At 36.0% G+C, this 53104-nt stretch overlaps 1 protein-coding gene and 2 long non-coding RNA genes across 3 annotated transcripts; all 3 read left to right on the forward strand.

The window, feature by feature from the left end:
* Nucleotides 1-21940: 21940 nt before the first annotated feature.
* LOC131657123 (uncharacterized) lies at nucleotides 21941-22844 on the forward strand. Its single transcript, XR_009300497.1, has 2 exons — nucleotides 21941-22187; nucleotides 22492-22844. It is a non-coding gene; the product is annotated as an uncharacterized LOC131657123 (long non-coding RNA).
* A 2898-nt stretch (nucleotides 22845-25742) lies between these two features.
* On the forward strand, nucleotides 25743-27086 carry LOC131659729 (uncharacterized). Its single transcript, XM_058928881.1, has one exon. The coding sequence runs from the start codon at nucleotides 25743-25745 to the stop codon at nucleotides 27084-27086; it is 1344 nt and encodes a 447-aa protein (XP_058784864.1).
* A 4653-nt stretch (nucleotides 27087-31739) lies between these two features.
* On the forward strand, nucleotides 31740-32356 carry LOC131657124 (uncharacterized). The gene is made up of 2 exons (XR_009300498.1): nucleotides 31740-31860; nucleotides 32062-32356. It is a non-coding gene; the product is annotated as an uncharacterized LOC131657124 (long non-coding RNA).
* Nucleotides 32357-53104: the final 20748 nt, after the last annotated feature.

Raw genomic sequence — 53104 nt, forward strand, 5'->3', positions numbered from 1 at the left:
ACCCCTATAAGAGCGCTTTTGAAAAGCGCTGTCATACCCCCCCCCCTTTAAGAGCGCTTTTAGAAAGCGCTTTCATAGCCCCCCCTATAAGAGCGCTTTTGAAAAGCGCTTTCATTACCCCCCCCCCCCCCCCTTTAAGAGCGCTTTTTTAGCATGTTTTTTTATTTTGTTTTTAGTGCAACCTATAACAGCGCTTTTTACTAGAAGCGCTTTAGTAGGTGTGCTGCTAAAACTTAAATTTGGCGTAGTGTTTCCTTTTTGTTATTCATTTACTCTGTTTTCGTATATATTACTTTCCGTGCGCTACTTTAACATCACCAACATGTTGGCTTGTTGGTTAGTACGCTTGGCCCCCAAGGAGTACTGGGGTCGATCCCTGGCTCCTTCAAATATTTTGTGTATTTTTTTTGGTTTCAGATCCCACGCTTCTCAGGTTTAAAAGAGTACCATACATCCTCAACTCAGCACTGTTGGATGGTGATCATCCAAGATTGAACGCATCCAAAGAGAAGGGCGCATACTATGGTCTTCAGGCTCACCACATAGGATCGAAAAGCTAAGTTTCCTTTTTCTTTTATTCTATTCTAATTGATTTTTTATTCTTTTTCTTTTATTCTATTCTAATTGATTTTTTATTCTTTTCTTTTTATTCTATTCTAATTTTTTTTTCTTTTCAACCATAAAACTTTTTATCTTTTAAATTAACAATTTTATTTCTTTTTATAATATTTATTTTATAATAATTTGATTTAAATAATTAAATGATTAATAATTTAGTTGTTTAATTGTTAATATTTTTATTAAGTAAGCAAATTACCTTAGTAGGTAAGATAATTTAATCGAAAACCTGTTTTTGCCAATTTAATTTATTAGGTTGAAAACCAATAATTAATTAATTCGATTTTATTTATTCTATTAACTATAGTTAACTTGTGCCCTAATCAGGGTTTACGAAGATCATGCCCACACTAAAAAATATTTTTTGTGCATTCCTTTTTTCAGGGTAGTTATCAATTGACATCTGATCATGCGCCACGTCAGAAGAACGAAGCTAAGTTCTAAACTTTTTTTTTTAATATTATTTACCCTTTATTTTGTCTAATTAGGGTTTAATCTCCTCGCACATAGAATTTCTCCTACATTCATTCCATTCCTCTTTCTTTGCCAATCCTCTGATGGTCAGGGTCAATGCTTAAGGCTCGAGGCAGACCTTTGCCTATCAACCTGCCAATCGAAGCTAAGTATTTAATTTAATTTTTAAGTTTATTCTATTTCTTTTATTTTTAGGGTTTGCCCTTAACCTTTCTTGAACTGTGCATACATTCACCTATTACTTTGCCTTTGCCATTTTCAGGGTTAACCCCGAGGTTTCCTCCGACCGTCAACCATATCAGATCAAATGCAAAGCTAAGTGCTTTTTATTTATTATGTAAATTCTTTATCTTTTTGATTTTAGGGTTATTTTTGTTTGCCTCCGAACCGATAATGCACTCACTCCGTTTTTCCACTCTTTCAGGGTTTGTCAAATTGCCAAAGCTACGAACATTGGTAACCCTAAACCCTGTCCTCAATTATTACTTGTGTTAAACCTTTTGGTTTTAATCATATCCCGCTGGTTTCAATTCCCCTCTCCTCCGCTGGTTACAATTTCCCTTCCCCATTATTATTGTTTATATTATTGCGTGGTTAGTAATCTTAGGGAGTGCAAGCCTTCAATCAATTTAGATAATTAATTATAAGATAATTTTCTGAACATAATCACGTGATTGTTGCACCCACACACGCTTTTGGGGTAACCTCTCTGTTGCCTGTTGCCTTGTTGCCTTGTGTTGTTTTGCAGAATAGCCAGTCCCTCGAATACGAGGATACCTTGGCTAGTTGCCTCGATTAAGATCATGGTCCCTAATGATGCTGCCTTCGATATACATGATCTCGACCCTTGAAAGTTTCCTACGAAAAGGCTAAGGTATCCTCTGGCTGCCTACGAAAGGCTATTCTGATCCTTCCCCTTAGTCTACCTTCCTCTCTATGGCATGGGTCAGTCTTATGGCGAACGATAATGCGATGACCCTTCAACCTCCAAACGAAAGGCTTCCTGCCCCCTTATGGCAAGGATAGATCCTTTCATCCTGAAAGACTAAAAGAAACCTCGTTTTCAAAACTTCAAGGTAATTGCCCCTAATTGCTTTGCCTTGCTCTAAACTTTTGTTATATTCTTTCTCATAATTCTTCAAAAGGGCTACGCTCATTTACGAGCTAAAGTCCCTATCTTTTTCATCTACTTTTCTAAAAAACAAAGAGCCAAGCAATTAAGAGCCCATGGAAAACCATGGATGCAAAGGGTGCCTTACACCTTCCCTTTGCATAATTACCCCCGAACCTTGTTTTCTCTAAAAGGTTTTTTCTGTTTCTTTTAGCCTTTCTAACATGTTTGGATAAAATAAAAGTCGGTGGCGACTCTTGCTTACCGCAACATTTCGATTATAAAAAGTCAGTTCACCGTATTACACTATGCAATATTGGCTTTGATAGCATATGTTTGATAACATCACAATGAGACGAAACATAAACATCAACTGGCTTTATATAATACTTAATTTTGATACAAGAGAAATATAAACAAAGGCAGAGTTTTTCTATTGCGCTATACCTAGTCTCTGCATCATTGAGTACTCTACTTAAATAATAAATGGCTCTTTCGATGCCATTTTCATCTTCTTGTTCTAACATACTGCCTATTGTATTATCTAAAGCTGAAATATACAGGCACATGTGCTTCTTCCCATTTGGGGGAGACAAGATTGGTGGAAGGATCAAGTATTGCTTGATTTTATCAAAAGCCTCTTGATGTTCAGCACGCCATTCGAACTTTCCTTCTCTGAGACGAAGTAGAGGGGAGAAAGCTTGCGTGCGTCCACTCAAATTAGAGATGAACCTTCTTAAGAAGTTTATCTTCCCCAACAAGGATTGCAATTCTTTCTTCGTGGATGGAGGCTTAGTTTCCATGATAGCCTTCGTTTTATTCTGGTTAATTTCTATTCCCTTTTTATGAACTACAAAGCCCAGGAAATCTCCAGCCTGCACAAAGAAAGCACATTTAAGGGGATTCATCTTTAAGCCATGTTTTCTCATTCTCTCGAATGATTGGCTTAGATGATCGAGATGATCGTAATCTGAGACAGATTTCACAACGATGTCATCTATGTATACTTGCATGAATGTTTCTATAAAATCATGAAATATAGAGTTCATTGCTCTCTGATAGGTTGCCCCAGCATTCTTTAAACCGAAAGGCATTACAACCCACTCATAGGTGCCTATTGCCCCTGTGCAACGAAAAGGTGTTTTAGATACATCTTCTTCTGCAATCAAGATCTGATTATAACTAGAGTATCCATCCAACATACTTAGATATTCGAAGCCTGCGGCTGAATCTATTAACATTTCTGCCACAGGCATGGGATATTCATCCTTAGGAGTTGCTGCATTCAGATCACGAAAATCTATGCATACTCTTAATGAACCATTCTTTTTAATAACTGGTACAATATTAGCAATCCATTCGACATACCTTGTGGTTCTGATGAACTTACATCGTAGGAGTCTTTCGACCTCTGCTTTGATCTTCGAATGAGTTTCTGGTGCGAACCTTCTGGGAGTTTGCTTGATGGGATTTTTTTCCTTCCTTTATGGGTAACTTTAATTCAACCAAATCGCGCCCTAAACCGGGCATTTCATCGTAATCCCATGCAAAGCAATCTTTGTTCTCCTTCAACAACGTGACAACTTTTGACTTCAGCGTTGGCGCTAATTTCGCACTGATGTATGTTACCCTCTTCTGATCTCCATCTCCGAGATTTACTTCTTCGAGTGGATCTTGGGCTAACATTTTGATATTTGCTCCCATTGGGTCTTTCTCGAAACCCAAAGGCTTTTCGTTGTAGATTGCATCCAATCTTTGACTTATCTCTTCTCCTGAAATCTCTTTGACTCGAACTGGATCTTCAGGTAGTTGAGGGATCATAGGTATCCCCAAATCTGGAGTTTCTTCCCTTTTTTAGACCTTTATTAACCAACATGTTTGATAATTCGGCTTCGAGAGCCGTCTTTCTTTTATTCTCGGCTACATAAGCCGAAATCTTTTTGAAAAATGATGACTCAGACATCATCAACTTCGTCATGCCAGCCTGTTGGCCGTATTGTTGGATAATGCTCCATTGGTGCGGTATCTTCTGGGCCATCCATTATTTCCCTATTCCATTGGAAACCATTTGTGTGCAAAGACAAGTAATACAATGCATTCTTGTTTGGGGTGTATATATCTTCCGCAGCATGGCAAGGTCCTATGTTTGCCAAGTTCCTGTCGAAGTTAGTCTTATTAACCTGGTTAACTTCAGCCATGTAGTAACTTTGATCTCCCTCAATATTCTCTACTATGCCATCTTCTCTCCAAATGGTTAACCTTTGATGCATTGTCGAAGGCACAACAGCAACCCCATGGATCCATTCCCTTCCGAGCAAGAGATTATAATTTGCTTTTGCCGGTATAACCATAAACATAGTTGGCCTTGTGACTGAACCCACCATGAGATTTACTTGGACAACTCCCAAGGTTTGCCCTACTTTGCCTTCGTAGTTAGAAAAAACCATGTTATGTGGCCTTATATCAGTATCAAACATACCTATTCTTTTCAGCATGTATTGGGGCATTAGGTTCACCATTGCCCCTCCATCTACTAGGACTTAATTAATGCCAACGTTTTCAATCTTAGCCCTTATGTAGAGTGGTTTCAAATGGTTTCGCATACCTTCATCAGGCCTTTCGAAGAAGGCATTCTGCTCCTCAACTGCACCATTGTTCAGCACATAGTAACACACAGGTCTGTGTTTTGCCATCTCTTCAACGTCGGCCTCTTCACAATCTTCTACTTCAGTCTCTTGATTAAACTCGTGAGGGAGTACAGATACAAAATTGCAGTTGAGGTTTATAGATGATACTCCATCAGAGTCAAAATCATTTGTCATTCTATCATCTTCTTTCCAAAGGCTGGAATGCATCCTCTCCTCTTCTTTCTCGTTTTCAGAATCGAATAACTTGCGCTCCACCGGAGGGTTGCTTGTCCTTTCCCCCTGCATTGGGATTTGGTTGCTACTTGTCTCTCCAACCTCCCTTGGTTTTAATTCCCTTTGGGCCTTCTTCATCCTTTGATGCCTTCTCCATTGGGATCTAGACATAGGATTCTTACCTTTGTAGTTTTCCAACCTGTACATCTCTCGATTGGAAGTCTGGAATTGCTTCCTATACGCCATTGCAGTTCTTCCTCCTTGGTCCCAACTTCGCCATTTGTTGGTTCTGGCACCAGCTTGCATCCATCTATTCCTGGGTATGTCTTCAGGAACCTTGAATGTGACTCTTCGAGCTCTAGGGTGTGGGCTGTCAGGCCTTCTCGATGGGGTTCGATCATCGAACCCAAACAAGTTAGGACGAAGTCCCTAAGTCTCCTGGACCATATAAAGATACACCCTTTTGAATGATCCTGCCAGCAATTAGTCATAGACTGCACCACATCTAGGGCACAGTGCAACTTCAGAATTGTCGTTGTGACACCTGACCAAGAAACCAACCAAGCTTTCTTCAGACCTTGGGTACACTTTCAACAGCAGGTTTCCTCCTCTCCAAGGTTGCTCTAATCTTTCTCGCAAAGCCCTCTCGAAATTGGCCTGGACCCTCCGATTTGTCATAATTGAACATCTTGGGCACATCACCCTTTTTCCACCATTCTTTATACGACAATTCCAAAGATAATCTTTCAAACTATTTCCTCTTGGCGGAATCTCAATGTTTGCTTTCTCCCACATCAACCATTTTTATAGTTCTTCGATTTCAGATAAGGGACGTCTAGCATTGACCATGTTAACAACCGCCGGAGGAACTTCAGAAATTTGTATCTGCTGAAGCTTCGTTGTGAGGTCTTTAGTGGCCTCACCTGTTTTTCCTTTCGGATCTTCAATCATTTTAGCATCGAAGGATCCTTCAACATCAGTATTGAGGATCGGATTGTCATTTAGGCTTTCAGTAGCCTGCTTTCCATCTGAAGTTATCTTTGATTCAGCAGCATGAATTTCAAACACTTCTACCATGTTGACATCAAGTGGTTCACACAAGTTAGTGTCAGCCACATTCAAAGGATCGGCGTCAACCTTCATAGGGCTCTTACTTTTGTCAGCGAATTTCAAACGTCCATCCTTGATAGCATTCTGGATTAGATCCCTGAAAAGAAAACATTGTGAGGTTTTGTGGCCTAGAAAACCATGATATTTACAAAAACCTCTCTTCTTCCGTTGTTCTAACGGAGGAATTTTAGAATTAGGAGGCACTATCATTTGGCCATCTTTTACTAGTAAATCAAATATTTCGTCACACTTAGTGACATCAAACGTATAAGTTTTCTTGGGAAATCTATCACTTTTATCATTATCTACTGGATTTCTTCCATTAGAAGGGGTGAGTAATTTGCAAGCATAGGGTGGCGCTTCTTTTAACTCAGCAAGATCTATTTCGACCTCTTCCATGTCGTATGAGTCTTCGAAAGGTTCGCCATCAACTTCGTCTGCTTCGACGTATGCTACTCTTTCCTTCTTATAACTCTTACTTGCTCTGGCCTTTTCTGCTTTTAATCGTTCGACTTGTCGAATCCTATCTGCCAGTTGGGCCATATCTCTCAGGTATTGAGTATCCAGTTTCTTTCGAATTGAATAATCTAGGCCACCTGCAACCATTTCAACTAATTCATGCTCTGGGACAGTCGTGAAGCATCTTGATTTCAGCAAGCGGAACCTGTTTAAGTAATCATCAATAGACTCCGTGAATTTCCTCTTGATGCTAGCCAATTCTTTCAAACTTATCTTGGTTTGAGCCATGTAATATTGTTCATGGAATAATCTCTCCAAGTGGGCCCATGCATCTATGGAATTTGGAGGTAAGGTAGTAAACCAGACGAACGCATTTTTCGTCAGCGAACTAGGGAAATATTTAATCCTTAAATCCTCATTCCCTGCTAAATCTCCAGCTTTTGTCAGATACCTGGCAATATGTTCCACCGTTGATTCATTAGTATCCCCTGAAAACTTAGTAAATTTTGGCACTTTGGTGCCCCTTGGCAACTCTGTTTGCATGATATAATCCGCTATGGGAGATGTATAATTTGGACGTCGAAGTCCAGTACTGAGGCCATTATTAGCCATAACTCTCTCTATCATGGCAGTTAGGTTATTCTCAGTGGCTAGGTTTTCTCTCCTGACTCTCTGAACTACTTCGTCTGGGTGTTCGTCCCTACCTACTATCCTTAATCTGGGTCTTTCCTCCTCAAACTCTTGCTGAACAGGGATAGTTCTTCGGTTCGAAGCCTCTAAATCTATTATCCGATTCCTTTCGACCGTTGTTGTTCTTTATGGAGGAATTATGCCAGCAGTGGTTGTACCAGACGAAGGAGTCACGCCAGCAGTGGTTGCTCCAGGCGGAGGCACCACATTTTGGATACGTTCTAGAATGGGTTCTCCTTCTCGATAAGAGGATTGGTTATTTCTCCGTTTGGGTTGTGGAACAACCATGAAGTCCGTCATTCGATTCATTTGGGAGGATATTTTTTGAAAAGTTTTCACATTCTCTCGACTAGCATTAGAGATATTAATTGCTAGTGGATGCAAGATTGACGATAATTCTCGGGCCAGAGTTCCTAACATGTCGTGATTACTTGCGTCCATCTCTTGTCGGAATACTGCTTGATTGCTTGTGGTAAAATTGGGTATTTGGGCAGAGAAACCAGTGTTTTGTGCGCTTCGACCTACCGAACCAGCATTTGGCGAAAATAGTGTCGGATTCGTGGTATATGTGGGTATTGCCCCCCGTGTACCTGTCATGTATTGGCATGCCGTATTGACTATTTGTTCTCCATTCGAACGCGGATGATCCTGGGGTAAATAAATGATTTCCAGCATTTGTCGAGGCAAATTGCATTCCGCCAGCACTCGAAGATGAGGGCGCGGTAGTCGATATTGAAACTGGATTAGTCCCTGTCGTTGATGCATTATTTTCAGGTATAGCCTGGGAACTATCCATGGGTCTTGATCCAGTCGGACCCGGTATCTCTTGCGCTCCTTGAGTAGAAGTCGAAACATGCGTGGAATTTGCCGCTCCGGTTCCTGACCCTTGTGGGGGATCCTGATCTCCCCTGCACTGGCCGTAACGACCATTCTCTTGTTGTACCTTCGTTTGGGAATCGGTTTTGCACTGTTTGTTAATTTACCGTTCCTAAGGTTCATACAAGGTCTTGATATTTTCTAGACAAAACAAAACAATCGATTAATAACAAACTGTTTGACACTGTCCCACTGGGCATGCCAATTTGTTTACGGTGATTTCCGCTAAACAACCGCTAGTCTTCCAAACTATAATAAATATGATTTGGTTACTCGCAGGATCGACTAGATTGATCCTAGGACATAGTCAAATAGGTTGTTATTCATGATAGTTCGAATTATGTCTATGATTGGTGTGTCTCAAATAAGAAATACTTAACCAAACAAATAAAGATTAGCAATCACCTTGTTATACACGTAAATATAACATCAGCGAAAAGGTAAGTTAAAGATAAAACATAAGACAAAACTGTAAAAGTGCAAGAATCTTAAAGTGCAGAAAAGTAAAATGCTTCGAAGATAAATGACATGAAAATAAAGAGTGCAGGAATATAAATGATAGAAAATAAATGAAACGCAATAATATCGAAAGATACTTGAATAAAGGAAAATACACATGTATTTAAATTGGTGTTGGTGCCATACGTACATTTCTCAGCGAACTCTTTCTCTTAACACTTGATGCTTGAGTAATATGTGAGTGATTTGTACAAAATGAACACCCGGAATCCTAACATTAAGACCCTTATTTATACAAGTTTCGACCCTAACGGTCCTACACTAATCTAATGCCAAGTTGCCCATAGAAAATCCAGGGATGCCATCTGTCTTCGTGCGGTTACATAAACTGTTTCAAAATTCAAATCATCCCGCCTGAATCCTCCTTCGACGCGTGGCAACATAATTATAATCGAGAACGCCACGAAAACACGCTAAGCTTCAGTACTTCGCATATTTCGCAAAACGTCTAAGTCCCAAAGACCATTCTTCTTGAATTTAGCTTTGGTGCTCACTATCTTTGTTTCAAATTAAACATCATTCTCGAAGCATGGCCATCAGTAGCCATTCTATATCTTCAAAGATGGTCATCAGTAACCACCTCCTTCGAATTTCAGACCTTCGAAGGACATTTCTTCTCAAACGAAATCTCTAGCTAGCAGAGATTGAAATTGGTTTTGGGGTCAATTATTTCAGAGAATTAGAGCGCCTTTGTGCCCGATAGGAAGCTGCTCGATGGGGTGTTGATTGCTAATGAGGTGCTGTATTTTGCAAAGAAATCTAAGCAAAGCTTTTTATTCTTCAAAGTTGACTTCGAGAAGGCTTACGACCGAGTGAGTTGGGACTATTTGAGAAACGTTATCAGAAGGATGGGTTTTGGTAATCGGTGGATGAACTGGATGAACGGAATGGTTTTCTCGAGCTGGATGTTGGTTTTGGTGAACGGAAGTGCAACTAAGGATTTCAAAGTTGGTAGAGGTCTTCGCCAAGGAGATCCGTTATCGCCTTTTTTTTTGTTCTTGCTGCAGAGGGGCTGTCGGGGATATTTAAGCAAGTTGTATATGTAGGTGATTTTAAAGGTATCATACTGGGCACGGCATGTGAAATTGACTTACTCCAATTCGCCGACGATACGTTGCTGATGGGGCCTGCCTCTTGGAGGCAGATTTGGGTTCTAAAGGCAATGCTCAGAGCCTTTGAAGTTGTATCGGGATTAGGTATTAATTACAACAAATGCAGACTAATAGGCATCAATGTTTTTGATCATTTCTTGGATGGTGCTGCTTGTTTTTTGTCTTGCAGGATCGAGAAAAGTTCTTTCAATTTCCTTGGCATTCCGATTGGATGCAATTCGGGATTGTGCTATAATTGGAATCCCTTGATTCGGAAGATTAAATCTAAACTGGATAATTGGAAGAATAAATGCCTTAGCTTAGGAGGCCGTATAACGTTATTAAAATCTGTCCTTTCGAGCATTGCGGTTTTTCAACTCTCATTCTACCGCGCTCCTTTGAAGGTGTGTCGGGATATTCAAAGGATTCAAGCTAGTTTTTTATGGGGCGAAAAACCAGGCGAGAGAAAGATTCATTGGGTCGGGTGGGAGAAAATCTGCCAATCGACGGAGGAAGGTGGTTTAGGGGTAAAAAAAGTGGACGATTTCAATATGGCTTTATTACTTAAGTGGGTTTGGAGAATTTTGAAGGGAAAGAAAGAGGTGTGGCTGAATGTGTTGGAAGCGAGATATGGCAATGTTCAGTATGCTGTCTCAGTAGGGTCTAACTATTGCGGTTCTAATTTTAATTCTGTTTGGTGGACCAACATCATCAAGCTCGAACATTCTGCTCAAGTCTCGGTTTTGGCAGGTAATACTTTTAATGTGATTGGAAGGGGTGATGCAGTGATGTTTTGGGAATCGGTTTGGCTGGGCGATTTATCTCTCAGGGAAGCTTTTTATGATCTTTATGTTAGCAGCAAGATCAAATGGGCGAAGGTCAGTGAGATAGGAAGGTGGGAAGGCACATCTTGGGTTTGGGAGGTTTTGGATACTGATAAATTTATGATGTATGACAACACTTCTTTGAGGCAGCAGCAGCTCTTTTCACTTTTACAAACAGTAGATCCGATCAGAGACGCACCTGATTCTTTGATTTGGAAACTAGACGTGGACAAGGGCTATAATGTGAAACGTGGTTACGAGGTGTTAGCTGCTAGTCCGAATTCTGTTGGTTTGGAGGGTGATTGTAAAAAAGCTTTGAGGATTTTATGGATTACCGACATGCCATTCAAAGTCAGAGCTTTTGTCTGGAGATGCTTTTTGAATAGAGTGGCAACTAAGGATCAACTCTGGAGGCGAGGTATAACTTTGGATAATTCTGATTTTAATTGTAACTTCTGTCTGAATTTTCATGAAACATTAGAACATATTCTTTTTTCGTGTCCTTTTTTGGTTGTGGTCTGGAAAAATATAGTTCTCTGGATTGGGCAGGAACCCGATTTTGTTTCGTGTGTCTGGAAGAATTTTTTGTTATGGGGGGATTGTGTTAGGAAGTTTTGTAACTGTAACAGGAAGGCGGGGATTATATGGTCGGCGACGGTTTGGGGCATTTGGAAGTTGAGGAACCACATCATTTTCAACGGAGGGACTTGTAATTTAGACGATCTGTTGTGGAACATTAAGTTGACGGCGTGGAAATGGTCGCTCATCGGTAAAATTGCGAACTCCAAGTGTAATTTCTATGAGTTTAGTAGAAATCCTTTGTTTTATTTCAAATAGATGTCAATTGGTCTGTAGTTTTCGTTTCCGAGTTTTTAGAGCTCATTTTGTAAGCGGGTTCGAGTACCCCTAGTGCTCGTTTAGTGAATTCCTTGCTTATAAAAAAAATGTGGCTTCCGTTTATTCCCTAAGAAGAGCAGCTTACATTTTTATTATAATTAAGTTTTTAATAGATGTTGAACTTTAAATCTTTACACCTCACAATCACTCTTTATACAAGAGTATTAATTCTAAGAGATATTTCTTCTTTTGGTTTAAAATAAAATCACACTTATAGGACAAAAAATTAAAAAAAAATTAACCACATATAGAGTTGAGAGGATCTTAGAAATAAAATATATTAAATGAAAGAAATATTTTAAATAGTGTCGAGGAAGAAGGAATGAGTGAGATGGTTATATCCGAAGGAAAACAAATGTAAGTAGTACCCTAATGGACCTTATCATGACTTAGTGGACGTAGCTTCCAACTTTGTCCCTTTGTTTCTTTCATACAAATTTCAAAATTCAAATTTCAAAAGTATAAATTTTGGAAACATTTGTTGAAGGTGTAAATAAATTTATACTTTTCTTATTAAAACATTCAATTATTGGTCAAGTGTACTATTGGTTCGAGAGTGTTAAGAGTCTCAAATCGAACAATATATGACCAGAATATGTACTTATAAGTGGAAGTAATCATCACTCTATCAACCGATTTTGTAGGGATGAATTCGGCTCAACCACATATTTTTACATGGTATCAGAATAACACATAATGTTTATGCATTGCATATGCGGAAACATAGCATGAATTTAAAACTTTAAATAATATTTGTCTACCTGACATAGTATTAAAGTAATTAGGAGATTTGAGTTTGCGTCAGGTTTAGGTGTCAATTTTTATAAGAGTAAATTATTGGTTGGTATTAACTTGAATGACTCATTTTTGGAGGCCACATCTTTTTTTTCTTTCTTGTGGTATTGGCTCCATTCCTTTTAAAATTTTAGGAATTTCTATAGGAGCAAATCCAAGAAGGAAGGCAACTTGAAAACCTATCTTGGACACATTTTTGAACCATGTTTTGTAGGTTATTTCTAGGTTACATGCCTTTAATTAAGACAACATCGTTTGATGAAGATAAATAATGTCTAATGATGATAACTAATGAAAAGTAAAGCTTAAGCGGTTAAAGCAAATAAAGATGCAAACCAAAGATTTAGGGTTTGGTGGACTTGAATATCCTGTGAAGGGCACCAAAAGAAACATAACTCAATCCTCATCACAAGTGAACTCAAGCAAGTATTTACAATAAAGAAAGCATTCGACAAAGTCTTGAAGTACAAGAAAGCCCTACATTGATTAGTCTGAGTGCATATTTTGTAAAGCATAACAACATTCTCGTAATAGTGCATGGCAAAATCACACTCACCCGAAAAACATTTTTTAACTGGTTTTTCTCAAGAAAATATTTTTAAAAAATTTCTTGAAGCCATGCCATATGAGCTATGAGCTGTCAAAAAACTTTGGGGAAGTTTTTGTCTCGACCAATCGATTGGCACACTCTTCCAATCTATTGGAACAATTCAAAAATACGCCTTAAGTAATTAGGACAATTTCTTAATGATGTGCAACAACTAAATATTTTTATTTTTCTTTTTGAAGTAGATAACCGATTAAATTAGGGTAACCAATCAATTGGAAATATGCATTGTTGAAGCAGTAAAACGGAAAGCAACAAAAGTTTTGGAAATATTTATCCGAGAAATTTATCGTCTCCACAGGGACTAGTGCATTGAACTTTCGATCAACAGTTTCCACAGTTATTGTTATAACAAGAAATGTTCTGATCAATATTCTTAGTTTTGATGATAACATTATGTATGAATTTTGTATAAGACATTGTGGTACTCTAATTATTCATGTTTTCCATTTAAGGAAAAATATAAGAGAGTATGCACAAATCAGCATTCAGAAGCACTGACCCAGAAGTTCTGGATGGCTTCATCAGACCATGCTCTGTTCATACATAAGAAGATGGTCTTGAAGATTCAGAACATGATCTGTGGTACTCTAATTATTCATGTATTCCATTTAAGGAAAAATATAAGAGAGTATGCACAAATCAGCATTCAGAAGCACTGACCCAGAAGTTCTGGATGGCTTCATCAGAACATGCTCTGTTCAGACATAAGAAGATGGTCTTGAAGATTCAGAACATGATCTGGAAAGCATCAGAAGATGGCAGTCAGCAGCAAAGCTCTAAAGTTCTGATGGTATCACGCTCAAAGCACTTCAAAGTCTGAAGACAAAAGTTGCATCTACACCAAAGCTGAAGACTTTGATATTCAAACGTTAATCTCTACAATCTGAGTGCAGAAGAAAGTACAAGATGAAAAGGCTATAACGTCAAATCTCTGACTGACAAAAAGAACGTTAGAAGCTACAAAAGGCAAAGTCAGTAAAAGCTGCTGAAGCATGGCTCGAGGTAGTTGACAAAAGAGTGAAACATTAAATGCAGCGCTGTACTATTCATGCAAAGCATTAAATGCTCCCAACGGTCATTTTTCCTCAGCGCCTATATATAGAAGTTCTTATTCAGAAGAAGTAACAATCTCTTGCACAAAAGAACCAATACGCTGTCAAATTGAAATCAAACAAAAGCAAAGAAGAACTTCATCTTTAACGTCACAAATTTGTAATATCTTAGTGAGTGTTAAGAACTAGAACTTAAGAGAAATATCACTTGGTGATTACAGCTTTCTTAGAAGCAAATTAAACTCTTGTAATATTTATTTTACATTGATTTTAAAAGAATTCCTAGAGTGATCAAGTTGTGATCAGAATACTCTAGAAGACTTAGAGAGTGTTCTAAGTGGAGAACCATTATAATCAGTTTGATTAGTGGATTAAATCCTAAATTGAGGTAAATCACCTTGTCAGGGGTAGACTGGAGTAGTTTAGTTAACAACGAACCAGGATAAAAATAATTGTGTTCAATATTTTTTTATCTACCATTTTTTATCAAACCCTTATTCAATCCCCCCTTTCTAAGTGTTTTTCACTCCTTCAGTTATGAATTTTGACTGAACTGTTTAAAGCAGAAAAATAGAAAAGTAAATATCAACACAAAAGAATTCATTCTTCAGAGAGAAGATACTTATCAAGCATGCATATAATCTACTTATCACAAACTTGAATCTATCAACCAGTTACACTCAACCTACAATACTCATCAGTATCATCCAGTATCGCTCACACCCTAAGTCATTTCTAACCCAAAGTAGAGAGAAATACTATATCATCTCGGTGACAATCTCTCAACCACCTTAACAATACATCAGACATCCATATCAACCGTATCAATGATCTCTCAGCTGGCACAACAAACACGGAAGCATTAAGCTTCGACACCTAATAAGATTTCTAGCTCTAAATCGATCTCTATAATCTAGAAACTAACAAATAATCATCCTAGATAAGGATTCGAGCAGTATATATCTATAACAATCCAAACCCCGAGCACAGAGCAAAAATCTAAGACAATCACCAATAAAGATTTGTAAATCAGATTTTAAATAACACCATGGGTGACAAATATACATGCGTTCAGAGTAAAATTTACACAAAACACTAAGCAATCAACAAAATGCAAAATTTACATCTGTTTCTGCATAATTCGGAAATGAACTTCCGAAATATACTAGTCTGCCTCCAATTTTCGAAAGTTCATTTCCGAAAAGTCCACTGAGCAGGATAAGGTTTGTTGGGCCATCATTGCTCCAATAAGTCTATAAATACAACACACTCTTATTCATCCTCTTCACACTAGAAAACACAAATGACACAAACCTACCCCCACCTGGCATTCATCTACTTCACCACCGGCTACCCGATGTCGTTCCAATTTCGCTTCTTGCGCGACACGCAGTTTACAGAGTTAATAACGTCGCTCAACACGCTATTGCAATATCCCAAAAATCGAAAGGTTGTCAAGCTCGAGTACCGCTCGCCATCGCTTAACGACGAGGGAGACATTGAGTTCATGCCTTTTAATATAAAGAACGACAAAGATTTAGCGGTTTTATGGACAACGTTCGACCGATTTTCTTCGAAGGGTCTGATCGAGTTGGACGCGAAACTTCAAAGATCGGGGGCCGACGTTATCAAAATGTTGACTCATCCTCACCTACCCGTGTTTAACAATATGTAACTTTAATCTTATGTAATGTGATCGATGTAATCTTCATCCGATTAAATAAAGCGAATCGTTCTGGTTTTTTATTTTTCTTCTGTCCAGACCTTATTTCGGAAGTACATTTCTGAATTCCTCCAAGGGGGGTGAATTTGGAGATGAACTTCCGAATACACCAATTTTCTGAAAAACAACTTTATTTCGGAGATGCATCTTCGAAATCAATATTTTTCATTAAAATAAACACCTTTTCAGAGATACATTTCCGAAAACACCTTTTTTTTCAATAAAAGTATGTTTTCAGAAATGAACTTCCGAAACAAGGGGTATTTTAGTAAATTCACCAAAGGTGAACAAGAAGGTTAGGAGGTGGGTAAATAAATTTCCAAAATATATAGTTCCACTATAGATTTAAAATTTCACACCACAGTTGTTCTCTCATTTTCAAAAGGGTTTTGAATCTGTTTTGAGTGTTGTGTAAGTGAATCCTTTAATCTTCTATTTCATTATGTTTACATTTTCGTATGGATCTTAATCTCATCTCTTTGAGATGTGTAATTTTTAGGAGATTCTATTATGGTGATTAACATTTTTTTTTGAAGATTTCTTAAATTTAAGATGTTTGCATAGTGTGCACGTTTGTGGTTGGTTTTGACAAGTCCATCAGAAAAGAATGATGTTCTACTCTCCATAATTACTATGGTAATATTTTTTGGAAGTCTAGTGAAAGTTCTTATCAATCTCAGGACAGGCCAAGGATCAAAATATTGCTAGGATTGAGAAAAGATCGATGTAAAATAGAGACTTTGGAGCAGAATTCTTAGTGCTGGAAGATTCAAGAGGATTTCGAGTAAAGATTTCGCAAAGATTCAGTTTAGATACTGTGTACGGGGATTCGATACGAGATTTTATATTTTCAACGTTATTCTGATAGTGATTGTACTGAACATCTTGTAATTTATCACAAACTATAGTGGAAGAGTAAAAATTTGAATGAAAAACCATTAGAGAGTAGAGTAGACTTACTAAGGATGGACCTCAAGGCTTAAAAGAGTATTGTCAAAGATACTTACAAAATACACATTAAAGATGTCCTCACATTGACAACGCGATTTGAATTCAGAAATTCTTAGATTGTGAGTCAACTCTTTGCTGACTCAGTTAATATTCCGGGACAATTTTGGTCAAGTTTAAAATGTTTTTAAGTTTGAATTTAAATTTTATTACTAACAAATACATGTAATAATGGAAATGTGAAAATACTTTGTATTTCATTCACTCATTTTTTATCTTTTACATATGTCATTTGACTTATTTATATAGGATACAATATACAGTATGGATACAAAATACACTTGTACAAACTGCTATTATACAAGTCTACTACTGTACGTATTTTGTCTCCGTTACTCCCCCTCAAACTCAAGGTGGGAAGGAAGATTGAACTTTAAGTTTGCCACGGAGAGATTGGAATGTAGCAGTGCCAAGCGGTTTTGTCAAAGTATCAGCAATCTGGGCATGAGCAGGAATCTGCTTGATAGTCAATTTTTGTGCGACCACTCTTTCACGAACGAAATGAATGTCGAGCTCAACCGGTTTCGTGCGTGCATGCAAAATCGGATTATGGGATAAGAGGACAGCACTCATGTTATCACAGAGAAGAGTAGGAGGAAGAAACTCCACCTGTAACTCAGTTAATAAGGATTCAATCCACAGAAGTTCCTTCGTAGCATAAGCAAGGCCACGATACTCTGCTTCAGTGCTAGAGCGGGACACTAGGGGCTGCTTCTTCGAGCTCCATGTAACAAGGTTAGGTCCAAGATATACAGAAGACCCGGAGGTAGATCGACGGTCATCGGGGTTACTAGCCCAGTCAGAATCGCTATAAGTGCGAAGAGTGAATTTGTGATTAATAGAAGCTGGGCTGAGATGCAGGCCAAAGGAACTAGTGTCACTCAAATACCATAGAATGCGTTTAACTTCCAGCCAGTGGGACTCCAGTGGGGAAGACATAAACTGGCAGGCTTTATTAACAGAAAATGCAATATCTGGCCTTGTAAGAGTAACATACTACAGTGCACCGACAACAGAACGATACATGCCTGGATCAACAAGAACATCAGTGCCATGCTTGCTGAGTTTGGTTTGACTCAACATAGGAGTAGGAACTCCATTGGCTCGAGGCATGTGAGCTTTGGCTAGCAAATCATGAATGTATTTAGACTGATTGAGCAGTAGGGAACCATTAGAGCTATATAATATTTCAATACCAAGGAAATAGGATGGTTTACCTAAGTGCTTCAGAGCAAATTTAAGATTGAGTTTTTGAATAAGGTCATGCACTAAAGGAGAGGATGAACCAGTGATCAAATGTCATCCACATAAACAAGGGCATACATATTAATACCTTGAGTGGAGTAAATGAAAAGGGAGTGGTCACACCTACTTTATTTGAAGCCAAAGTGAAGCAAGGCCTGAGCGAGCTTATCATACCAGGCTCGAGGGGCCTGTTTCAGGCCATAGAGGGCTTTGTTGGGTCTACATACTAACTGCTTATTTTCAGAGATAAAACCTGGAGGTTGTTGCATGAACACTTGCTCTTGTAAATCACCATTTAAGAAGGCATTGTTAATGTCAATCTGCTGGAGTTCCCACTTGTGAGTAATGGCTAAAGTTAGAAGAATCTGGATAGTAGTGGGTTTTACTACAGGGGAGAATGTTTCACTATAGTTAAAGCCCTGTTGTTGTAGATAGCCCTTAGCAACAAGCCTTGCCTTAAATTTATTTAGACTTCCATCAGCATTTTCTTTTACTTTGAAAACCCACCTATATCCAACAGCTTTTCTATCAGGAGGAAGAGAGGTGAGAGTCCAGGTATTGTTGGCAAGTAAAGCATTGTACTCAATTTGCATAGTTGCAAGCCACTGTGGATTAGAAAGAGCCTCTTTGACAGAAGTAGGTTGAGTACAAGCCAAGTAAGCTTTTGGTTTGAGACAACCAATCTTGCCTCTAGTAACCATGGGATGGTTATTTGTAACTAGGGTGGGCTGGGGGAGTGTAGAAGGGACAAAATACCCATCAGCCAGCAAAGCAGACTGACTGTCAGACTGTGTAGCAGGCACAAGGGGTGAGAGGCAAGTCAATATCTGGTGGGTTAAAGGAAGCTAATTCAGGGACAGAGTGTGGACAAATTGTGGGGCCAGCATTGGGAGACACAATTGGAACATGCTGGATGGGAACAGGGCTAGAAATAATGGCAGGTGTAGGACTAGATATGGGCTGAGACAGAAAAGTGGTAGGGTTAGGACTGGACCTGGCTAGGTCTGAAAAATTTGGAATGATAAAGGACTGACCTGAAGAAGGGACAGTACTAGGGGTGTTTGAGATAGAGGTGTTAGAAGGTGAAAATAAAGCCAAGTAGGGAAACACATTTTCATCAAAACTAACATCTTTTGAGATAAAGATTCTGCCTGCTGAGTTCAAACATTTGAACCCCTTGTATTGAGGAGAAATGCCCAAGAAAACACATTGGGTGCTCTTGAATTCCAACTTATGTTGATTGTAAGGCCTAAGATTAGGATAACATGCACAACCAAAGGTCTTTAGGGCCTTGTAATTTGGCAAGGAATTATGAAGGGCATGAAAAGGAGAGGAGAATTTAGAAAGTTTAAATTTACTTTAATGTTGGTAGTAAATAATGACAAGAAATTTAAATTTAATTTTGCATAATTAAAAATAAAAAAATACTGATAGCAAATTATGGCGGTTAAAATTGACGTAGAGTTTAGTATATTATGGCGGTTTCAAATGACACATTATAGAATGAAATTTGTTTAACCCGTGAAAATTGCGGTGTTTTAAACCGCCACTATTTTCAACTAAATACCGTCATTTTAACATAAGTTTAAAATGGCGGTTATCGCGGCGTTTATATTAAAACCGCCATAATTTACCTAGAGGCAACCAATTCTACGTCGTTTTTCAAAATGCCATTATAGTAAATTGCGGCATAATTTACGCGTTTTTTTGTAGTGTTTGTATCTGGGATATGGAAAAGATTCTTATTGACAATTTATGCCCTTTGTGTGGTTTGGAGGAGAAATCGGTGGGTCATCTTTTTCTTTGGTTGTATTCACTCTAGAAATGTTTGGAAGGAGGTGTTTGCTTGGTTGGGCTTGGGCATGGAGGATGATGTGGGGGCTGTGGTTGCTTTTCAAAGGGTCGAGGTGGGTTTTAGAGTGGTGGAATACATCCGTTTTAATTTGTGTGGGGGTTGTAAAACCTTCATTTTTTGCTTTCTTTTGGCTTGTGGTTTGTTGGTGCATTTGGTTGGGAAGAAATAAAGTGGTATATATTTAAATATAGTGTATGGAATCCTACCAAAATCTTGATAGTTATTAAGAATTTTGGTTGGGATTGTTTTTCTATTCTTGATAGAGGTAGGGGAACATTTTTTTTAATAAGAAATTGATTATAAAGCTTGCACTAGGGGTGCAACCCTTACAAAAACACTATAAAGTGTTTGAACAAGATAAAGAGAGTTTAAACCATTCATAATAAATAGATCTAAGCTTATGGTATCCATTATACAACCATGCATCTCCAAGAAAGAAAGATGATATTGGAACAAACCACATCATAGCAAAAAGATTCCCCCTAAAAAAATTATTGCATCCCTCGTAAGCCAAATACTCCAAATTAAAGCTATCCAAATAATTTTGATCTTCACCCTATGATTTGTATTCTTCACCTTTTCTTGAATTAAGCCTAAATCCAAAAATTCCTCGTCGTTGATTGCTTCCGGATAACCCAACCAACCATATTTGCTTTTCCAAATATCTTTCACTCTATGACAATTAAAAAAGAGATGCGATAAATTCTCTTGATGCATACCACAGAAAACATAATCCAAATTATCCAAGTTCGTCATTCCCCTTTTCAAGAGATTATCTTTGGAAGGAATTATTCCGACAAAAAATCTCCACGCAAAAACTTTCATTTTAGGAGGAATTTTGAGATCCCACATCACCTTCAACAGCTTGATAACATTAGGAGCCCAAGCATAAGTTTTGGAAACACTAACAATGTTGGAAATGCTAGCCACCGTAAAATCATTTTCCGAATTGATGCACCACGAAAACCTGTCATTCTCCGCCACGTTCAGTTGCACGGCGTCCAGCTCGCAGTAGAGGCTAGCCCAGCCAGCGCTGTCCAAAACAGCCGCTACTGCAGCATCCGGACCTCCATTGCTGCCGAACAAAAATTCCGACGTCCACTTGTACCTGCCATTTTCCAACACCAACAGATCCGCAACCGTGCAGTTTTTGATGGTTGACATATCAAACAATTCCGAGAAAGAATCGCGAAGAGATTGATCTTCCAACCATAAAATATGCCAAAAAAAAGAGTGTTTTCTCCATTTTTACAATTGCACTTGTAACATTCAGAGAAACTATTAACAACAAACTCGTCGATCAAATCATTATTGTTAATGTCCCTCCATCAAGAGTCATCTTTGCAACACATTTCCCCTTTCGGAGCTTGCACCTTTAGCTTTGGATAGTGATACCTCAACAATAAAAATCTATTCCAAATAGCATTATCCTCCTTCAAAATCTCCCACTTCCATTTTAGAAGAAGAGCCTTATTAACCTCCCATACATCTCTCACACCTAAGCCACCCTTCTCCTTTGGTTTGCAAACCTTATCCCAATTCATCCAATGAATACTCTTTTTATCTACTTTTCCACTCCATAAAAAATTGCTTTGAAGTCTTCTAATCTCTTCTAAGACCTTCCCCGGAACTTTGTAAAAGGATAGAGTAAACGTTGTGATAGCATTTAAAACCGCATTTTGCACGAAAAAGATTTGGCTTGTCAATTCTTGTGCGTATGTAGGCGCGTAAGATAGCTTTCTCTTGACTTTGTCGTGTTGGTTTTCTTTATTCTGTTTTGTTCCTTTTGTATTGGGTTGCATCCCTTGTACGTTCAATACAATTGCTTATGGAAAAAAAGAAAAAATAACCATGTTGTTGTGCTGATTGTGAAATAATAATAATAATAATAATAATAATAATAATAATAATAATAATAATAAAAATAATAATAATAATATGAAAGTTTTCATATCTACCTTATCTTAGTAGAATAATTTAATTAAAGAAAAATTAATGATTAGCAAGTTGTTTACGTTACTGCTTCAGAAAGTTGCTGAATGATGATAAAATACAATTACATTAAACTAAGCAGAATCTTAAAAACGAATTTAAATTTAGAGAACATTCTTTAAAACTCCTTAAAAGGCAAAAAGTTTTAAATATTTTTATCACAACACACGCTTTATACACTATAAATAAGTCAAAAAATATTTCTTATTAATTACATGCAGCAAAATAAAAAATGGCTAAAACCCTCAAGTTTGTGCACAATATGATTTTATTTCTTTTCCTATTTTTTATCATAAACAATGTTGAAGTCCAAGGTGTTATCGGAGGTGAGGTGAATTGGGATGATTTACCGACGAAGATGCCGTTGGATGCTAGAGGTAATTTATTTTTTAGATTAAATAAGTTTTTGTCCTTATAAATATTGCAATTTCATTTTTAGTCTCCTCCTGCTTTTAAGCAATGGTTTTAACTGGCTTTGATAATAATTTTTTTATAAAAACAGTTGTTTAAAGACAGTAAAAGACTAAAAATAAAAATTACAATATTTATAAAAATCGAAAACTTATTTAATCCTTTATTTTTTTCATCCTTTTCTCAGTTTCTTTCTATATTTGTAATTCATGTACAATATTTTATCTCATTTTAGTAATATTATTTTATTATGTTTTTTCATTGCAACAGCAATGCTAGAGGAGTGTGCAAAGACTGAGTGTCCCCTAGATCATCTTCATAAGTATTTTTGCGTTATGACCAAATGTAATGCAAAACGGCCGTATGAATATGACTAAATATTAAAATGAATTAATATCTGAATCAAAAGATATCATTTAAGTCATGCAAGGAGGAAATTATTATCTAAACTAGCCAAAAATATATTTAATATATGTAATGGCACCAAATAATTGTATATTTTATTTTTATTTTTTTTTATTTTTTTTTAATTTTTGTTATCTTATATATCTTGCAATCCCCACTTTGTACTCTAAGATTTTGGTATTAAAATAAAATATGTAAATGAAAATATTATAATTAAATTTTCTTTTCTCTTAACTTCATATGTATTGTTATAAGTATTATTTAATTATATCACATTTTTATAATGTTATAGGCTTTGAAATACAAACTAAAGGCTTTAAAATATAAAACACTTTTTAAAATGTTAAAAATAGTTATCTTCAATAATTGCAACATCTTTGTGGTTGTTTATATTCTTTCTTCGATTTTATACTAGTTTTTTTTTTAAATAAACAATTGATTATAAGATATCGCACTATAGGTGCAACTCTTACAATAAGAACACACTAGAAAGTATTAGTACAAAGTAATAATAATTTATACCAATCATAAAAATTAATCATACGCGATGATTCCCTATTACAAACTCATCTCCAAGAATAATACAATGATTTCCTATTACAAACTCATCTCCAAGAATAATACAATATATTAAATATCACCTCATCAAAGCTAAAATGCCGTTATAAAAAATGATGGTATTTCTTATAGTCCATATATGAACTATACTACATATTTCTTAATTATAGGCTATCCTTCTAATTTTGTATATGAATAGCAATGAAACTTTTTTCCTTTCTAGTATAGCTTTATTTAGCTTTCAAATATCCTAACAAAGTTTCCAATCACCGACAAATTTTGTTGAAGGTGTAAATAAATTTATACTTTTTCTTTTAAAAAATTCAAAGACTGGTCAAGTGTATTATTGGTTCGAGATAAAGTTTTGGACTTAAAGAAAAAGTCATGCCAGATATATTCTAAAAACATAGAACAACACATTATGTTTATGCATTGCATATGTAGAAACATAACATGGATTTAAAAACTTGAAATAATATTTTTCTAGCCGACAAGAATGACTGTCACTAGCCATTAGGATATTTTTTTATTAACTTCATTGACTCATTTTTGGAGGCCACATCATCTTTCCTTTCTTGTGGTATTGATGACTCCATTCCTTTTAAATTTTTAGAAATTCAATAGGAGCAAATTCAAGAAGGAAGGCAACTTAAAACCTATTTTGGACAAGTTTTTCAACTTGTTTTTCAGGTTATTTCTAAGTTACATGCCATTTAGACAACATCGTTTGATGAACATAAATAATGTCTAATGATGACAACTAATAAAAAGTAAAGTTTAAGCGTTAAAGATGTAAATCAAAGATTTAGGGTTTCGTTGGCTTGAATATCCTGTAAAGAGCACCAAAAGGAAACATAACTTAAGCCTCATCACAAGTGAACTCAAGCAAGTATTTACAAGAAAGAAAGCATTCGACAAAGTCTAGAAGTACAAGAAAGCCCTACAGCGATTAGTCTCAGTGAATATTTTGTAAAGCATAACAACATTCTCGTAATAGTGCATGGCTAAATCACACTCACCCAAAAAAACATTTTTTAACTGGTTTTTTTTCAAGAAAACATTTTAAAAAGATTTCTTAAAGCCATGCTAGATGAGTTATGAGCTGTCAAAAAAACTTCGGGAAATTTTGTCTCTATCAATCGATTGGCACACTCTTCCAATGTATTGGAACAATTCAAAAATACACCTTAAGTGATTAGGACAATTTCTTAATGATGTGCAACAACAAAATATTTTTCTTTACCTCTTTGAACTCGATAATCGATTTAATTAGGGTAACCAATCAATTGGAAATATGCACCAATCGATTGACAAGTCTAAAAAAGTCTTAAAATCATTTCCGTTCTGTGAGTGAGGAGAAAGATCTTTTTGTGACTGAGGAAAGTATAATTTGGGAAGAGTAGTATAGTAAGCTCACCAATGAATTTTTAGTTTATACTTTGGTTGAACATTGTATCCTTTTAGGAATTGTTTGTTTGAATTCTAAAGCCCATATTTTAAGTTCAAAAGCTCAATGAGTTATTAAAGCTTTCATAGATTCTTGGTTAGTGCGGTATAAAAACAAGTTTTAGGTTAAAGTTTAGCCCGGTGTTAAAATTTTATTTTGGTTCGAGTTTAGTCTGATATTAAAATCTCACGAGTTTGGATTTGTGAGCTCATTTCGGTGTTAAAAGATCAAGAAGGTCGAAGCTTGAGAGATGAAGAGTTTAATACCACATGTAGTGTTTAGGTTTGTTGGATCACCACATGGAGAAGACCAAGAAAGAAGACCAAGAAATGAAGTAGTTGTAGGAAAGATTCTCTATGTCATAGTGGAAGACCAAGAAATGAAGTAGTTGTAGGAAAGATTCTCTATGTCATAGTGGTCTTTTGTGGCTCACTACTTGTTGGTTGATTTGACACAATAGAAATGAAGTAGTTTACAATGGGAGTCTCAAGAATGTTGATAAAGCTTTGTATGGGAAGCTAGAATGTAATTTGGCGGATTGGAATCTAAATCCATTGCCTTTGATTTGCCAGGAACTTGAATTTTTTAATCTTATAGTTTCGAATCTTGTAATAGGTAGCGTATCCTTCATACTCTTTCTATTTAATATTTTGCTTATAAGAAAATAGATTTCCAAAATCACATCTAACTATAACGTATAACATGATTGTTGTTTATTCACTTCAATTTATTAAGAGTCTAATTATATGTAATGTCAAATTTACATTTCATATTTTTACTTTAAAGCACCTTATTTTCTTACGGTTTAAATGTTTTTTCTTTATAGTATTTATGCACTTTAAATTTATCGGAAATTAGCTTTTTAACAGATAATAAAGAAGAAGACTTAGACTAATGCCAGCTGTGTTCTAGTTAGGTTGTTAGTTACATTTCAGTTAAGTTAGTTACACTTTTATGCTTACTATATATAGTGTAACTAGTGTAATTGATACTTGACACAATGAATAACAGAATTATATTCTTCTCCATTTATCTTCTTCGTTTTCATGTTGATTGCAAGTAACTCAAGGTTTTGATCAATGGAGTTTATCATTGTTCTTGAACCCTAACCATGACGAGAGGTGGTGGTTCTAGTAGTAGTGTTCAAGCTATTGATACTCTTGATCCATATTATGTTCATCCATCAGAAAACTCAGGGACTGTGTGTGTGACACCAGTGCTATCGGGAGAAAATTACCATACTTGGTCTATGAAAATGAAGAGAGCATTAGCGATGAAGAACAAGTATCAATTTGTTGATGGATCCATAGAAGTTCCAGATGTTAACGATCTCAACTTCAGAGCATGGCAAAGATGCAATAATCTGGTACATACTTGGATTATCAATTCTATCAATCCATCAATTGCACAAAGTGTTGTGTTCATTGATAATGCAATTGACATGTGGAATGATCTCAAAGATAGGTTTATGAGAGGTGATAGAATTCGTGTTGCTCAGTTGTACCAAGAAATTTCAAATCTGAAACAAGGAACAAACAAAGTTTCAGATTATTTTACTGCATTGAGAAGTCTATGGGAAGAATTTGACCAATACAGACCTATGCCTAACTGTACCTGCAAAGTAGCTTGCACATGCCTAGCTATGAGGGATAGTCGAGCTTATAGAGCTGAAGACAGAATCATTCAATTCCTGATTGGGTTGAATGAAGAGTATCATGGAGTAGTTTCTCAGGTTTTGCTAATGGATCCCTTACCTCAGATAAACAAAGTTTTTTCAATGGTGATGCAGCAAGAAAGAAAGATATGTGGAGGTGTCTGCATTGGAAATAATTCTGTTGATGACAATTCAGGCATGGTGAATGCAGCAGAATCCAATAAGCAGATAGGCAATGGAAGAGGTAGAGGGAGTTTCAATGGAGGTGGCCAAAGAGGAGGTCATGGATCAGGAAGAGGAAGAGGAAATGTTAAAGTCTGTACCTATTGTGGTAAAACAGGTCACATCATTGATAGTTGCTATAAAAAGCATGGATATCCACCAAGCTTTGGAAGAGGAAGTGGGAGCAACTCCTATGCAAATCAAGTAGCTTTAGAAGAACCAACTACCAAGTGCACTACTGAAGCTTCTACAAGTGACAGCATGACTCTAACTAAAGAGCAATATCAGAACCTGATGAATTTGCTTGAGAGGAGCGCCAGCTCTGTCAACTTAACAAAAGGAGGTAACTCTTTTCTTGCTAATTTTAGATGCAGTAGTAAGTCCAATTGGATTATGGATACTGGGGCCACACACCATATTTGTCAGGATCTCAATTGGTTTGTGAAGTATGGTGATATTAAACCTTTAATTGTTAACCTACCAAATGGAAGTTCCATAACTTCAAAAGTGTGTGGTAGTGTGAAACTGTTCAGCCAGCTTATCATAGAAAATGTCCTTTACTTGCCTCAATTTGAGTAAACTTGATTTCAGTTTCAAAACTATGTGCAGAACAAGACTGTCAAGTTGTTTTTGAAACTAATCAATGTGTGATACAGGCAAAGAAGGATTTGAAGAGGAATGGTTAGGCTAAAGAAGTTGATGGTCTCTACTACTTAGGAGCTAATGAGCCACATAAGGAGATTAATTGTGCAGGACAAGTTTCAAGCATTGCAGTCAATAGAAATAAGACAGACAATGGAGTTTTATGGCACTTAAGGCTAGGTCATTTTTCTTTTGATAGAATGAAATGTATGAAAAGTGTATATAGCTACATTTCTGATAGTGTACATAGTGCTTGTGATGTATGCCATCTATCAAGACAGAAAATATTGCCATTCCCAATCAGTAATAAAAATGCTTCTCATGTGTTTGAGCTCATACATTTAGACATTTGGGGTCCTTTCAACACTGTTTCTGTCCATGGTTTTAGATATTTTCTGACTATTTTGGATGATTATAGTAGGCATGTTTGGGTTGTCATGATGAAATCCAAATCAGAAACTTCTCAAAGAATTAAAGAGTTTGTTTCAATGGAAGAAAATCAATTTGAGAAAAGAATAAAAATAATAAGAAGTGATAATGGTCTAGAGTTTCTAATGTCATCTTATTATGCTTCTAAGGGTATAATACATCAGAGGAGTTGTGCTTATACTCCACAACAAAATGGCAGGGTGGAGAGAAGACACCAACATATCCTGAATATAAGCAGAGCTCTTATGTTTCAGGCTGGATTGGCAAAGAAATATTGGTCTTATGTAATGCTACATTCAGTGTTCCTCATGAATAGAATCCCCACTAAACTGCTTCACAATAAATCCTCCCATGAGCTAATGTATAATGAGTTGCCTAATCTCACTTCTTTGAGAGTTTTTGGATGCCTTAGCTATGCCTCTACTCTACCAGCTCATAGACACAAATTTGACCCTCGAGCAAGGAAATGTGCTTTCCTGGGATATAAGTCAGGTATGAAGGGATTTGTACTTCTTGACCTTTCTAATCATGAAATTATTGTTTCTAGAAATGTTAAATTCTTTGAGCTAGAATTTCCATGCCATGCTGATTCTACAGAAACACCTCATAAAATTTATGTTCCTTCACATACTGAGAATCTGGCTCCTATTGTTCCTAGTTCTCATGATGATATGAGCATCTCTGATATCCAGGTTGAATCTCCTTTATATAGTGATTCTCCTGCAGTTGAATCTGAAACTCTAGACCACACTGATTCCACACAACCTGTTGTAACTAATAGAGATATCAGTCACTTAGAAACTCCTACTCCTATTGCTCTTAGAAAATCTAGCAGAAATGCTGCTCCCCCAGCACATTTGAAAGATTATATTTGCAGTTCTATCACTGCTTCCTCGTGTCAATATCCTATCCAAGACTACCTATCTTGTTCTAACATTTCACCATTGCATCAGGCATATATACTAGCCCTGGCATCTGAAACTGAACCTACAAACTATTCTATGGCTTCTAAAGATCCTAGGTGGATTCAAGCTATGGAGAGTGAAATTGATGCCCTACATAGCAACAACATTTGGGAATTTGTGGATCTTCCCCCAAATACATCTACTATTGGTAGTAAATGGGTTTACAAGATCAAAAGGAAAGCGGATGGTTCCATAGAACGCTTCAAAGCCAGGTTGGTCACTCAAGGGTTCACTCAGACTGAAGGCCTTGATTATTTTGAAACCTTTTCTCCAGTTTCCAAGCTCTCTACAGTCAGGGTTCTACTTGCTCTAGCTTCTATTCATGGCTGGCATTTACATCAGCTCGATGTTAATAATGCCTTTCTCCATGGGGATTTACATGAGGCAGTTTACATGAAGATACCTCAAGGGGTTATTCCTTCTAAACCATGGTAAGTCTGCAAGCTTATTAAATCTCTATATGGGCTAAAACAGGCAAGTAGACAATGGTTTGAGAAACTTACCAAATTTCTTCATTCTCAAGGGTTTGTTCATGCCCATGCTGATCATACTCTCTTCATCAAAGCTGATTCTACATCTTTCACAGCTCTTCTTGTGTATGTGGACGACATTATCTTGGCAGATACCTCTTTGCAAGTTTTTGACGATTTGAAAATAGCCATGAACAAAGCTTTTCGCATAAAGGATTTGGGCCAACTGAAATTTTTTCTTGGTCTTGAAGTGGCTCGATCCTCCTCTGGGATAATACTTTTCCAACACAAGTATTGTTTAGACCTTTTGAAAGACGCAGGTCTCATTGGTCAAACCTGTATCGACACCTTTGGATACTACCACACGCTTGTCACATGACTCTGGTTCAGCTTTTGCTGACGTGACTTCTTACCACAGACTTGTTGGTCGCCTAATCTACTTGATGACGACACGTCCTGACATTGCTTTTGCAACACCGCAAATCAGTCAATACATGAGTGCCCCTACTGAATCACATTACAAAGCAGCTTTACACGTTCTTCGATATCTCAAGAGATCTCCCGCTCGTGGCATCTTTCTCTCTCACTCTTCTGAAATCCAAATCCTTAGTTTTAGTGATGCTGATTGGGGTGGCTGCATTGATACACGCAGATCCATTTTCGGTTATTGCTTCTTCATAGGCAAGTTGTTGGTTTCCTGGAAATCAAAGAAGCAAGGGACTGTAAGTTGTTCATCCGTCGAAGCTGAATATCGGGCACTAGCTGCTACTACACGTGAACTTCAATGGATGTGTTTTCTTCTCCAAGATCTCAAACAACAACCATCTCGTCTTCCCGTTCTCTACTGTGATAATCAAAGTGCTTTTCATATTTCGGCCAATCCCGTTTTTCACGAACGTACTACGCACTTGGACATTGATTGTCATCTTGTTCCTGAAAAACTTCATGCTGGTCTCATGCGTCTCTTGCAAGTTTCTTCCCATGCAGAGGTTGCGGACGTGTTTACTAAGGCCCTTGGCCCTAAACCTTTCTTCAACTGCTTGTCCAAGCTTGCCTTGGTAGATATATACCAACCTCAAGCTTGTGGGGGGGTAACCGATAATAAAGAAGAAGACTTAGACTAATGCCAACTGTGTTCTAGTTAGGTTGTTAGTTACATTTCAGTTAAGTTAGTTACACTTCTATGCTTAATATATATAGTGTAACTAGTGTAATTGATACTTGACACAATGAATATCAGAATTATCTTCTTCTCCATTTATCTTCTTCGTTTTCATGTTGATTGCAAGTAACTTAAGGTTTCCATCAATGGAGTTTAGCATTGCTTAGACTTTTCAAAGCAACTTTACATTTCTTTCATTAATTCTACTTTTTTGGCAATTTACATTCATACAATTTACTTTAACTTCAAACCTATAATTTATCAAAATATTTGTAATATTAAGATTGAAGAATATTTTATTTTAAGGTTTATAAATTAATGTTGAAATATAACTGAGCATATAATTTTTCAAGAAATTCAGATAATATTTCTACTAAATAGAGAATCCAATAGTTCATTTATTTCTTCTTAAGTATAAATAAATCATTTTAATGATTATAAAATGATTGTTTATAAGGCAATACTCTAAGGAATTCCTTAAGATATTCACAATTACTATTAGGCTAAGCTATGTTTGGGAGTTTGGAGGGAAAGGAAGGGTTTCAAAAATTGATTTTTTTTTTTAAATATAGAGAAATTTTTAATATTTTTTGAAAAAAAAATTTGTTTAGAATGATAATATAATGTTTATCATTAATGTATTTTTACTTTTTGAAATACTATAACAACAAAAATTATATTTGAACATTTTGTCAAAGCCCTCCAAAATTCTCTGAAACCCTTCTTTAATATAATTTTTGAGTTTTTTTAAATTAGGGGGTTTTTGGTGTTATGAAGAAAACCAAAGTCTCTAAAACCTTCCAAACTAAAATCTTCCTATTCATTTTCCCCAATTCTTCCTATTTTTCAAAATTCTCCCCTAATTTCCCCTCCAAACTCTCAAACATAACCTTAGTGTAGAAGTGTAGTGACGTAACTTCTACTACTCAAATACCATTGCATCTTGAGGAAGTTTATGGGAATCCTAAAAAATACGATATCAATGATTTTCCACTTCCATAGCGACAATAGTCTTGATTTTTTGTGTGTTCGTTCTTCGATTTTTAACAGGTTAGAAACACATACACAAATCCGACTACATTTTCCTTTAATTCACTATTAAAAAACTTAAAATTTGAGATGGTAGTTCCCCTTCTCTAATTCACTAAATTTCATCGCACACGAATTAAGTTTTTATATTAACATATTAAACTTTTTAAAAATATTTTAAAATATGGTTGATTTAATGCATTTTTTTAACTGGTCGATTTTATAAAACCGACTTCGCTTCTTTGCTTCAAATAATTTAAAACGGTTCAATTCAGTTTTTTCATTTTTACTCCCGTTTTAATCCATTAGGGGTTTTGAAAAGTTGACCCAATCAAATTTATCTTCGATTCCTTAATTGATCCAGCCAATTCGATTTTATTTTTTTACCATTGTAAAATATTTAACCAAAAATTATTAAAGATTCTAAACTTAGAAAACATTTTTTCAAACTCTTTAAGAGGTAAAAAAAATTAAATATTTTAATCCCAACACCCGCTTTATACACTACAAATAAGTCAAAATATTTTACTTGTTACATACACGAGATAAAAAAATGACTAAAACTCTCAAGTTTGTATACTATATGATTTTATTTCTTTTCCTAATTCTTATCATAAAGAATGTAGAAGGTAGATATTTAAAGAAGCAAGCTGAAGGTAATTAATTTTTTTCATCATTTTTTAAACTCCCTTCTATAATTTGTAATTCATGTACAATATTTTTTCAATTTAGTATATATAATTTTATTATGTTTTTTCATTGCAACAGCAATGTTAAAGGAGTGTAATTTGTAATTCATGTACAATATTTTTTCATTTTAGTATATATAATTTTATTATGTTTTTTCATTGCAACAGCAATGTTAAAGGAGTGTCAAAAGTCTGATTGTCGACTAACTAAGGGTCAAAAGATCATATGCATTATGGATAGATCTAAATCATTTCCAATTAAGTCTTGCAAGGAGGAATAAATTTTTACACTAGCCAAACATCTATTTAATATATGTAATGACACCTAATAATTGTATTTTTTTGTTTGTTTGTTTGTTTGTTTTTATTTTGTTATCTCATAGACCTTGTGATTTCAACTTTGTATTCTAACATTTTGGTATTAAAATGAAATATGAAAATAAAGAATATTATAATTATATTATATTATTTTATTCTTTTTTTTTTTACTATGTATAGAAATAGTCATGATTTAGTCACTTAAACTTTTTTTCCAACACTACAACCTATTTGAATATTTTTAATATTTTAAAAATTAAATATCCAAAAAATAATATTTTGGATTATCAACCAAGATGTCAATGCATCAAACACTTCACCCTTACAGGCTTTCTGTTTGGGAGGATTATGTACATCATGGTAAACTTATTATCCGGAATATCGATTGCTAGCCCGGATAGCCAACCAAGTCGTCTAGCAGAGATAGCCCACGAAGGGACATCCCATCGCCAAACCGAGCTAGTATACAGACAAGTTGCCCAGCAGAGCTAGCCCACGAAGGGACAACCAAGTCGCCCAACGGAGTTAGCCCACGGGCAAGTCGCCCAGCAGACCTAGGTCCGCGAAGGGAAAACCAAGTCGCCCAACGGAGTTAGCCCACAAGCATGTCGCCCAGCAGAGCTAGTCCGCGAAGGGACAACCAAGTCGCCCAAAAGAGCTAGCTCGCGAAAGGACAGCCAAGTCACCCAACAGAGCTATCCCACAGGAAAGTCGCTCAACACAGCTAGCCTGCGAAGGGACAACCAAGTCGCCCAATAGAGCTAGCCCACAAGTAGGTCGCCCAGCAGAGCTAACCCGCGAAGGGACAACCAAGTCGCCTAGCAGAGCTAACCCGCAAAGAGACAGCCAAGTCGCCCAGCAGAGCTATCCCATATGCAAGTCACCCAACATAGCTAGCATGGGAAGGGACATCCAAGCCGCCCAATAGAGTTAATTAATCCACAGGAAGGTTTCCAAGCAGAGCTAGCCCGCGAAGGGACAACCAAGTCACCCAAATGAGCTAGTCCATAGGAAGGTCTCCTAGCAGAGCTTTCTCGCGAAGGGACAACCAAGTCGCCCAACCGAGCTAGCCCACGAAGTAACCGAACATGAGACGTACATTGATGGACATTTAGAACATGTGTCCTATGTGATAATTTCCACATGAATAGCCATGATTATGATTTTATGACATTTACTACCCTTGTGTGACAAAGAAGACTATAAATGAGAGACCTCGGCGTAGGAAAAATGATCCACAATCTGATAGAAAAACACATAAGCGCAAAGTCTTCCATAAAAGGTCCTCATTGACCCTTGTCGATGGAGCTAAAAATGCGACCTCTCCCGGCCAGCATCGAAGTGGTTATCAATATTGTTTTGCAGGAACAATTGCACCGTCTGTGAAAACCGCTAAAACTTTCCCGGACCACACAAAATTCATTTACTTCATTTGCATGTTACCTTTGATTAGCCGTCATCCACATCAAAATTTCGACAGCCAAGAATGAGGTAAACAGAAATTTTGATATGATTAAGCGTTCTGCAGTTGGTATTTGATTTTAATCCTATTTTTGAATTTAATAAAATTCTCGGCATCACATGTTGAATTCATGAAAGAAATAATTCAAAGTTTATTTAGTAATTTTGTGATAATTATTATTATAAAGCTTATCATAATATTTAACAAAATAATATTTATAATGGTTATAATGATTACAATATAAGTCAATTATAATCACAACTTAGTACTGGAATTTTTCAGCTAATGTTGTATGTGGCGGCCTTTTGTTTTGAATACAAAAGGCTAAGAAAAATTATATGTCATATAGAGAGGCTAAATATTAAAAATAGGATTTGCAGGCCATTATTGTTTGAAATTGCTTTGTTTATCACGTCAAATTGCATTAAACCGTTTCGTATATAAAGAAACCACTATATGTGCACTGGAGTATGGCATTTGGACTTTCATTTAAAGTAATGATATATTACTTGCTATATATATATATATATATATATATATATATATATATATATATATATATATGAAACAAGAGATAACATTAATAGATCATACCTATAAAGCATTATGGATTAAGCTCAAACTTTATAGGTATGATCTATATGATATTGTGTTTCAATAGTATAGAAATAACATTAGAATTATTGATATAATACCTATTTTATTAAAAAAAGATATAAAACTTATATACAATGACAACTTTGTAATTAAAATGAAAATTTTTGTTTTAATGTTAATCATTAATACCCAATTTTTAGAAAACCTAATGTCTAATGTACGTTACTTTTCTTATAAATTAATTTATTTAATGTAAGATACCTGATTTTAAGAAAATTAAGTATAAAATAATAAAATAATAAAACACATATATAAATTCATACCTAACTTTAGAAATATTGGATGTGATTCCAAAATTAAAGTCTGTGCGTGATTTTATTTGAAATAATTATATACCATAAATGAATAATTAAAATTAGCACTTATGAAACGTGAATCTGCATATTAACTAAAACTCTTATTCTCTCATATTAGGATTTTAGGACTACTGGTTTACAATTGCATCTTCTCTCTCAATCAATCAAACTTGAAAAATCTTCTCAAAAAATGTTCATAATCAAAATTTGTCTCAAAACCGGTTTTCCATAATTACAAATGTAGTCCCTCTCTTTTAAGTTTCAATCTCTCTTTAAATTTGAATTGTTGATCCCTTTTACTATGGAATTAGAATATATTTCAATTTGTTGATTTATTTGCAGATAATCAGTGTTCCCTCCCATTTGCCACACGCCGCGGTGTCAAGATTCTCGTGGTATGTCCTTTTATATACTATTGTTTTTTCTTAAACCCTCACTCTCTTTTAATTAGTTTTGTTTAATTTGTGGATGAAATTTCATATCACTATGCTTTTTGATTGAATATAATCTTCTTTTGATTAAAACAAAAATTTCATATCATTTGATTCAAGGTTATAATTATTATTTGACAATACCAATGCTGATAATATTAACAAATGATTATAAAAACTTATATATGAATGAACACAATTTTACTACAAAACTAATAAAACTGTGAGCAGAGTTTTAAATAACAATCGCGGTCGTGTTAAGGCTTTCGCAATTTCGGTCGATATAGGTGTTGTGTCACTGATTGCGGTTGCCGCAGTGTGAATTAACAACAATTTATTCTTTATGTTATTTGAATTTTTTGATAGGTGAAGCTGTCCTTTAGCCTTTATTTTGGTGGAAAATTATTCAGAATTATTCTTTTCTGATTTTGTTTAAGGTTAGTTTGCCTTGGATTGTAGTTCCAAAACATTAGAACTTTGGCTTTCTGTTTGTAGCAGGATGTTGGGATTTTTTGGCTTATCCTTGTGTTTTTTATATAATTTTGTTTGAATTTTAAAAAAAAATTACTTCGGTTTAATTAAATTGTTATAATTCCATTGGTCATTGTTACTGATACTTGTAAATTTGTGTTGCTGACTTTTTAGGTACTTTGGTGTGAGAGATAAAATAAAAGCAATTAATCATATTGTTGAGAATTAGTTCTTAAGCATACAGTTTGATTTTCATCATAAGGTGTTTTACTAATTTGAAATCCATTTGATAATTATTTTATTTTGATTTGTTTCTATAATGCAGTTTCATTTCATATATCCAACATTCGTAATATTCGAAGGAAATCGTAGAAATAAACTGTCAATTAAACCAACACGTAAGGTATGAAGTTTTAAATCTAATTATGCAAAATATCCAAGTTGCTACACTACTCTATTTATCCCCTCCCCTCCCCTCCATCTACCCCGAACCAAACACACCCTTAAGAACACACTTCTAAGGTAAAATGTATCCTTTAAGATTTATGTTGAAATTTCTCTATTGTTTATCTTTATATGTTTACTAAACATAATTAGATTTTTGTTAGGGCTATGAGAGGTTATAATTTTCTCTATTGCTTATTTTTATTAGGGCCATGAGAGGTTATAACATTCTGAGAGGTAGGTTGTTTTACGAATAAAAAGCCTAATTTTATAACTATCAAGGTAAGTAAACTATATTAAATTTATTTATATTTTAGACGAATTTATATATATATATATATATATATATATATATATATATATATATATATATATATATATATATATATATATATATATATATATATATATATATGTGTGTGTGTGTGTGTGTGTGTGTGTGTGTGTGTGTGTGATATTATATGTTTTTTTATTCATTTAATTTGTAGGCACATCAACAAGAAAATAGTTGGGTTTGTGATTATTATTTAATGAAAAACATGTTTGACATTATTCAGACGTGTATATTTCAAGGATTATATGAGATAATAACATCACTTCATGTTTTAACATGTTCTCGGTTAATTTATTTTCTTGTTTACATTTGTAGATATATGATGATCCATCATCATACGACAAAGATGTTATTGATAATATTCGACAAGTTTGGGCTCAATTCTTTTTGCAAATAGTTGAAGAACAACATCAACATGAAGAGAAAGAAACAAGGAGTTAGATAAAAGACGGTGTTTTATAAGAATTAATATTGAATTATTAATTAACATTTTTTATATAATTTTGTATTTGAGTTTGGATTTACCGTCTATGGTATAATTTGTTAAATTTAAACCAAAATTGTGAGTTTAATTTTGTTCAGTTGAAACAATAGTAAAAAGTTTATCGGTGACATATGCGTCCCCAACTTGATTTAAGATTAAACAATTATGTTATGCCTTTTTTCCATCAATTTTAGAAAATACTATTTGTTGAGGGTTCGTCTAAAATAAAATGACACTCGATATCATTTATAACATTAACTAAAATAAAAAAATAGGTCTGATACTTACGTTATACAAACAATTTAAGAAAAAAAAACAGGTGTGAAATGTTGGTTTCTAATCAAATAACTCCGTCAAACTTTTAACACCCAATTTTGGAGAAAATTGGTACGATATGTATGTTCAACATCTTTTATTAGGTAAAAACAGGTGTCATAAGTTGGTTTCTAATCAAACTACTCTCCATTAAACTTTAACACCGGTTTCTGGAAAAAGTAGGTACGATTTATAAGTGTTTACACCTCTTTGAAAGAGAAAAAAGGTGTCAAATGTTAGTTTTAACACCCATATGTAACACTTATAATACCAGTTAATCATCGGTGTTAAATCGATTTATCATACCCTTTTTAAAACCGGTGTCAAAAATATACTTACAATACCGGTAGCAACAACACCGGAAAAAATCAGATATTAAATCTCTAAAAAAGTGGTGTTGAATCCCTTATCTACACTAGTGAATCCAACGGTTGAATTTAAAAAATATTAATTCGAGATGTAGTTATTGAACGAGTGTAACTCGTGGTGTAACTCTTCGGGTGTAATTTGATCCCTCCTCATATATATATATATATATATATATATATATATATATATATATATAGAGAGGAGGGATCAAATTACACCCGAAGAGTTACACCACGAGTTACACTCGTTCAATAATTACATCTCGAATTAATATTTTATAAATTCAACCGTTGGATTGAAACATAATATCATATAGATCATACCTATAAAGTTTGAGCTTAATCTATAATGATTTACTATGTCATTGAATTACATTAAAATTAACGTTATATGAAAGCTCATTTTGACGTTAATCTTTGGATATCTTGATGATATAGTAAATCATTATAGATTAAGCTCAAACTTTATAAGTATGATCTATATGATATTATGTTTCAATCCAACGGTTGAATTTAAAAAATATTAATTCGAGATGTAGTTATTGAACGAGTGTAACTCGTGGTGTAACTCTTCGGGTGTAATTTGATCTCTCCTCATATATATATATATATATATATATATATATATATATATATATGGGACGACTCAAGTGAGAACACTTGGTTATTATGAGAAATGAGAACAATGAATCACGACCATTAGATTTGATTTTAATAGACTGGATTGGTTTCTCTTTCCATGATCCTTAATATTTTTTTAAATCAATACAGAAAGAGAAACTAATCTAGTCCATTAAAATCAAATCTAACGGTCGTGATTCATTGTTCTCATTTCTCATAATAACCAAGTGTTCTCACTTGAATCGTCCCCTATATATATATATATATATATATATATATATATATATATATATATATATATATATATACATATACCTTTTGAGGTCAGACAAATAAGGTATGTCATATACTAAAGGAGACATCTTAGTTATCTCCAGAAAGTTAAAAGACATAAACTCACCCAAATGGAGGTGAAATGAGTATGACTGCAGCCTGAATGTCAAATTAGAGACTGATGACCTGTTTGGATAATTTAAAACTAAAGGAACGGAGCGGAATGAAATAGAATAGAACGGAACATAAACTTCATTCCATTATTTGGATATTACAAGAAAATAGGATTACTTTGATCTTCAATCGCAATTGCTCTTGAAGATCTTCGTTCTCCAAAACCCTCGAGAGCTTTGTTCTTTCTTTCTGCAATTCTTTCATACGTCAAAAAGTCCTTTCTTCTTTCTCTAAAAATAGCCTAAATAGCCTCAGATCACTTAATTTTGTAGCAAATACCAAAATTGCCCTCCAGAATCACAAACATAACAAGTCAGAAAAACTCAGCAAAAACAACGCGCTGGCTAACACGGGCCGTGTCAGGCGACACGGACACCCGTGTTAGCTCCCTGACTTGGGCGTTTAAAACTATTTCCCCCAGAATTGCTGACACGGGCCGTGTCAGCTGACATGGGCAACCGTGTCAGCCCTTTGCCAAATCTCCAAACATTCTCAAAACTTCTCTTCAGCCTTCTCCTAACACGGGTCGTGTCAGGCCTCTATGTTGCTCAAATATCACTTTACTAGAACTCATGAATCCAATTCTTCTCGCATCAATCCTTTGGGTTTTTTGCTGGACCTGGAAACATGTAGATTTACCACGGAAACGCATAAAATGCGAAAAAAGAGAGATAAACCACTAAAAACACTAACACGCGAAAGGAAATACGAAACACAATAATAACTTGAAAAATAATAAAAGACAAGACAAAGTGTTAACGATTTTCGCAGATTCATGTCGTATAAATGACGAAACACTACTAGAAATGGTGACCAATCACTAAAACTCTCAAAGCCAAGTACTACCCTATAATAATTTCATACACTCTAAACTAGGTAACAAACCTAGTTATATAGAAGAAGCTTAAACCATCGTAAGATGCTTTTACATAAAGGGTCTTGTTGGATCATAGGAAATGGGAAAACATCAATGATCGCAACTTTACGTGTCTATAAATCGGGAGACTGCAAGTGCAAATTCGTGACGTGTAGTTTTAAAAGAAATCAAATCCACAGGGACCAATGTCAACTTACTTTATTCTATCATTGCTTTTTAAAGCTAAGGATAGCGATATTTTAATTATGTTTTAGGGGGAAAATAATACTAAATCTAGATAAAAAAAATTAATAATCGGATACGGGTATGTAATTCTTCTAACTTAGGAAATCTGAAGTTCCACTGGCCAGGTTTTTTTATCAAATCAAAAATCCTTCATTAACTATGTCAGTTTAAAAGCCCTCCTCTCAAACTCTCGATCTATTGACTTAGACTACGATCCTAACTCATAATGTACGCTCTCGCTGTCCCATCAGATTTAGAAACACTTTTTGAAAACAACAGAATTAACAAAATGCCTTTTTCATGTAAATATTATTTACTTAAAAACCCTTGTCTCAAACTCTCGCTCTATTGACTTAGATTATGCTAATATTCCCTAATGTACGCTCTCGCTGTCCCGCCGAGTTTAAAAACACTTTTTAAAAATAAAAAAATATCTAATTAGTTTCAATACGCCCTCGTTGTCCTTAAAACTAATGTACAGTGTCTACTACCCGGTTAAATATCTCAAACTATCGCTCTGTTGATTTCTAACCTTAGTCTAGTTTTAAAATCTCAAACTTCCGCTCTGTTGATTTTATAAACTTTAATACATTCAATTTGACACTAAAACCAGAAATAGGTGAAATAAAATATTATTTAGGCCAATTTATTTCGGATCCCTTTGGTTAGATTAATTTACATACTGATACCAGATCGATTTAATTAAACATACTCATTAAATCAAACATGCATAAACAATCGTAATTAATATATTCAGGCATATTCGATAACCTCCAGACAAATAGCATGCAATAATATTATATATATCAATGCTATTATAAATATGGAACCTAAAATTAAACGGTACTGGAATTAAACTTGAATTTCAAAATACTTGAACACAGATGCTTGAACGGAGAAAATAGAACAAAGAAAATAAAAACCAAAATCTAACATAAGGTTAGATCTATTATAAACTACACAATAGTCTCCGGTGTAGAGGCTATTGTGATAAAAGAACCGGAAAAGAATTAAGACGGAAAAATAAAGCTCGAAAAGTAAATTGCTAAAATGTAGAAAATAATGCTAAAAAACTATGGTTGAGACTCAAAATGGTCCAACCCCTTTTACATGAATATTCAGTTCTTTATATAGTGAGAATGGTTGATAACTTCTTTTCCCAAAACAAATCTCCCCCACGTCTTCAGTTGTTTTGTTCCTCAAATATAGTGCATTTATTTGACTTGGTGGAAGCAAGAAAATAGGGGACGTGGCTTGAAATAGTCTTGAAATGGGCGTTTCTAATTCTCCCAAGACGTGGCATGTTAGTTGGAGATATGGGTCTAGGGCCAAAGAGCTTGGAGCGTCTTGATTGGAGACAGGCGTCTGCCTCCATGGATACGTGGCCACCTATTCCTTCATGGGCTGCCGTTCGGCAAGGCCCATTGCTTGTCGTCCGTCACTTCCTCCTTGACGGTCGTCAAGTGTAACACCCCAATTCTACCCACGAATTTAAATGAAATCAGAGTATAAAAATTCACAAAAATAAGCAATTGAGGTATCACATATTCATTCTCAAAGACAAATCACCTCGTCGCATAAAGCGGATACATAGCATTCATAAAAAAAAAAGGGAGAATCGAAAACATCGAATGATAGTCTTTAACATAAAACAACTTCCATAGAAGTGCAACGGAAACTCAACAATTAGTTCAAAGATTTCATAGCATCTTAATTCAACAATTAACACAATTAAAGTGGCAATCTCAAATAAACAACTCAAGTATTTGCCAAAACATAATAAATCAATAGCAAGTAAATTGACGCGTTCGTCCCCCCGAGTGCTACGTATCAGAGCGACAACGACTCAAGACCAACTCGGCTAACCTCCTCTCAATGCGAATCACCTGCACGTTACCAATATAAAGGCAACGGCGAAACAAAGAAAGGGTGAGATATCAATTCATATACTTGAGCGCATGATAAATTATATATTATAAATTAGACATATTCGGTTAATCGCATTCACAAATATTAATAAAGTCATTCTATCATTAAGTCACAATTCACATCTTCACATAATCCCATCATTTAATAAGTCACAAAAATACAAATCACAACAAAGTCACAAACGTCACGCTATGAATCGCATAGAAATATATGGGACAAGACTCATGTATATGCATGTGGTACCAATCGGAGCTTCAGCCCCCGTCACCAATTGCCCAATTCAGAGGCACAAGGCATAAGCCTTCGTCACTAATTTGCCAATCCAGGCCGTCACAATAAATATGCAAATGCATGCGACTCGATGAACCGAACATCACGCAACACCATCATCATCATTTACTTCACAAAAATATTCGTCACAAGGCACACACCCATATCACAATTATTACCGATTATTAAAGGTAATACACTTCGCACATAATACAACAACTTCATACGAAAACGAAACAATTCCGACAATTCATCAAATCAACGGACGATGTCATTAGCAAAAGAATTACAAATATATTCACAACAATCACATTCACGGTCAAATCCGCAAGATACCGTAATTTCTCGCTAAATCGAATAGTTAATCTAAGTTCTATTTATTCTAATTAAATAGGCTTATTAAAAAATTAATTCAACTATTAATTTAATCAACCTACTAATATCGCAATTTCGACAAAATAACACTACCACGTTAATATACTAATTAAACTTAACTACCACGTTAATTTTCATCAAATTCCGGACAACTAATTATACCGCTTAATTCGGCTATTTCGATCAAACGGGACTGTTTTGCCTTTTATAAATCCTATTGTTATTAACTACGAGGTTTCATTACTAACATAACATGCACTGTGACAATTATATATTCATTGTGCTATGCCATTGAATAATATTTCATCTTATATTAAATTAGCATTATTTCCCTTAAGTAATAATCTAAAACTTAGAAACAGAACGTGTATACCCAGCAAGACAAAACAAAATAGCATACCAAAATGTGAAAACTTAAGCTACAGCAAAGTCACTACACATAGTGATAAAAGCAGTGAAAGAAAATGACATGATTTAAGTGGGTTTCGCTCGGCAAACCACCTTCCTACACAAATGCCACTGTCGTGACGGTGCCGGAAAGCCATTAAATTCTTGTTTCAAATTCAATACAATACGACAACAACAACAGTTTTATCTCCTTTCTTTTCTCTTGTTTTTCCAGACCCAATACAGCAAAAGCAATTAGAACAATAACAGAGAAACAATTAACGACAATTTCATACTCTAATCCCCAACATATAAAGTTTCATAAGCCCAATTATAGGAGAAGAACCCCACCCTTACCTTGTTTGGATTGAAGAAAACTCTACAACCCTATCACTTGGATTGAGATTTCCCTAAGCTTGCTCTCCTCTTCAAGACCTAGCCTCCTCCAAATGCCTTCTATTTTTCTTGTTTTCTCTCCACTCCTCTTCCTCTTACTAACACTAAAAACCTAATTTTATCATAATATTGGGCTTAGTAATTAACACCCCCTTCACCAATCTTTACTAAATCAAAAATAGGCCCAATAAACTCATTAACTCAAAATAAATTAAAATACTATTTTTAATAATATTCCACTTTTTATTCTATAAAAAAAATAATATCTAATTATTTAATATATCAGTTAATATTCAATAACTCATATTTACGGTCTAATCTCAATTACTCAGAAAATTCTCAAAACGCTACATATTAGCTTATTAATATTTCTAATACTAAAAATATTAAAATTTCCGATTAAATGTCGATCCGCTATCCCGAACTAATACCGACTAAATCGCTTCAAAACGCAAAAATTCAATAAACATCACAAACGTCTAAATTAAGCGAATAAATAAATTTCCGGGCGTTACAACTCTCCCCCACTAGAATATTTTCGTCCTCGAAAATAGAAATTTACCTGATTCAAATAACTCGGGATAGGAGTCTCGCATCTTGCCCTCCAGCTCCCAGGTTAGGCTCTCACCAGCAGCTCCCAACCAGACAACTTTCACTAATGGAATCTCTTTGCCTCTTAGAACCTTCACTTCGCGATCCTCAATTCGCACCGGCATCGTCTCCACTGTGAGATTATCGCGCACTTGCACATCGTCCATCTGAATCACATGAGACGGATCTGAAACATACTTCCGGGGTTGTGACACATGAAACACATCGTGCAAATTAGCAAGATTTGGCGGTAACGCCACACGATAAGCAACTTTCCCCACACGATCTGATATCTGATACGGACCGATAAAGCGAGGAGTGAGCTTCTTAGACTTCAGAGCTCGCCCAACACCAGTCACAGGTGTGACTCTCAAAAACACATGATCACCAGCTTGGAATTCCAAATCTTTTCTTCTTTTGTCATGGTAACTTTTCTGCCTACTCTGAGAAGCTTTCATCTTATCTCGAATAAGTTTCACTTTCTCCGTAGTCTCCCTAACCATCTCGGGTCCAAGTACCACACTCTCACCCGACTCGTGCCAACATAACGGTGTCCTACATCTCCGACCATACAACGCCTCAAAAGGTGCCATTCCAATACTAGAATGGTAACTGTTATTGTAAGTGAACTCAATCAACGGAAGATGAGTATCCCATGAACCTCCCTGCTCAAGAACACATGCTCTCAACAAATCCTCCAATGACTGAATAGTCCTCTCGGTCCGACCATCTGTCTGCGGATGATACGCCATACTCAACCTCAACTTAGAACCCAACGCCTCTTGTAAACTTCTCCAAAAATCGGAAGTAAACCTCGGATCTCTATCCGACACAATACACAATGGTACACCATGCAACTTCACAATCACCTTGACATATATCTCTGCTAACTTCGCAATCGGAAATGTGATGTTAATAGGTATAAAGTGTGCCGACTTCGTAAGCCTATCAACAATCACCCAAATCGAATCAAATCCTCTCAAGGTATTAGGTAATCCCGTTACAAAGTCCATCGAAATGCTATCCCATTTCCATTCTGGAACTTCTAACGGTTGCATCAATCCTGCAGGCTTCTGATGTTCGATCTTTGACTTCTGACAAGTCAAACAAGAATACACAAATTGTGCCACATCACGTTTCATACCAGGCCACCAAAACAAACCCTTCAAGTCTTGGTACATCTTTGTAGCTCCTGGATGAATACTCAATTTGCTTCTATGACTCTCTTCAAGAATCGCCTTCTTAATCTCTTCATCATCAGGAATGCAAATACGATCTCGGAATCTCAACACTCCACGTGCATCTAACTTGAAATCATCCTTCTCAAGTCGATCGGTTCCTACCATCAAATCCACCAACTTCACATCTAGCTTCTGAGCCTCTCTGATATTGTCAAGAAAGTCATTGTTAATCTTTAACATTCCCAACATAACACTATGCGGTGTTACTTCGCATACCAAACTCAAGTCTCGAAACTGCTCAATCAACTCCAACTCTTTAACCATCATAGCCGACATATGCAAAGTCTTTCGGCTCAAAGCATCAGCCACAACATTAGCCTTTCCGGGATGATAGTTCAAACCGAAATCATAATCCTTCAACAATTCAAGCCACCTTCGCTGCCTCATATTCAACTCTTTTTGATCGAATAGGTACTTCAAACTCTTATGGTCGCTAAACACTTCAAATCTAGAACCATAAAGATAATGTCTCCAAATCTTTAACACAAAGACCACTGCAGCCAACTCAAGATCATGCGTAGGATAATTCTTTTCATGGGTCCTCAACTGCCTAGACGCATAAGCAACCACTTTACCGTTCTGCATAAGCACACCACCTAACCCCATCAAGCAAGCATCACAGTACACAACAAAAGGCTCTCCTGAATTAGGCAAAGTCAAAACTGGAGCCGACGTCAATCTCTTCTTCAACTCATTGAAACTCTCTTCACATTGAACATCCCACACAAACGCCTTTCCTTTGCAAGTCAATCTCGTCAACGGAAGTGCCAACTTAGAAAATCCTTCGATAAACCGTCTATAGTAACCGGCCAAACCCAAGAAGCTTCTAATCTCAGTAGCTGACTTCGGAGTCTCCCATTGTAACACAGCATCAACTTTAGAAGGATCCACGGCAATGCCACTACCAGAAATGACATGACCAAGGAAACTAACTTCATGCAACCAAAATTCACACTTAGACAACTTGGCATACAATTGCTTCTCTTTCAAAACTTGTAACACAATCCTCAAATGCTCTTCATGCTCTTCTTCAGAATTAGAGTAGATGAGAATGTCATCAATGAATACCACCACGAACCGATCCAAGTAAATATGAAAAATACGGTTCATGTACTCCATGAATACTCCCGGCGCATTAGTGACACCGAAGGGCATCACCGAATACTCGTAGTGTCCATACCGAGTCCTGAACGCGGTCTTCTGAATGTCGTCTTCTTTTACTCTAATCTGGTGATATCCAGACCTCAAATCAATCTTAGAAAACACACTAGCACCCACCAATTGATCCATCAAGTCATCAATTCTGGGAAGTGGATACTTGTTCTTTATCGTCACTTTATTCAACTGCCGATAATCAACACAAAGCCTCATACTTCCATCTTTCTTCTTTACAAGCAATACGGGTGCTCCCCACGGCGATACACTTGGTCTTACAAACTTCTTCTCAAGCAATTCTTCTAATTGCTTCTTCAATTCAAATAACTCTGATGCAGACATCCTGTACGGTGCCATAGAAACAGGTCTGGTACCAGGTACAAGATCAATCGTAAACTCAACTTCTCTTTTTGGAGGTACATCAGGGATGTCATCAGGAAACACTTCAGAGAATTCTCTCACCACCTTTAACTCATCAATTCGAACTTGATTCTCAAAAGACAAGGACGCCATCAATGAGAACATTTGCGCTTCGTCTTGCATCAGTTGCTTCAATTGCTTACCAGTCAACAAACCAACTCCTTCTTCTTCAAGAGAAGAAAATCTCACCGTGTTGTTAAAACAATTGATATGAACGTAGTTCCGTTTCAACCAATTCATACCCAAAACCACATCCAAACCAACAAGTGGTAAACACACAAAGTCAACAACAAAGTCCCTATCAAAGATTGACAGAGGACAATTCAAACACATTAGAGAAGTAGTCACCGTTCCCTTAGCGGGGAGTTCGACAACCATTTCTCCATTCATAGTAGACAAAGTAAGACCCAATCTTTTTACACAATCAGTAGCAATAAAACAATGAGTGGCACCGGTATCAATAATAGTAATTAAAGGAATGCTATTAATGAAACAAGTACCTCTAACAAGGCCATCCTCACTAGATGTCTGAGTTCCTGACAAAGCAAACACTTTACCACCTACAGCTGTCTTCTTTGGCTTCTGACACTGGCTATCAATATGTCCCTCCGCACCACAGTTAAAGCAAACAACATCCTTATGCTTACAAGCAGATGACATATGTCCCGTCTTACCACAACGGTAACACCTCTTCACATCAGCAGTACAAACATCGCTCTTATGACCAGGTCGACCACACTTGAAGCATACAACCCTAGCAGGAGCATCTCCCCCACTAGTCTTATGACCATGAGCAACTCTTTGCTTCCCTTTACCAGCATCATATGGTTTCTCATGGCTTTGTTGATTCTTGCCCCTCTTCTCATTAATAACACGATAATGAGCATTGTTGTCCTCCTCATAAATCCGACAACTATCCACCAAATCAACAAAAATACGGATCTTCTGGTAACTAACCGCTTTCTTGATTTCTGGACGCAACCCATTCTCAAACTTGATACACTTGGAAAACTCACCATTCGGACCATCATAGTATTGGTAAAACTTAGCCAGCTCACCAAACTTAGCAGCATACTCCACAACAGACTTGTTCCCTTGTTTCAGCTCAAGGAATTCAATCTCCTTCTTACCACGGACATCCTCAGGAAAGTATTTCCTTAAGAACTCCATGCGAAACGCAATCCAAGTGATCTCCTCACCATGAGCCTCTAACCTCCTACGGGTCTCAAGCCACCAATCATCCGCTTCCTTAGCCAGCATATGAGTGCCATATCTAACCTTCTATGTAGGAGTGCAATCCATAACACGGAAAATTCGCTCGATCTCCTTCAACCAATCAAGAGCACCATCGGGATCGTGCGTACCCTTGAACACCGGCGGATTCTCCCTCTGGAAAGTCGCCAAACTACGAGATCCAGCACTCTCGTCAGCATTCGGTTGGTTCTGCATAGCCTGAGCCATCGCTTCCAAAGCAGCAGCAATCGCAGCATCATTCCTCCCAGCCATAGCGTCACTACAACACAAAAACAATCAGCACAAACAACTATACATGATTGTTAGACTACACTACGACTCGACACTTGGTCGGACAAGACCGACCTGCTCTGATACCACTAATGTAACACCCCAATTCGACCCACGAATTTAAATGAAATCAGAGTATAAAAATTCACAAAAATAAGCAATTGAGGTATCACATATTCATTCTCAAAGACAAATCACCTCGTCGCATAAAGCGGATACATAGCATTCATAAAAAAATGGGAGAACCAAAAACTTCGAATGATAGTCTTTAACATAAAACAACTTCCATAGAAGTGCAACGGAAACTCAACAATTAGTTCAAAGATTTCATAGCATCTTAATTCAACAATTAACACAATTAAAGTGGCAATCTCAAATAAACAACTCAAGTATTTGCCAAAACATAATAAATCAATAGCAAGTAAATTGACGCGTTCGTCCCCCCGAGTGCTACGTATCAGAGCGACAACGACTCAAGACCAACTCGGCTAACCTCCTCTCAATGCGAATCACCTGCACGTTACCAATATAAAGGCAATGGCGAAACAAAGAAAGGGTGAGATATCAATTCATATACTTGAGCGCATGATAAATTATATATTATAAATTAGACATATTCGGTTAATCGCATTCACAAATATTAATAAAGTCATTCTATCATTAAGTCACAATTCACATCTTCACATAATCCCATCATTTAATAAGTCACAAAAATACAAATCACAACAAAGTCACAAACGTCACGCTATGAATCGCATAGAAATATATGGGACAAGACTCATGTATATGCATGTGGTACCAATCGGAGCTTCAGCCCCCGTCACCAATTGCCCAATTCAGAGGCACAAGGCATAAGCCTTCGTCACTAATTTGCCAATCCAGGCCGTCACAATAAATATCCAAATGCATGCGACTCGATGAACCGAACATCACGCAACACCATCATCATCATTTACTTCACAAAAATATTCGTCACAAGGCACACACCCATATCACAATTATTACCGATTATTAAAGGTAATACACTTCGCACATAATACAACAACTTCATACGAAAACGAAACAATTCCGACAATTCATCAAATCAACGGACGATGTCATTAGCAAAAGAATTACAAATATATTCACAACAATCACATTCACGGTCAAATCCGCAAGATACCGTAATTTCTCGCTAAATCGAATAGTTAATCTAAGTTCTATTTATTCTAATTAAATAGGCTTATTAAAAAATTAATTCAACTATTAATTTAATCAACCTACTAATATCGCAATTTCGACAAAATAACACTACCACGTTAATATACTAATTAAACTTAACTACCACGTTAATTTTCATCAAATTCCGGACAACTAATTATACCGCTTAATTCGGCTATTTCGATCAAACGGGACTGTTTTGCCTTTTATAAATCCTATTGTTATTAACTACGAGGTTTCATTACTAACATAACATGCACTGTGACAATTATATATTCATTGTGCTATGCCATTGAATAATATTTCATCTTATATTAAATTAGCATTATTTCCCTTAAGTAATAATCTAAAACTTAGAAACAGAACGTGTATACCCAGCAAGACAAAACAAAATAGCATACCAAAATGTGAAAACTTAAGCTACAGCAAAGTCACTACACATAGTGATAAAAGCAGTGAAAGAAAATGACATGATTTAAGTGGGTTTCGCTCGGCAAACCACCTTCCTACACAAATGCCACTGTCGTGACGGTGCCGGAAAGCCATTAAATTCTTGTTTCAAATTCAATACAATACGACAACAACAACAGTTTTATCTCCTTTCTTTTCTCTTGTTTTTCCAGACCCAATACAGCAAAAGCAATTAGAACAATAACAGAGAAACAATTAACGACAATTTCATACTCTAATCCCCAACATATAAAGTTTCATAAGCCCAATTATAGGAGAAGAACCCCACCCTTACCTTGTTTGGATTGAAGAAAACTCTACAACCCTATCACTTGGATTGAGATTTCCCTAAGCTTGCTCTCCTCTTCAAGACCTAGCCTCCTCCAAATGCCTTCTATTTTTCTGGTTTTCTCTTCACTCCTCTTCCTCTTACCAACACTAAAAACCTAATTTTATCATAATATTGGGTTTAGTAATTAACACCCCCTTCACCAATCTTTACTAAATCAAAAATAGGCCCAATAAAGTCATTAACTCAAAATAAATTAAAATACTATTTTTAATAATATTCCACTTTTTATTCTATAAAAAAAATAATATCTAATTATTTAATATATCAGTTAATATTCAATAACTCATATTTACGGTCTAATCTCAATTACTCAGAAAATTCTCAAAACGCTACATATTAGCTTATTAATATTTCTAATACTAAAAATATTAAAATTTCCGATTAAATGTCGATCCGCTATCCCGAACTAATACCGACTAAATCGCTTCAAAACGCAAAAATTCAATAAACATCACAAACGTCTAAATTAAGCGAATAAATAAATTTTCGGGCGTTACATCAAGGCTCCTTGCTAGTGGGCCACATGTGATACTCCATTGGGCTTGAGCTTGGTTTCTTCTTTTGTTCTCTTTTTGTTCCCTTTTTGCTATTTTTTACCTCCATTACTTCATTTTCTCACAAAGTCTTCGAATAAATAGATACCTGCAAAATAAACAAATACCAGTGTAATACCAATACAAAGCAATTAAATATATATTAAAAATGGAAAATAATTTAAGTAAATCAAGCTACAAATGCAATACATTTACGTGTTATCAAACTCCCCCATACTTGAACTTTGCTTGTCCTCAAGCAAATGCTTAGTACGATGTTTTTTTAAACATTGGTCGGATACACCTACATGACCCAAATCAACTTACATGGTTACATGGTGTTTTTTTTTGGAGAATCAAAAGCTCAATTTATACTTCAGCACTACGGTAATGACACTAGATAATCCCATGTTACATAAACCAGTTTCAGATGCTACTATAGCTCACCCCAAGTATTCATCTTGTTTCACCCATTTTATTCTAGTGCAATCACATTAAGCCCTTTTATCTTTACACGCACATAGCAGAACAACCAGTTAGTGGTTATGATATTTTTAACACCATGGTTTCTGGCACAATGATGTGGTGACCTTTTCTGTCCAATCACAAGATGTGGGGGATGAGACCATAATCTGCCCTACCAAGTTCAGTACCAGATGCTTCCGAACCATCTAACAAAGGATTTTTATGTTACTTTGTAAGGCTTGCATCCGTTGGATTAAACAACCGGATGAGAGTCGCCCAATTTAATTGGTACATTTCCTGTTTTCATACAACATGTAACACTTTTTTTCTAATAATTTATCGAGATCATCCACTTATATTCACCGACTTTCTGCGTAGTTTGTGTTGAAGACGGTGCCGACTGCTGAATAAACTACCCAGGGTTACTTCAAAACTAAAGCTTAGGATTTCAGAATAGTAGGTACTTGAACTAGTCCATTATACTCTGGGGTTGTAGAGTGTCTAGACGGTAGTAATTTCGTCAAATCTTGCTAAAATTTTCTAACTAGTTTTAAAGATTTGACAACCTACATACTCGTCGGGTGGGTCAAGTTATGCATTAAATTGATTTTTTTTTGTTCGGGCTCAATAAAATAAGGGAATCGGAACAACACAAAGGATGCATAAATAACTTGATAAAACAAAAATTTTATTGAATGGAAATAACTAGAAGGGAAATTACAACGGAAATATAAAGATTAATAGATAAACGGAAGTACTTCCTCCCCCATACTTAAATCGTACATTGTCCTCAATGTATTGATAAAAGATGAAAAAGGAAGTTGGAAACTAAAATACTCATTCTTCCTCGCCTCGTCCACGAAATTTGCCACGAGTTCTTGGTCTTCTACCCGCTTGTCCGCCACTTCTGGAAGATTCGGCTTCATAACCACGAGAAATAACATCTTGTAGTCCATCAACACGGAGTGTTAAAGCTCTTATATCTTCTGTCATCCCTGTGGTGAATTCTAGCATACTCTGATCGTGCCTGTAAGCATAGTCGTGTTGATCTCTTTGCATCTGTTGCATGGGTTTCATCATCTCACCTTTGCGCTCCTTAATGCTTTGGTAGCATTGAGTGGACAGTTGGTTCTGCTCCAATATTGCGGCATAAATTGCATCAAAGGTGGCTGGTTGATTGGCGTTTTGTGGTTGGGTCTCGGGAGGTTGAACGTTTGGTTGAGGCGCTTGCTTCTCTAACTCTTCTTCAATTTCAGCAACTACAACATTATTAGCCTCACCGTGGTTACCTTTCTCATTCACACCAGGCTCGGGTGCGTTAAGGTTGTAAAGCCAGTTGTCAGGATTGTTTAAATTTGTACAATCGGGATTCGGCAGAATGACGCTTCTAACTTTTGCATTCTTCACCATCAGATGGTAACCTCCAACTTCTCTTACTTTTATCAAGCGACCAACTCTACAGTTGTTTATGTCCATGAACACTGCTGGTAGTGATGGTAGCATCTAAATTCTTCCTCCCTAATTTAGGTAAACCGCGATGGCGGTGACAATGCCTACAATACAGAAGGGAACAGTCCCATCTCTCGATATAAGGTTTTGAATATGAGCCATCAGGAAGGTGCTAGGGTTTAAACGGAGGTTCAGCATGAAAGCACAATGAAGGACATACAACTCCTTGGTGTTAACCTTGTTTTTGGTTCTCCCAAAAATAGTGTTGGCCATAGAGCGGTGAAGGTAACGAATGTTTGTATTGTGGATGTGGATTGAGTAGCGTCCCTCGGGGGCGACATTTTTTCACTGAATATTCTCTCCCATAATTCATATGCCATTCTTCTCCAATCCATTTTTGGGGGAATACAGTATTGCATATTGTCTCTATGAGGAAAACGAAGCATTTCGCTCAACGCATCTAGGTACAACGTGTATTCTTGGTTAAACATTCGAAACGTGATTACTACAATGAGATGTTCATCAACATCGTCGAGAGTGAGGTAGGCATAGGAGCTCAGGAACTCCAAAGTTAGGGCCTCATAAGTAGGTAAATCCATCGTGCTCATGAAACTCAAGCCTACCTTGTCAAGAAAACCATGCATATTATTAAGCAACTCCAGATCGCGCAAGCATTTGTTATTGACATATTGTGTTGATGTCATTCCTCTTCGATAAAATTTTC

Source organism: Vicia villosa, linkage group LG3 (assembly GCF_029867415.1).
Source record: "Vicia villosa cultivar HV-30 ecotype Madison, WI linkage group LG3, Vvil1.0, whole genome shotgun sequence".
NCBI classification, from domain to species: Eukaryota; Viridiplantae; Streptophyta; class Magnoliopsida; order Fabales; family Fabaceae; genus Vicia; species Vicia villosa.

Coding starts and splice junctions, on each gene's coding strand:
- LOC131659729 (XM_058928881.1), top strand. CDS start 25,743: ATGACGAGAGGTGGTGGTTCTAGTAGTAGTGTTCAAGCTATTGATACT.